Source organism: Pongo abelii, chromosome 1, assembly GCF_028885655.2.
Source record: "Pongo abelii isolate AG06213 chromosome 1, NHGRI_mPonAbe1-v2.0_pri, whole genome shotgun sequence".
Classification (NCBI taxonomy): Eukaryota; Metazoa; Chordata; class Mammalia; order Primates; family Hominidae; genus Pongo; species Pongo abelii.
In genome coordinates this window covers 230266572-230327519 of record NC_071985.2, presented here as the reverse complement: position 1 = coordinate 230327519, position 60948 = coordinate 230266572, and the positions used below count along the sequence as shown (strand labels likewise).

General features: G+C 49.8%; 2 long non-coding RNA genes across 2 annotated transcripts; both read left to right on the top strand.

The window, feature by feature from the left end:
- The first annotated feature begins 16724 nt into the window (after nucleotides 1–16724).
- On the top strand, nucleotides 16725–30235 carry LOC112130059 (uncharacterized). Its single transcript, XR_002912373.2, has 3 exons — nucleotides 16725–18356; nucleotides 18649–18798; nucleotides 29905–30235. It is a non-coding gene; the product is annotated as an uncharacterized LOC112130059 (long non-coding RNA).
- A 21325-nt stretch (nucleotides 30236–51560) lies between these two features.
- On the top strand, nucleotides 51561–55521 carry LOC129052267 (uncharacterized). The gene is made up of 3 exons (XR_008517237.2): nucleotides 51561–51786; nucleotides 54058–54123; nucleotides 55197–55521. It is a non-coding gene; the product is annotated as an uncharacterized LOC129052267 (long non-coding RNA).
- The last annotated feature ends 5427 nt before the right edge of the window (nucleotides 55522–60948 follow it).

Sequence of the window (60948 nt, the reverse complement as noted above, 5' to 3'; positions counted from 1 at the left end):
CCCATGACCAGTCTGATTGGTTGCAGGAGGGGACCAATCAGAGCTACTTTCCATTTCTCATCTACGATATAGAAAAGGGGGTGGTGGCAAAGGGAGGAGCTTTTGTTCTCTTGTTACTTGGGTGTGGAAAGTTGGGGTTTTCGTTTTGATTCAGTTCTAGAAAGTCAGTGCAAATCAGCCTTAGGTTCCCTGCCTCTAGACCCTATTCTCCTGCCTCACTTTGGTCCTTTTGACCAGATTGCAGATGGTGCTGGTTTCTGTCATCAGGAGGCATGTAATAATGTCTGGTTTCACTCTTTTTTGATGGTAGCAGCTGTAGTGGGTGTAACTGTGTCCCCTAAAAAGAGATGTCAAGTCCAAACCCCTGGTACCTGTGAACAGGCTCTTATTTGGAAATCAGGTCTTTGCAGATACAATCAAGATGAGATCATACTTGCTTAGGCTGGGCCCTAAGCCAGTCGCTGGTGTCCTTATAAGAGAGGCAAATTTGGACACAGAAGATGCAGCAACGCACACACAGGGAGAATCCCACGTGAAGGCAGAGGTCAAGGCGGAGGTCAGGGCGGAGGTCAGGGCAGAGGTCAAGGCGGAGGTCAGGGCAGAGGTCAGGGCAGAGGTCAAGGCGGAGGTCAGGGCGGAGGTCAGGGCAGAGGTCAGGGTGGTGCCTCCGTGAGCCGAGGAATTCCAAGCATGGGTGACTGATGACACTGGAGGCTGGGAGACAGATTCTGCTGTAGAGCCTCTGGAAGGAGCCAGCCCTGCCAACACCTGGGTTTGACTTCTGGCCTCCAGGACTTCGAGAGAATACCTTTCTGTGGTTCTGAGTCGCTCCATCTGTGGGACTTGGTCACAGAAACCAACAGGGCTGCCATGATCCATTCACCTACTGGGCATTGCAAAACAGCGGTGTGCTAGTTCTCAATTCATTTCCATCCATTACCAGATTCACCGTATCTGGAGATGCCTTCTCCCATCCTTTATCCTTCCCACGGTAGCTGTACTTGAGTTTTATCCAGAACTTGACCTTTTAAGCCATAATTCCAGGCCTTCTGCACCCTTTAATCTCCTCGAGTCTTTGCAGGGACGCAGTGGAGTCGCCACTGCTGTTCTGAGAGGCAGCGCAGCCAGACGTCACCACTCAAGTCCCATTTCTGCCACTGGCTCCCTGGGGACCTGGGATGAACCATGGCCCGGCTCCCTAATCAACTAAATCAGGGTAATGCTGGCTCTGCCTCCATAAGACCCTTCCAGGGGAAAGCAGAGGCCGTGAAGTGCCCGGAACTGTATCTGGTATGCACCAGGCTACACATGGCCAGCCCCTGTCTTGAGGAAAGTGAGGCACGAAGGGGTTAAGCAGCTTACCCCAGGCCCTGGCCCTTGGCACCAGCACCCTCCAGGACACCTCGTCCTGAACCTTCTCTGGATCACAGCCCTGGGGCCCGTCGGGATCAGTGTCCTGCCAGGTGGGCCTTCTCCCCAACCCCTCACGCTTCCCAGTGACACACCAGGGTCTGGGCCCAATTCCTTGACATCACACAATGTGAGTCAGTGGGGTGGACCTCACGGGAGGAACGAGAGACAGACACAGGCCTGGGGTCAAGCCATGGACAGAGGGGTGTGCTGGGCGGGCCTGTGTCCCAGAGGGGAGATGGCACCACCCCTGTCATTCCAACTTTCCACGGGGGCATGGGAGAAATCAGCTTGGTCATTTTTTTGGCACTAGGCGGTGTCTGGCAATGACAGTTGCCCTGCACTTGAGGCCCCGGGCCTGTGGAGTTTGTGGCCCCCTAGCCTGGGAGGAGTCTGTTTGCTGGGAGAAGGGGAGCCGCTGTCTCAGCTGGCATGGGGTCCAGGGTCATTTGGGGACAGTCCTTCTCATTGCACTCCATGCTTCCCTGGTGATAGACAGATGGATTATGTAAGGAACTTGCAGAGTCTGAGGGATTAAGAAAAAGTTTGAAGTCATTACAGACACACTCTGACAGCGTTGGCTGAGCCGTGGATGGGCTTCCTGATGGGGACCCTTTGAAGCTGGCCCTCCTGAGGGCTTTTTGCTGGAGAGGCGGACCTCTGGGCCAAGGTGGGGAGCCCACCCAGGTGGATTCATGCGAGGACCTAACCCCGTGGCCTCCTTCCTCCTTCCCAGGGAGGAAGACCTTCCCTGCCTCTCTGCCCAGCGATGGTCTTATCTCACCTGCAGCCACCCCCGCCAGGGAGGTGCCCCGGCAAATTCTCCCGATGCTTTGCTAAGCAGCGCCCCCGTGCCTGGCCTTGCCTGCCAGTGTGGGCAGGAGAATGACAGGTAACTCCTCCAGCTGTCAGCACCTGGGAGAAGAACAAGGGATGGGGAGGATTCAGTTCTGAGCCGGTGGGAGGAATGTGGTCTGCTCTTTCAGGGGGGTTTCAGCCGCTTGGCAGCCTCTGTCTGAAAACTGTCTTCCCAGTGAGCTGCCTGCCTCCAAAGTCCACAGCTTCAAGCCAGGTTCATGGCTGCACTCCCTGGCCCTGACCCTGGTCCTGGCCCTGGCCGCACCCCTCCCCTGACTGAGGGTGCTCTGTTCTCCCAGATATCCCAGCCAGGGCCAGAGGAGTCCCTTGGCAGCCCCTCCCTTCGTGGCCCATCAGCAATTCAGCTGCTGCATAAATCATGTCTGCGTGCTTCCTAAAGGGCCTCTGAATCTGCTCCATCCCTCTGTCCAGCCCTGCCACCCTGGGTGGCCCTGAACACCTGCTCACTTATCTCCTGACTCATAGTGGTTTGTGCAACATCCCCCTCCAACCAGATGACAAATGCCTTTCTTAGCTGGGACCATCTGGAGTCCTTTCCTAAGTCCCAATGGCTTGTAACCAGGTGCCACGTACCTCGAAGGTGCTTAATGCTCACCAAACCCAGCTCCATCACTGTCTCTTTTGGGAAACCTGTCCCAGCCCTCTGGGGAGGTGGGATCTGCCCCACCACCCTACCTGGGCCTGCTTTGGGAGGGAGTGCCTGCCGCACAGGTGACCTCGGTGCCTTGCTCCTGCTTTGGGAGGGAGTGCCTGCCGCACAGGTGACCTTGGTGCCTTGCTCCTGCTTTGGGAGGGAGTACCTGCCGCACAGGTGACTTCGGTGCCTTGCTCCTGCTTTGGGAGGGAGTGCCTGCCGCACAGGTGACCTCGGTGCCTTGTTCCTGCTTTGGGAGGGAGTGCCTGCCGCACAGGTGACCTCGGTGCCTTGCTCGAGGCTTTTCCTGCCTCCAGGCTTTGGTCTTCTGGAGGGCAGGGGTTGATTTTCATTCCTGGTGTCCCCGCCAGGGCTCAGCCAGGGCCACATCTCTGCCGGTGCACAGAATGCTGGATGCAGGAATCGGAATTTCTTGGGGAGCTTGGCTCTCTTCTCTGAGGTGGGTGCTGTGATCGGGAGGTGGAGGCATCTCCGCCTTCTTTCTGTCCCCCCAAGGCTGTTATGTCACATGAGTCCCATATATGGCTTTGCCAGCCCAAAGCCTCCCTTTACTTGGCACCAGGTCCACACCCTGCAGCCTTGTTTTCCTGCCTGGGATGTGGGAGCTGCTTTTGGTCTAGCTCGTCTTTCCTCTGACACAGGGTCATGCGACTGTGGAGTGGCTCTCCTGTGGCCTGAGTGTCCCCTGTGCAGGCACCGTGGCCAGTGCCTTCCGTGTCTAATGTATCAATGCATGCCATCCTCAGGCAGCCCTGACTGGAGGGCTGTTGGCAGCTCCAGGGCGCCCTTCACAGAGATCGCTGTGTTGTCCTAATTTTGGAGGTGAATTCGGGCACCGAGAGGACAAGCCATCTGCCCACAGAGCTAAGAAGTGGTGGGGGAGAGTTGGAAGCCAGGCTTTGTAGAGATCCCCTGTGGCCAGTGTTGACCAATGGTTGGGGGAAAAGCTGGAAAAGAAGTCACTGCATTCATTTCCCCTCATTCCTGCCACAAGAAGTCACCAGCAGTTCAGTGGCTGCAAGCCGTACACATCTTTCCTCCCGTGGTCTGCATGTCAGAAGTCTAAAATGGGTCCTCAGGGGCCTGTTCCTTCTGGAGACCGAGGCACGATCAATTTCCCCTTTTGCAGCTTCTCCAGGCTGCCTGCATGCCCACGGCGCCTTCCTCCATCTGCAAAGCCAGCGTGCAGCGTCTTCTCTCATACTCTGCCCCCTGCCTCATTCTCAGAAGGACGCTTCGGGACCACATTGGGCCCACTCAGACAATCCAGGAAAATCTTCTTGTATTAGTCAAAGTTCTCCAAAGAAATAGAACCAATAGAATATATATGTTTATATTTCTATACACCTATACATCTCTATACAGATGATAATCTGTCTATCTATCCATTCATCCATCCACCCATCTATCTGTGATTACCTATGTAATCTATCTTATCTATCTATGTATCTATCTATCTGCCTATCTGTCCATCCATCCAATCATCCTTCCATCCATCCATCCATCTATCTATTCATCCATCCATCAATCATTATCTGTGTAATTTATCTTTATCTATCTAGCTGTCTATCTAATATATCATCTATCATGTATCTAATCAGTAATCTACTTAATATATCAATCAATCAATTAGTCAATCCAGTCTATCTTATCTATGTATGTACATAATCTATCTAATCTATCATCTAGTCAATCAGTCAATCTATCATCTTTTATCTAATCATCTATCTATCTATCTACTATCTATCTAGTCTATCATCTATCTAATCAATCAGTCTATCTATCATCTATCTATCTATCTATCTATCTATCTATCTATCTATCTATCTGTCTATCTACCTGGATCTATCTATCTATCTACTATCTAATCAATCAGTATTATCTGTCTATCTGTCTATCTGGATCTATCTATCATCTATCTAATCAGTCAATCTGTCTATCTATCTATCTATCTGGATCCATCTATCATCTATCTATCATCTAATCAGTCTATCTATCATCTATCTAATCAGTCAATCAGTCTTGTCTATCTGTCTATCTATCTATCTATCTATCTATCTATCTGTCTATCTATCATCTATCTATCTGGATCTATCTATATCTATCTGGATCTATCTATCATCTATCTATCTATCTATCATCCATCTATCTGGATCTATCTGTCTATCTATCTATCTATCTATCTATCTAATCAGTCAATCAGTCTGTCTATCTGTATATCTGGATCCATCTATCTATCTATCTATCATCTATCTAATCAATCAGTCTATCATCTATCTAATCAGTCAATCAGTCTTATCTATCTACCTATCATCTATCTATCTATTTATCTATCTATCTATCTATCTATCTGTCTATCTAGACATATAAGAGGAGATTTGGTATGGGAACTGGCCCACATGATGATGGAGGCTGAGAAGTCCCATGATCTGCTGTTTGCAAGCTGGAGACCCAGGGAAGCCGGGGTAATGAGTCCAAGACTCGAAGCCTGAGATTTGTGGGGGCCACTGGCATAAGTCCCCACGTCTGAAGGCCTGAGACCAGGAGCTGTGATGTCTGGGGCCAGCGGAAGATGGATGTTTCAGTTCAAGGAGAGAATGGATTCCCCCTTCCTTTGCCTTTGCATTCTACTCAGGGCCTCAGGAGATTGGATGCTGCCCACATGGGTGAGGGCAGGTCTTCCGCACTCGGTGCACTGATTCAAAAGCTAGTCTCTTCCAGAAACACCCTCCTACACACACCCAGAAATGAGGCCTTATCAGCTATCTGGGCATCCTTGGCCCAGTTAAGTTGACACACAGGATTAACATCTTTGGGGTCATAATTCAGCCGGCCACAGCCCTGTGAGCTCTGCTTAATAGACATCCAGCATTCTTCCGTGTTCAGGGAGAATAGGGGACCAGGGAGGAGGCACCAGACTCTGAACCTCTCTGGCAAATGCCGGGCTTGCCTGGGCTAAAGGGCCAAACCTTCCCCACAGCCTCAGGCAAAGCCCTCGCAAACCTGGTGCATTATTCAGCATTGTTTGTGGAGGGAGATTAAAATTGCATCTGGCTGTGGAAGCTCCTGCCCCCAACACCTGCCAGTGACAGAAGAGGCTGCTTCACAGAAAGCTCATTAAATATGAAAACATGATGTTGATTTCTAGCAAACTTAAATTACTTAAGCTGGTGTAAGTGGATAAATATTTCATGCTTCAGTTTATTAAGTTCCCACCAACAGTATGTCTGGCTGTACAGCCAGGGACCTCTCCGAATGCCTGTCTGTGGTCTTGGCCAGCAGACCTGAGGGGGAACCCACTCCATGGGTCTGCTGCGTTTTCGGGGTCATGCTTGGGCCCAGCTGCGAGTCACTGGGGTACTACAGGCTGCCCTCTGGTGCAGTTCCTGGCACAGTGGGTAATACCAAGAACCAGAGAAAAATGCAGTGAGCAGAGAGAGAATAACGAGGGAGCAATTGCCTGGTGGTTTTGTTTTTCTTGGTGAGGGAAATTAGAACCACGACAATTTGGGAACTTAGCTTCTGCCCTGCTGCTCCTCAGCAGATGTGCGGAAGCTGTAGTGCCTGTGGCTGCCAGGCCGTGTGCTGGCAGGGGGCGAATCCACCTGGGCTTCACTTGTGATGTGCCTGGATCTGCTGGCTTCAGAGGTGCCTGGACAGGGACGCCCATCGCCGGCCCTCCCCAGCCCCTGCTCTGCTAGACCTCCAGATGCAGCCAGGAAGAGCCATCTGTGTCCTAAAAACTGTACAAAGGACTGGTACAGCAGGGAGCAAGAAATGGACACACGAGCATGAATTGTGTCCCCCAAATCTATGTGTGGAAGGTCCTAACCCCCAGGACCCACGGGCGTGACCTCATTTGGAAACGGCCTTTCAAAGGCAAGCAAGTTAAGACGAAGCCATTAGAGTGGGCCCCAAGCCGGTGGGGTGGGGTCCTTATGTGAGGAGGCGATTTGGAGATACACACAGAACACGAACACACAACACACAACATACATGTAACACACATACAACACACACCACACACACCACACACAATACACACAACACATACACATACCACACATGCAACACACAACATAAAAATACAATACACAGCTCACAACACAACACACAACTCACTACATACACATCACACACCACACACACCACACACAATACACAAACACAACACATACATCACACACATGCAACACACACGCAACACACACAACACACTACACACAATACACAAAACAAACACACACCACACACACCGCACACACACTACATACACCACACACCACACACACAACACAAATGCAACACGTACACACACCACACATGCAACACACAGCTACACACAATACACAACTCACATCATACAACTCACCACACACAACACACAACAAACACAGTACATGCAATACACACAAAACACACCATACCACACACAACAAACACACCACACATGCACCACACATCACATACACCACACACGCCACACACATACACACAACACACAATGAACACACCACACACAATACACACAACAAACACAAGACATACACCACACATGCAACACATGCAACACATGCAACACACAACACACACGTACACACAATATACAACTCACACCACACACAACACACAACACACCACACCACGCACACCACACACATACACACACAAGCACCACACATATACACACACCACACACAATACACACACAATACCACACACACTACACACATTCACCACACACACCACATACACCCACACCACATACACCACACACATACGCATAACACACATCACATGAACACACCACGCACACCATACACACAACACACACCACACACCACGCACACCATACACACAACACACACACCACACACGCAACACACGTGCAACACACACAACACACATGTACACACAATACACAACTCACAACATACAACTCACCACACACCACACCCACCACACAATACACACACCACACACCACATGAACACATCACACACAATATACACAACAAACACAACACATACACCACACATGCAACACACAACTACACACAATACACAACTCACAACAGACACCACACAACTCACCACACACACACCACACACCACACACAATACACACAACAAACATAACACATACACCACACATATGCAACACACACAATACACTACACACAATGCACACAATAATTCACAACACACATCACACACAACACACATCACACACAAACAACACATACCACGCACCACACACAACACACAACAAACACAATACACACAAAACACACCACACCACACACACCACACACCACATACACCACACACACAACACATCACACAAACACACAACACACGAACACACCACACAGAATACACACAACAAACACAACACATATGCAACACACAACACACATGTACACACAATACACAACTCACAATATAATACACACACAATACACAACACACACCACACACACCACACCACACACACCACACACAAACACACCACACACAACACACACCATACACATGCACACACACACTTCACACACAGGGAGGGTGCCGGGTGAAGATGGAGGTAGACACCGTAGCAAAGCCTCTGTTCACCAGGTAGTGCTGCCGTTGCCAGCAGCACCGGGAGCTGGAGAGGGGCCAGGGACAGCCTCTCCCTCCTGCCTCAGGAGGTAGCAGCCCTGCACATGCCTGGACCTTGGGCTTCTGGCCTCAGGCCTGGGAGAGGACAGACTCCTGTTGCTTGAGCCCCCCAGTGTGTGGTGCATTGTTGCAGCAACCCTGGCAGATGGAAACAGGGTTTCCTTGTGGGAGGAACGGAGGGGCGGAGGGGATGTGGTGGTTGAGTGTGTGGAGAGCTGGCTGGGATTTGAGCAGCACCTTTGGGTTTGAGAAGCTGAGGCAGGTCCATTGTTCTTCACAGCCACTGGGCTGTTGGTTTCTGGGTACCAAATAGTGTCCAAGGTGCTTCAGGGACTCAGACAGCCTGAGTGGCTCTGCCATTCTCCACTTGACTGGCACAGAGAGAGGCGGAGATTCGCCCAAGGTCACAAAGCCGGCAAAACACAGCTGGGATTTGAACCCAGGCTGCTCTACTCTGGGAGCCCTGCTCTTGTAGGGCACAGTGGAGAATGTCCCCGATGGCATTTTCTGTCCCAGGAGGCAGAGGTGACTTGTTAGCCACATGGTCCCGATGGCATCCAGGCTCTGCAGCCTCAGCTCACCTGGAGAGTGGTTCAGTGTCCTGTGGCTCTGTGGGCTACACTGGGTGCAGGGACCACTCCCTCCTGCCCCAAGGGTGAGGCCACATGGGGACCTCTACCTATGCAGGCTGCAATAGCTTCCCCGCAAGAAAGAGGACTAGCAATCACCTTGGTCTCAGAGTCCAGCCCATTTCCAGCCAGGGCCATTCCATTCTCCTTCTCCTGAGGTCCCTCTAGCAGCTTCCATCTGTCCATGGAGCTGTCACTGGGTGACTCCCTACGCTCAGCTTCTGCAGAAGCTCCTCCCAGGAATAAGCGGCCTCTCTCTGCTCCTTCTGCTCCATCTGAAAGCTAGAAACACATTCCTCCTAAAAGAAGCATTTAGATCAGTCAGTTGTTGGGAGACAATTCTCCATGAATATTTCACAGTTCCGCATGGTCAGTCCGGGACCTCTGAGCAAAGGGCATTGGCAAACTAATAGAGTAGCAAGACATTCACTTACATTCCCGATGAATCAACCTAAAAGCCTTCCCCTCCCGTGCTCAGAGAGGATTTGTTTTCTTCCAGAGTCGAGATAAGGTCTCTGTATCAGGAGGGGACAGTGGGCAGATAAGCCGGCCACCCTATGTAAGCCCCAAGTCTCATAATTTTGGGGCTCCTCTTTGGGGCTCTGCACGTGTAGGGAGCAGCCTAGTCTGGCCACATCACTCTGCGGGCATCGGGGCTGGGGAACTGGTGTTAAGATGCTACTTTTGCTATGGGTAATAAATGTCTTGTTTCTCTAGCCCGAGGATCTTGTGCCTTTGTGCCCAACATGTACGTAAAACTGGCAAGTTAACAGATTAGCTTGCAAACAGGGTAGCCACTGAAAGAGAAAGACGGGGGTCCTCTGGGCTGGTGAGAACTTGAGAGAGCTCCATGGAAATTAGTAGCAGATGTATTGGCCAAACCGTATAGTCAGCAGGGGGTATGGGGGTACGTGGCCCCCCACTTTGTTGTCTGTTAATTAGCAAGGGTTTGGGAAGTAGATGAACGCTGGATGTTGGGACGTGGGGTTACAACAAGAAGCCTAAATGGCATATTTGGGGTTTGTTTTCTTCTCCAGTTGGGGGAGAAAAGGTCTTGGAGTCCCCATAGCTGATACTGGGCTTGGGATGAGGCTGAAAAGATTAGAAGCTCGTTTGTTGGTTGCTTTCTCCTCCAGGTGGGAGGAGAAAGGGTTAAGTGTTTCCTAAAGCTGTTTCGGGCCAAAAGCTGGGCCACAGACGTCCATGGTTGAGCCGCAGGCATCTGCTGTACTGCTCAAACCTGAAAGTAAGTCAGTCTTGCACAATGGCACGGAGATGTTTCCTCTGCATCTCCCTGATTCACTGATGCCCCTCCAGCCTGACCTCAGCTACTGTGAGGGTTAGGGAGGAGATCAAGGTCTCTGTTCCCAAGGGGGAACCAAAGGCCCTACACGCTCATCCAAATATCCTAGGGAACTTCAGGGAGGAGAGGGATGCAGATGTTTATAGTTCTGTTGGATGTGGGCACACAAGTCCCCTCCTGCATGGTTCCATGGAGGAATGGGATACTGCCTGCAGGGGTGGCTAAAGGTGCCACGGAATGTCAGCTAAAGCTCTGGTGGTATGTGAGGGGCAGGAAGAGCTCTGAGCCAGGACACTCCCTGGATTCTGTGAGGAGCACCGGAGAGGAGGCGGACCCTGGGACGAGGTGCCAAAGAGCAAAGTATCTCTTGACTGTTCAGTTCCCCTCTCCATCTCCTCTGCCCAGCCCGGAGGTAACACGGTCTCCTGGAAGTTACAAGTATAACTGTTTTGTTTTGTTTTGTTTTGAGACGGAGTCCACTCTGTCACCCAGGCTGAAGTGCAGTGGCGCGATCTCAGCTCACTGCAACTTCCGCCTCCCAGGTTCAAGTGATTCTCTCACCTCAGCCTCCCGAGCAGCTGGGATTACAGGCACATACCACCATGCCTGACTAATTTTTTTGTATTTTTAGTAGAGATGGGGTTTCGCCGTGTTGGCCAGGCTGGTCTCGAACCTCTGACCTCAATCGATTCTCTCACCTCAGCTTCCCAAAGTGCTGGGTTTACAGGCGTGAGCCACCGTGCCTGGCCAACTATAACTCTTGAGGTGCTGAATTTAATTGATAGGGTTTGAGAGAGAATTGCAGTAAAGAAAAAAAAAAGAGGCCAGGCATAGTGGCTCACACCTGTAATATCCCAGCGCTTTGGGAGGCCCAGGTGGGAGGATTGCTTGAGGCTTGGAGTTGGAGACCAGCCTGGGCAACACAGCCAGAGGAAAACCCTGTCTCTCTGTATTAAAAAAAAAAGGAGAGAAAAAAGGTCTGAGGGACGTTGCACATGCTACCTTTTGGGCCCATTTACTGTTTCTGCTGCTTCTGCTACATCAGGAACTGTCGTGGGAGCTGATGTGTTGCGTTGCGTTACGTGGTTGTCATTTTCTATCTCATAAGTGCCAGAGGGGATTATCCGGATCAGTGGAGAGCTGCATTTCTTTCTTTCTTTTACTTTTTCTTTTTTTTTTTTTTGAGACAGAGTCTTACTCTGTCACCCAGGCTGGAGTGCAGTGGCACGATCTTGGCTCACTGCAGCCTCCACCTCCCAGGTTCAAGTGATTCTCTGCCTCAGCCTCCCAAGTAGCTGCATGCGCCACCATGCCCGGCTATTTTTTTTTGTATTTTTAGTAGAGCCAGGGTTTCACCATGTTGGCCAGGCTGGTCTCGAACTCCTGACCTCAGGTGATCCACCCACCTCGGCCTCCCAAAGTGCTGGGATTACCAGCGTGAACCACCGTGCCCAGCTGGAGAGCTGCATTTCTTTGTGTTTGTTCTGTTTGCAGGACTCTCAGTTTCTTCAATCTGTAGATTTGCCTTCCACCAAATTTAGGAAGCTTCACCAAATACCATTACTTCCTCGAGTTTTGCTTCAGCACTGCGTTCTTACTCTTCCCGTCCTGCAACCCCAGAGGACACAAATGTTTGGCCTTTTTCCGTTTATCATCCCAGGGGCTCCTGAATCTCTACTTTTTCATGATTATACTCTCTGTTAAGAATTGACAATTCCTATTGATCTAGCTTCAAGTTCACTGACTCTTTCATTTATAATTTCTGACCTCCTTTCAGCTCATCCAGTAAGTTTTAAAACAAATTTTTCAGTTCTAAAATTTCCCTTTGGGTCTTCCTTATATCCTCTGTATTGCCAAGGCTATTTTTCCTTTTGTGTTAGGGGAGTGTGCCATTGTTGCTGCAGCATTTTTGTAACAGCGGCTTTAAAGTATTTGTCAGACAATCCTGACACTCACGTTATCCTTTCATTGGCAATGGTAGTCTTTGTTCGTGTGAATTGAGATTTTCCTGGTTCTTTGTATGCCGTGTAATTTTGGATTGTATCCTGGACATTTTAAATATTCTGTTATGAGATTCTCAGCTTTCATTAAACCCTTTGGAAAACATTGAGATTTTTGCTTAAGCAAGCAGCAAACTTAGTTGAGTTCCAGCCCCATGTTTCTGCCTACCTTCTGTGGGTTGTGCTTCCACGGGCAGCTCGGTTTTCAGTGCCTTCGGAGCACTTTTTTTTTTTTGAGACGGGGTCTTGCTCTGTCGCCCAGGCTGGAGTACAGTGGCACGATCTGGGCTCACTGCAAGCTCTGCCTCCTGGGTTCACTCCATTCTCCTGCCTCAGCCTCCGGAGTAGCTGAGACTACAGGCGCCCACCACCACGCCCGGCTAATTTTTTGTATTTTTAGTAGAGATGGGGTTTCACCGTGTTAGCCAGGATGGTCTCGATCTCCTTACCTCATGATCCACCCGCCTCGGCCTCCCAAAGTGCTGGGATTACAGGCGTGAGCCACCATGCCCGGCCCTTTGGAGCAGTTTTTAGGTCCATCCCACAAGTGCGGCATTGAGTAGTGGGCCTTTGAGCTGAAAGGTGGTTCGGTTCTTGAAGTCTTTGCCATGCTGTTTAGGGTCAGACTGACGCCACGTGCAGCTTTCAGGGTGGTGATAGGTCCAGGAATTTATATGTAATGTTAGGTGGTTGCTTTCCGAAGCTTCTCCATCTCTGCAACCGTCCTGATACACTTTGGCCCACTTTGGTCCTTTGGCCAAAAACCTAGGGCTCTAGTGACCCTGCTCTGACGTGCACCTCTGTGAGTGTGCCCTTATCTGGTGTCAAACGGTGGAGAAAAGAAAGAGGGAAAAGAGCAATGAGGTTTGCTGTGCTCTCTTGGGATCGCAGATCCACTAATCAGGGAGAAAGCTCTCCTCCCTCACTGTTTCAGCTCTTGTGGGTTCCTGTTGGGGTCTCTGCCGACACTGTCACAGGGTTTATTAGGGGCTGGAGTGTGAGAATAGAAAAAATGTGGACTTTCCATATTTTCCCTGAGCATTGGGAGGCCTCTTTCATGTTTCTTGAACCAGAATTAGAGGACTTGCCCTGGAGGTTTCTCGGTGCCAGCACCTACCTTTGTTTTTCAAACTGCATTGTGTTCAGGCCAGGCGATCCTGGAGAAGAACATGGTAAATCACCACCAGTTTGGTGGTACTTTGACATCTGGTTTTCTTTCTCAATCTGCCTGCTGCAATTTACTTTTCAGAGTCCTCCAATAACTGGTCCATGCGTATGTTCAGGTGTTACAGTTGTGTCCAGAGGGAGAGACTGGGTGGAATGCGCTTACTTCATCACATCTGAAGTTGGAATCCTTCCCTTTATTTTTTTAAAGATAACCTCACTGGGCCAGGTGCAGTGGCTCACGCCTGTAATCCCAACACTTTGGGAGGCCAAGGTGGGTGGATCACTTGAGTCCAGGAGTTTGAGACCAGCCTGGCCAACATGGTGAAACCCCATCTCTACCCAAAATACAACAAATTAGCCAGGCATGGTGGTGCACTCTTGTAATCCCAGCTACTCCAGAGGCTGAAGTGGGAGAATCATTTGAACCTGGGAGGTGGAGGTTGCAGTGAGCCAAGATTGTGCCACTGCACTCCAGCCTGGGTGACAGAGTGAGACCCTTTCTCAAAAAAAAAAAAAAAAAAATAATAATAATAATTTCACTGTATGGAATTGTAGGTTGACTTTATTTATTTATTCTTTGAGACAGAGTCTCACTTCTTACTCTGTCACCCAGTCTGGAGTGCAGTGGCACAATCTCGGCTCACTGCATAGGTTGGCAGTTTTTTGTTCCTTCGGTACTTTAAAAATGTTGATCCACTGTCTTCTTGCTTGAATTATTTCTCCTAAGAAATCGGCTGTCATTTTAATCTTTTTTTCTCTGTATGCAACATATCTTTTTCCTCAGGCTGCTTTCAGGATATTCTCCTTCTCACTGGGGTTAAGCAGTTTGATTGGGATGTGCCTGTATGTTTCTTGTGTTTGAGGTTCATTGAGCTTCTTGAATTGGTGGGTTTCTGGTTTCTGTCAAATTTGAAACATTTTCAGCCATTATTTCTTCAAATAGTATTTCTGCTCTCCCTTTCCTCCTTTGGAGATTCCAATTACATGTATATTAGGCTGCTTGACATTATTCCCAAATTAATTCTCTGTTAGTTTTTTAAAATTATTGTTTTTCTCTTTGTGTTTTGTTTTGGATACTTTGTATTGCTATGTCCTTATGTTCACTGATCTTTTCTTCTGCAGTGTCTAACCTGCTATTAATTCTATCCAATGCATTTTTCTTTTTTTTTCTTTTTATTTATTTATTTATTTTTTTGAGACAGAGTCTTGCTCTGTTGCCCAGGCTAGAGTGCAGTGGTGCAATCTCAGCTCACTGCAACCTCCATCTCCCAGGTTCAAGCGATTCTCCTGCTTCAGCCTCCCAAGTAGCTGGGATTACAGGCATGTGCCACCATGCCTGGCTAAGTTTGTATTTTTAGTAGAGATGGGGTTTCTCCATGTTGGTCAGGCTGGTCTTGAACTCCCGATCTCAGGTGATCCGCCCGCCTTGGCCTCCCAAAGTGCTGGGATTACAGGTGTGAGCCACCCCGCCTGGCCAAAGTTGTAATAACGTTTTAAACGTTCTTGTCTGTCAATTCTAGCATCTATGTCTGTTCTGAGTCAGTTTTGATTGATCTTTCTTCTTACCATGGGTCATGTTTTCATGCTTCTTTGCATGCATAGACTGTTTTGATTGGATGTGAGACATTAACATTTTATTTATCTATTTATTTTTTGAGATGGAGTCTTGCTCTGTGGCCCAGGCTGGAGTGCAGTGGTGCAATCTCAGCTCACTGCAGCCTCCGTCTCCCAGGTTCAAGTGATTCTCTGCCTCAGCCTCCTGAATAGCTGGAATTACAGGTGTGTGCCACCAGGCCCAGCTAACTTTTGTATTTTTGGTAGAGACGGGGTTTCACCACATTGGCCCGGCTGGTCTCGAACTCCTGGCCTCAAGTGATCCGCCCGCCTCGGCCTCCCAAAATGCTGGGATTATAGGCGTGAGCCACCACGCCTGGCCGACATTGACATTTTATATTGTTGGTTGCTAGATTTTTGCTGTTGTGATCATTTCTAAAGTATTCTTCAGCTTTGTTCGGGGATGCAGTTAAGTTCCTTGGGAACATTTTGATCTATTCAGAGCTTGCTTTTAAAAATTTCAAATCAATGTTTGGTCTAGGGATAATTATTTCCATGACAGAAGCAAGACCCTTCTGAGTAGTTTACCCGATGCCATGTGAATTCTAAGATTTTCCCATCTGGCTGGTAGGAGCAGTAACAACCCTCACCCTGTGTAAACACGGGGAGCTGCTTCCTCCAATCTTTTTGGGTGCTTCTTTGCCCAGCCTTGAGTCATTTCCCTGCCTACATGCACTAATTGTTGTTTTGCTGAGTGCCTGGAGGGGACCCTCTGCATGTCTCCAGAGCTCTCTGTGCAGCTCTCTCCTGTTATGTCCTGTGAACCTTCCTGCCTTGGCTTCCGTGGACTCGGCTCTGTCTCCTCCACTTGGGGAGTCCATTGGTCTCAACCTGGGTTCCCCATCCCTGCACCGCAGCCTGGAAACTCACCCGATGGGAGAAGCTTGGGGAATGTTAGGACTCACCTTGCTAGTTTTCCTCCTCTCAGGAATATCTGTCCTTTGCTGCCTGTTGTCTCATGGCCTGAAAACCATTGCTTTGTACTTTTTTTGTTGTTGTTTTGGTTGTTTGGTTGGGAGGGTACATCCAATCTCTGTTACTTCACTTGGCCAGAAGCATTAGTCTCTGCCTAATCATTTAATCAGGGTGAAAATGTCAAGAAAATAACACTAACATTTACTGAGCACTCCCAACATGCCAGATGCAGTGCTAAGAACTTCATTTTTCTTATCTGTAGAATCCTCGCATTGATTTGCATAAGCTGGTGATATTATGACACCATTTTCCACATGAGGTCCCTGAGTTTTGCAGAGGCCATGGAGCTAGTTAGTGGTATAATCGCCGCTTGAGCCCTGGTCAGTGGGGCTCTTGGCCACACCGCTGTCCTGCCCTATTGGTGGGCAGGTGTCATGCTGCAATAGGAAGCTCCAGGAGGCTCTTTTCAGGGGCCATTCCAGGACACCGAGGGCTGACTTTGAATGGAATTTGACAGTACTTTCTGTGGGTCTTCAAAAACAGAGGTGACCCTTCTCAAGAAGCTTAGAATAAACTTCTGGTGATAACCTTAATTTAGTCATTAACTTTTTACTTCCTTATCCCATTGTGTGGTCTTCCATTGACTTGAATTTCTCCCAGGGTTGGACATATGAAGGGGCCATAGAGGTCTGGCCACAGTGGAGACCCTCTAACTTTACATGTGGGGGCATTTCTCCGGAGTAGCAGAAGGTCCAACGTGAAATAGCTTAACCACAGAGATCTATTATCTCATGTGAGCACAGGTTCTGAGGCAAGGTGGGCTGCAGGCACCATGTGATCAGGGCTGCATCTCCCTTCCTTTGACTCTGCCTCCCCTTGTCCTGAGGCAGCCTCCCTCACAGCTTTAGGATGGCTGCCTGCCTGCTGCAATGAGGGGAGCTTGCTCATTCACACCTGGTGGGAGAAGGACAGGTGGAGGGAAAGTCCTTCTCACCTCTCTGATTGGCCAGCCTAGGGCATGTGCCGGCTCCTGGACCTATTAGAGTCCCCAGAGGGAGTCTGTGTGCTGATTGGCTGAAATAATCCCAGGCGAGGAGGATGACATACTGTGATTGGCTAATTGGGATCCGTCCAGAATGAGAGATATGCTCAGCCTCCCAAGTCCATTGGCAGCGCAGAGAAGGGGCCAATCCTTTTAGTTTTGGGCGCCAAACCCAAAACTGGTTCCTATAGGGAAGGAGGGAGTGGAGAAGGCAAACGGAATGGCTGGCGAAGCTGTCAACCAGGCAGAGGTGGACGGTGCAGCGGGTGGGGAGCCAGGCCTTGTCCCGGGTCCTCCAGTGCCTCACTGTGGGCAACGGGCAGCTCCCAGCCCAGGCTCCCTTCCTGCTCCTGCACACTGGGAGGACTGCAGGACTAGCTGCACAAGACAACTGGCATTTCTCGGGTGCACGCTTGGTGCTGCCTCAGCACGATGTGAAGGCTGCATGTGCACCATCCCTTCCTGGAGCCTCCCGACTTCCCTTGGGGAGGGGATCATGATCACTTCAGCTTAGAGATAAGGAAACAGGCGTAGAGAGGTTAAGCTGGTTGGCAACCAAGTCAAACAGCTGGTCAGCAACCGAGCCGGCACTGAGGCCTGTGTCCCTGGGACAGGCCGTGTCCCTGGCAGCCCTAAACCAGGACACCCACCTGGCTGGGACAGGAAGGGCAGCACCAGGTTCTGGGGTCTCCTCCATCCCCTCCCTCAGGACCTGCCTAGAGCTGCTGACTGAGAAATCCTCGGGAGGATGCGACGATGACTGATTCCTTCAAGCTCCCACTGGGCACACACAGGCAATTCCTCCGTGAAAAGAGATGAATTCACAAAGGAGAAAGTGTATAAAATATTAAGAAGACATTAAGCTGAGGACACGTGAACCCCTGGGCAGCGAATGCAGCAGGCGGGGGGGCTGTGCCTCTGGACACTGCAGCGGGGCTGGAGCCCTCTCCCTGCCGCTATGGAAACAGCAGTATCAGAAACAACAGTCCTGGTTAGCGGCGTGCTCATGCCATGTGCCTGTCAGTTCTGCAAGCATCTGTTGGATGTGAAGGTTGATGGGATGACCACACTGCCCACAACAGGTCAGTACATTCCCAGGACAGTCCTGAAAGGTGGGTTCTCTTTTTTCCATTATCCAAATAAGGTCAAGGACTCAGAGAAGTCACATAACCTAGCTAGGAGGAGGGTTCAAGCTGGGTCTCCCTGTCCCCAAGCCACACTCTGAATCCCCCCTCCTGACGCTGAATAACTGGGGTCTCCTCCTGGCCCCCTCCCCACCTCACTCTGCTCGGGACACGTGGCTGTGTAGAGCTTCTATGCCCCAGAAACCAGGTGGCTCCTTTCCTCCTAATCCCTCTCCTAATTGTGTTGCAGGCAAAAGGGTGCAGACAGCTGAGGCTCCTCACTTCCCGCTCCAAAGCTCAGAACCTCCCTTCCCTCCTGGATCCAACAGAAGCAGCGGCCGCTGCTGTCTGTGCCTCTCAAACTTGTCACCCACGGATGCTGGGAAAAATGCACATAAAAGTAAGATTATGATTTTTTTTGTAAATAAGTGATGCAGAAACTCAGATCTGATATGGGCCGTCAGCCCAATCCAGCAGAGAGAGAGATGGCTGCTGAAGTATTTGCGTGTGTTCTCAGGGAACGTTTATTGTGGAAAGCTGGGCTCCAATAAAACTTTCATATAAATTATTCATTATGGAATTCAGATGAAATGCCAAAAACTCTCCCACTAAGGGACTGCCTTTTTTATTTTTATTTTTATTTTTTTTATTACTTCTGAAGAGAGAGTCTTAGCATCTAACGCCATCAGATGCTACTTAGTGGGGAGAAATGGATTGGTCTGCTGAGAGAGTACTGACCTTATGTGTGGGTCTCTGAGGACACTTGGCTTTTCTTAAAGGAGCCAGTGGACCACATGCCAACGTCCTGCCCAGGAGCTCTGATTTTCTGAGGGGCACTGGGAGGTGAGAGTCCCTGCCTCTCTTGCTGCCTGTACTTGAGAGGAAAGTGGGTGGCGCCTACAGCACAGCCCTCTGAAGCTCACAGGGCACCCTTTGGGCCCAATCCAGTGGGTCTGCTCTGGGAGAGAGTTGGGGCAGGTGCTATCTCTCTCTCTCTCTTTTTTTTTTTCTTTTTTTGAGACAGGATGTCACTATCACCCAGCCTGGAGTGCAGTGGCACTTTCAGCTCACTGCAGCCTCCACCTCTGGGGCTCAAGTGAGCCTCTCACCTCAGCCTCCTGAGCAGCTAGGACTACAGGCATGAGCCACCACGCCTGGCTAATTTATGTATTTTTTTTGTAGAGATAGGGTTTCACCATGTTGCCCAGGTTGGTCTCAAACTCCTGGGTTCAAGTGATCTGCCTGCCTCAGCCTCCTAAAGTGCTGGGATTACAGGCGTGAGCCAACACGCCTGGCCTGTCTCTCTCTGTCTCTCTCTTTTTGAGATAGAGTCTCACTCTGTCACCCAGGCTGGAGTGCAGTGGCTGGATTTCAGCTCACCGCAACCTCCTGGGTTCAAACAATTCTCCTGCCTCAGCCTCCCAGGTAGTAGCTGGGACTATAGAGTCATATGCCGCCATGCCCTGCTATTTTTTTTTTTTTTTGTATTTTTAATAGAGACAAGGTTTCACGATGTTGGCCAGGCTAGTCTTGAACTCCTGACCTCAAATAATCCGCTGGCTGCAGCCTTCCAAAGTGCTGGGATTATGGGCGTGAGCCACTGTGCCTGGCATTTTTTTTTTTTTTTTTTTTTTTAATGAGAAGATGAAGGCTCAGAGATTGTTATGGGCTGAATTGTGTACCCCCTTACCAAATCCACATGCTGAAGTCCTTACCCCCAGAACCTGTGAATGTGACCTTATTTGGGGATAGGGTCTTGACAGAATTAAGTTAACATGAAGTCATTCAGATGGGCTCTAATCTCATAGGACTGGTGTCCTTCTAAGAAGGGGAGGTTTGGACACAGACGTGCACAAGCACACACAGAGGCCAGGTGACAGTGAAAAAAGCCGTCTGGGAGTCAAGGAGAGAGGCCTCAGAAAGAACTAGCCCTGTCCGCACCTTGATCTTGGACGTCTGGCCTCCAGGACGGGGAGAGAATAGGGTTCTGTTGTTGAAGCTGCCCAGTTTGTGGCTTCAGGAAACTAATAGAGATGAAGGGACTTTTCAAGATTTGCCTTAGTGGAGCGGGACTCACCGCCTTGGCCGTGCAATCCTGCCTGCTGGTGTTTTTCGGTTGGAGGAAGTGGGAGCTCACTTTGCCAAGTCACCCTGAGGCCCCACGTGACGCCAGGAAGCAATGAGAGAGAAGCTTAAACAGGAACTCTGCTAACGTCTTTATTTCTTCCCTTTGAAGAACCCTGGAAAGCTCTCTGTAAATATTTGCGAAGTTAATTTCACAACCCACAAATGAATACATGAATGAATGAGTGAGTGAGTGTCAAACACAGCGCTGTCCCGACACCTGCCCTGTGTGTTCAATGACCAGATGTGACTTCCTCTAGGGCCCTGAGGCAGCCATAGCCTCAAGTCACTCCTGTGCTCTGAGGGCAGGGGTGCCAAGGGGTGAGGTCCAGTGGGCTGCTCCGCCCTCAGCGCCGGGGGCCTCTCGGGCTCAGCCTTCTGGAAGAGTTGAGGTCTGCCCTCCGAGGCAGTCACTGGTGGGAGAGAAGGGTGAGGGACACGCCGCCCAGAGCTGTAGCCGCCGGGCAGCCTGGGCTTCGCTTTTCCCTTCCAAGGCCTTCCCTGCATGGCGAATTGGCTGGCTCTGTTCACATTCAAGCATGGCCCAGAACAGCTTCACATGCACCTCAGATGATCTTTTAGGGGTTTTTAAATTTTTGTTTTTTAGCAGTAGTTACCATTTTCTTTTCCCATAGGGAGAAACAGGTGGTGTCTTAAAAAAACAAAACAAAACAAAACAAAACCTCTGACATTTATTGGATTTCTGCTGAAAATATTGAACAGTTCACAAAGGGGCCTTTGATCCTGAGAACCTTCCAGATCTTTGGTGCTTTTGTGCTCACTGATTCCAGGCCAGGACACCAATGCTCCCACAGCCTTGAAGCCCAGCAGGAATGGACCGGTCCAGGCTCAGCAGCCCCATGCCCCTCCCTCTCCTTTCTTCATTTTCTACCAGCTCAACATCCCTTGCCCCGCCCCACTGCATCCATACACATGTGTTTTGGTTTTGATTGTTTGCTGACACTTTTTGTTAGCAGCTCATTGAAGATTTCCAGTCTGCAGTAAGGACTCAGCCATAGAACCTTCTGGAGTCCCTGCAGCCTGGCTGAACCACAAGCTGTCCCATGTGCTGCCCATCCTACGTTCTGTCTGCAGGGAACGTTCTTTCCCTCCACACCCGCATGTCCCCGAGACCAGCCCGGTCCAGGCTTTGGGGTCTGCCTGGCTGTGTCCTTGTCCTCCGCTGCCCCGCCACTCCTGTCCCCAGCCTGGACCCAGGGCACTGTGTCTTGGCCTTTGTCAGGCTCCGTCTATCCCCGCACCTCAGGGCCTGGTCCCTGAACCAGTGCCTGGCTCAGAGGGTCCACTCTGGCCTCAGTGAGTGAGAGGTCTCAGATCACCACGTAAATGAAGGTACTTCTGGAAGAAATAATGACAACGTGGGTGTTTAAAAACATTTGTTCATTCAGCGTCTACTCTATCTTTTGAATGATGCCTTTTTTTCCCTCTGAAAAGAGCAGCATTTGGGGAGAGAGGGAGGCCTCGCTGGCGTCATTGGCGGAACCCAGGATGGGAGCCTGCCACGCCAGATGCCAGACACGCCAGGGTTCCCGCACACCTGTTCCCGATTGCATGAAGCGGAGGGGCCTCCTCCTGCCTCTTTGTTTGTGTTTTCCCTCTCCCTCTGTCCTTCCCACATGCCCCGACCCTAAGTCGGGATCTGTGCTGCAGTACAGACTGCAGTGAGTTTTGACCTCCTCCTCGCCATCCTCCTTGTCTTTTATTTAAAAGGCAGCAGAAATGGGACTGTGGTCTCTCTCCCCCCGCTCCCGCCAACAGCTGCACAGTGTGGAGTTCACTGTTCTGTGGCCCTTGGCCTTTGTGTCTGGGCGCCCGTAGTCCTGAGCCCTGCGCAGTGGGGAGAGGTGAGGGCAGAGACAAGAGCAAGGTGATGGGACAGCTGCCTTGTCCTCAGTGTCCCTCCAGGAGCCCCTCAAGGTTGGAATGGCAGGCACCAGGTCCTTCCCGGGGCCTCTCGTCTCTGCTAGGCAGTGATGTGTTGTAACACGTTCCTGGAGCACTTTCTCGCCATCTGTCTCCCTAGCTGGATTATCACTCCACTCCGAGAGAGGGGTTCCAATTTGCAATTGTAAATTGTCTTTTTTCCCCCTTTTCGCTCCACATGCAGGGACTCTGACAGCTTGAAGGGGCTGTCGTGGTTTGCAGTAAGCATGGCTTGTTTTCCACACGGCACAAAACACATTCCCTCTGGAGTCCCTGGGGGGACGGGGACAGTCCCCAGGGGTGCTGGGTGGGTGGTGGAGGCCACTGCGAGGGAGGGAGGCAGAGGCTAGACACACGGTCTTTCTCCAAGTTGACCTCGGGCTGATTCCAGGACCCGACCCTGGATTCCTCCAGAGGATCCAGAGCCCATCCTGATGAGCTCATGTGTGCAATGAGGTAAGAGTGGATAGCACCGGTGGCACCTGACCTCTCGCCTCTGTTCCTCTCCTGTGAGAGCCTTTGCACCACAGGGCAGGGGCCAGAGGGCTTCACAGCCGGGCCCTGTCACCTCCCCCGCGTGGCACCCTTCACTCTCCTCACCCTGCTGGGCCCTGCATAAGGCCTGCTGCCCGCAGCCTGCTGCCCTTCTCTGTCCCGGGGGACACCGACCTCCTCATCATTGTGCCTCGAACACACCAGGGCGCCTTTCACAGGCATCTGCCCCGCAGACAGCTTCCCTGCTGAATTCTACCAAACGTCTGAAGAGGAGTTCATATCAGATCTTCACAAACACCTCCAAAAGACGGGAGGAGAAAATGCTTCTCAGTGCCTTTTGAGTCCAGTGATCCCTAGGTGCCAAAGCTGGACAAAGATACCACAGGACAAGGAGCTGGCAGGCACAGCCTCTCCCAGGTCTCACCCTCCCCGGAGGCTCCCTCCCGCCACTGACCAGGGCCTGTGCTTGAATGCCTGCCTGGGAGGTTTCCTGATTGTTCTAGCACTGGCTGCTCAGTGCCCCATCCCTCCCCCAGCCTTGCTCCCCTCCCTGTGGGGTCCTGCTGGGCACATGTGCCTGGCCCACCTGTCTGACGCCACCCCCCGTCTCTGTCCCTGGACCGATGATCCCATCTGGTTGACTCTTTCTCTCGTGTTTGCATCGGCTGTACCCAGAGCAGCACCTGGTTGCCAGAGGGCACCTCTGCTTGTGTGGCATGTAGCAGAGATAATGGCTCCTCAGATTGTTGGCCATGGACTTGTCCTCTCATAGGGTGGGGTGGGCCTTGCCTCTGTTCCTGGAGCTGTCCCTCCCATGGCCTTTGATGGCACCCTTGTGTGGGTCTTCACCTCCCGCACCCCTGCGTGGGTCCTCACCTCCCGCACCCCTGCGTGGGTCCTCACCTCCCGCACCCCTGCGTGGGTCCTCACCTCCCGCACCCCTGCGTGGGTCCTCACCTCCCGCACCCCTGCGTGGGTCCTCACCTCCCGCACCCCTGCGTGGGTCCTCACCTCCCGCACCCCTGCATGGGCCCTCACCTCCTGCACCCCTGCAGAGTCGGCTGCATCAACAAGGCACATCGATCTGGCATGTTGCTGGCTACAAAGCCCCTTTGGTGCCTCTTCTGCACCTTGTTGCAGGGTCAATCTGCATTGAGGTCAGCAAAATGCCTTTGGCTCCTACTGAACAGAGAAGGAAACTGAGGCTGGCACATCTCCCGATGGAGATGGTGTTCACGACAGCCGGGAGCCAGGGGATGATGAGCTGGTTTGTCCCAAGAGAGGGTGAAGCTTGTGACATGTATGAAGCATGGGAGGGCAAGGTGGCACGCGGGCACCCAGGGCCAGTCCAGTTAATCCTCAGGGTTGAGTTCAGGACCAGCAGAGCCAGGGCCAGGCCTATAGGGCATCCAGTGAGGGGGTCCCTTTCAGGCGATACAGGGACCGCTGTCCAGGGGCCACTAGGAAATCTCAAACCCACAGTTGGGCCCAGGGCAGCAGCAAGGTCGAGGTCAAGAATAATGTCCAGTGGGAGGCTGAGCTTTGTCTAAGGCCTGCAGAGGATCCTTGGGGATGCTGTGGGGTTTTCATAGGCCCTGGAAGGAGTGTGGGATCTGGGAACCTGAAGCCCAAGATACAGCCATTCAGCACCATAGGTGTGGCCCAATTTCTAGGTAAAGACGACAGTTCGGCCTGGGAAACACACCGCCGTTTGCTCAATTTTGAGTTCCGGGGTGTTTTTTCACCAGCTCCGCTTCACAGAAGGGCCCCGTTCCCTTTGGGGTTTCCTAAAGGCATCAGGGCCGGTTTCTTAGACTTGAGATCCAAGGCAAGGGAGCCTTTGCTCACTTTAAAAATATATTTCTTTTTTATTGGTGCATAATAGGTGTACATAGTTTTTGCGTACATATAAGAATTTAATACATTAATATAACTTGTAAAGATCCAATCAGCGTAATTAAGGCATCCATCACCTTCAATACTGGTCTTTTCTTGATGCTGGAGACATTCAGATTATTCTCTTCTGGCTGTCTTGAAATGTACAATAGGTTATTGTGAACTATGGTCACCCTGCTGCCTTAACACTAGGACTTATTTCTTCTATCAAACCTTATATTTGTACCCATCGATCACCCTCTCTTCATCCCCCCACCTCCCTTCCCCTTCCCGGTCTCTGGTACCCACAGTCTACTCTCTACCTCCATGAGATCCACCTTTTAGCTACCCTGTGTGAGTGAGAACATGCCGTATTCACTCTGCTTTGCTCATTTCCCTTGACATAGTGGCCTCCAGCTCCTCCATGTTGCTGACTTTCAGGATCTCATTCTATGGTAGCTCCACCCACTCCCCTCCCCTAAAAAAAACCCTCCGCCGTCCTGATGTGCCCTGAGAAGGCTGTTTCCCAAATAATGCTACGGTCCCCCTTCTCCCCTCGTTCCCTGCCCCAGGGCCTGGGTCCGCTCCCGCACACCAGCTCCCACCTGCTCCCAGCCTCCCCCTCCCATCTGCGCCGGCTGGGTTTTGGCTTTAATTTCAGCAAACACAGGCAATTCTTCCCACTGGGGATGAGAACTGGCAGAAATATCACAGCGAAGGCAGCCTCCTCGGCTCCTACCAGCCAAGGAAAAGCAAAAATCCATAGGCGCTGTGCAGGGTGTGATTTACCTCCTGAAAAGCGCACATTCCCTCCACCCGGCATCATCATCATCACCGTGTTGATCTCCACCCGGAGCGTCCACAGCGCTCCTGACAATGCGAGTCTTCCCCAAATGGTATCTCTTTCATAAAGAGAGACACAGGTCCTGCAATCCAGGGAGGAGGCAGAAAGGAGTGCTCCGCCCCACACCTGGGCCGTGGGACCGGTATGAGCACACGGATGGAGAAACCACTTCATACACTCAGTGAAAGCAGTGTTCCTAATGAGTTTGAGTCAGCGCCGGGAAATTAGACTCAGAATCAACTGCAGCAAATCACCATCCTCTCGGCCCCTCAGTCTTCTCCTCCGCAGAGTGGGTTGGAAGGTCAGTGCTTGCTGGAACTGTCATCTCTGTGCTCAACGGTGATTGCAGTGACTGGCGTGAACAGCCTTCAAACGGGTGCTTGGTGGAGGTGGGAAAGTGGAGGGTGGGCACGCCGTCACCTAGGCTTCTTATTAGGGATTTCTTTCCCTTTCTGATGTTAGAAGGATGCCAGAGATCTCCAGCTTTGGCGGTGGATGGACCTGCATGTGAGTCATGGCTCAGCCATTTGCCAGCTGTGCAAACTCAGACAAGCTGCTTAAGCCGCGTCATGCTTTCCGTAAAGGGAAGGTAGATGGGGGATCAGGTATCGTACGGGGTGCGTGGCCCTTAGGAGTGTCTGGTCCATAGTGAGGGCCCCGTGCATGGAAGACATAGCAACCAGGATGTGTGCTTTCTCTGAGCAGTGGCTTTGCTCCGTGGTGTCCACCTCATGTACCCTAATTTTGAGGACCTGGAGCTGGTTTTGAGGACCCTCCCCAGCAAGTACTTAGGAGTCTGCCACACACAGGTTGAGCACGGATTCATCTCTGGCTTCAACTCACAGCTCTCCTGCTGCTTTCCTTAGGCCGGTGGTTGACATGGTCTCCATGAGCTGTGTGCATCCCCCAGTGACAGGACAAGATTTGTGCCCCCCGAGGAAGGTCCCCAGCTTTCCCCCACCTGCCCTCTGAAAATCTTCCTTGATTTTCTCTCATCCGTCCCTCGGGGGTCCTGTCTTTGTGATATCAGCGTGAAGTGGAATCCACAGAATGGCTAAAGTGGAGGGAAGGCTGAAAATGCATTGGATGATGATAGCAGTGTCATTTACAATCACCACGACTTGGAAGCAGCCGAGATGTCCTTTGGCAGGTGATTGGAGAAATGAACTGTGGCACGTCCATGCAGACCATGGAATACTATTCAGTGCTAAAAATGAGTGAGCTTTCCATCCATGAAAAGACATAGAAGAACCTGAAATGCAGATCACAAAGTGAAAGGCCAATCTGGAAAGGCTACACACCCTATGACTCCAACCCTGTGACATTCCCAAAGAGGAAAAATTATGGGGACAGTAAAAAGAGGAGCTGTCATCATTAGGGAAGCAGGAGCTGAGGAGAGTCAGAGTGACACCATTGAAAAATCTTCTCTGTCTTGAGACTAACAAGGCACCTTCCTTGCCAGTCACAACCCATGGTCCTAAGATGATCACAGCTAAGGAGGCAGCTTGGTACTGCCTGCAAGGACAAACTCCTAAAACAACAGAAAGCCCAGATGTCCCAATACTCATAGCAATATGTGCATTTAAGATAATTATAGATATGCTTTGATGTACTCATGTACTAGACTGTTAAGGATAGTTTTCTTTAAATCAACAGAATAATCAATTTTGTCATGCTGTCTGCTCCCCCTCACAGAGTCGCAGCTTGGTTTAGTCGTTATGTAGACAAGACCCCTATATAAGAAAAACTTAAAACAAAGATGGTGTGTTCTCTCGGAAGGTCCCCTGCTCTGTAATGGAGTAGGTTTTAATAAACATGCTTCCTTTGCTGCACCTTGTGACTCGCCTTGAATTCCTTCGTGCGTGAGATCCAGAAACCCTCTCTTGGGGTCTGGATCAAGACCCCTTTTCCAGTAACACCATGGGTTGGGGAGAGGGAGGGACGAATAGGTGGAGCACAGGACTTTTTTGGGGCAGTGAAACTCCTCTGTATCATACTGTCACAGTGGGTCCATGTCATTAAACATTTGTCTAAACTCATAGACTGTACAACACCAACAGTGAGCCCTAATGTGGACTATGGACTTGGGGTGATTGATATGGTTTGACCATGTCCCCACCCAAATCTCATCTTGAATTTCCATGTGTTGGAGGAGGGACCCAGTGGAAGGTAATTGAATCATGCGGCGGGTCTTTCCTATGCTGTTCTCCTGATAGTGAATAAGTCTCATGAGATCTGATGGTTTCATAAACAGGTGTTTCCCTGCACATGCTCTCTTCTCTTGTCTGCCACCATGATTATGAAGCCTTCCCAGCCACGTGGAACTGTAAGTCCAATAAACCTCTTCTGTAAATTGCCCAGTCTCCGATATGTCTTTATCGGCAGCATGAAAATGGACTAATACAGTGATAATGACATGTCAATGTAGGTTCATCAGTTGTAATAAATGTACTATTTGGTGGGGGATATTACTAGTTGGGGAGGCTGTGTGCATGGGGGTGGGACAGAGAGTACATGGGAACTCTCTGTATCTTCTGTTGGATTTTGCAGTGAGCCTAAAACTGCTCTAAAACCATATAAAGTCCACTTACAAAAGTATCTGAGAGGCTAAATCTATCTCTATAAGAAATATGAGGAAAGAAGTAGCAGGGGGAGATGCAAAAGGTGAATGGGGTGGGGGTATCAGAGAGGATTTCTGGAATTTGCCCTGTGAGAGGCTCTGAGACAGATACAGGAGGAAGAGAATTCGGGAAGGGAGAAAAGAAGTATGGCTGTGGGCTATAAATTAGATCCATACTGAGGCAGGAGGATTGCTTCAGTCCAGGAGTTTGAGACTAGCCTGGGCAACATAGCAAGACCTTATCTCTACCAAAAAAAAAATAATGAAAAACAGGGCGTGGTGGCACATGCTTGTAGTCCCAGCTACAAGAGGCTGAGCAGGCAGGATTGCTTGCGCCCAGGAGGTCAAGGCTGCAGTGAGCTGAGATCGTGCCACTGCACTCCAGCCCGGGCCACAGAGTGAGACTCTGTCTCAAAAAAAAAAAAAAAAACTTAGATCCACGATCATTTTCCTGAAGAGATTCGAGGACAGCTTAGTGCTACCTTTGATGCTGTATTCTACTTTTTTTTTTTTTTTTTTTTTTTGAGATGGTGTCTCGCTCCATCGCTCAGGCTGGAGTGCAGTGGCACGATTGCAAGCTCCGCCTCTCGGGTTCATGCCATTCTCCTGCCTCGGCCTCCTGAGTAGCTGGGACTACAGGTGCCTGCCACCACGCCTGGCTAATTTTTTGTATTTTTAATAGAGACAGGGTTTCACCGTATTAGCCAGGATGGCCTCGATCTCCTGACCTCGTGATCCGCCTGCCTTGGCCTCTCAAAGTGCTGGGATTACAGGTGAGAGCCACTGCACCTGGCCTATTCTTCTTTGAATTTAATTTCTCATTGAGACTGGACCACATGGGATCCTAGCTTATATCTGGGTTACATTTGTAGATTAAGTTTAACCCATTTATGCCTAGTGTTCCATTATTGGAACGCTAAGCTTGTGGGAGTAATTTATATCCGACTGCTCAAGGTCATCCGCAAGGTCTGATTTTTCACAAAAAATATTTGCTTCTGGACAAGACAGCATTAGGATGAAAATGAAGAGATTATGTGAACTGGAGAACCCCTTCTAGCTTGAAAATACCTGTAGTGACCACAGTCTGATTTCTCCCTCCTCACATGAACCTTTTGGGGCATTTGATGACGGAGCAGTCACTCCCTTCCTTCCCCAGTGGGGAACAGCAACAGATTCCGGCAGGTGAGTCTGCTGCAGAAGAGACAAGTTCTTATTTCAGCTGCGTGGAGCTGTGTCTGGGGCAGGTCGTTGCCTTTGTCTCCTTAGGGTAAACAGCAGAACATGGATGGTGTTTGATGCCCGCATGAGTGAATGTACTTTTATTTTTACATAGCTATTTTTGACCATGAATTGCTGGATGTGCTGTAGAGCTCTCTGCAGTCATGACACACAGCTATTGATCCACCAAAGATCTATGCTGTCCATCCGAGCTGTAGGGATGTGATTGGGAATTGGCATTTCAGGCGGGGATCACATTTCCAGCCTCTATGATGTCTAGTAGGACCATGTGACTGAGTTATGGATGAGAAATGTGGGTGGAAGTGATGTGTGCCCCTTCCAGGCCTCACATCTAAGGTATTTCCTTCTCTCCCTTCCCCAACTAGTGACTAGATGGAGATGACCCAGGAAGGGGCCCTGTTGCCCAGGAAATGGGCTTGTCCTGAACCACAGCTTGAAGGAGAGCCACTGACTAATCAGGAACACCCAACTGGACTTTATTCCAGCAAAATGCAAAGCATTACTGTGCTGGGCCATGGTATATTCTTGGGTTTCTTTTATTAGAACACTTGGCATTACCTTCACTAATATACACTCATCATAGTAGACATTTTCACTAGTTGTAGATGATATGCACTATTTTCCTTTCTGAAACAGAAATTTGCAGCAGCACTACCAAAGGACAATACATTTTTAAAAATCATAGAATGACTGGAGTTCATGTCTCTGCAAAGAACATCTAAGCCCTAAGCCATCCAGAGTGGATGAGGCATCTCTGCATGAGTTAAATTACACACTCCAGCTGCTGTAACCAAGAAGGAGTTTCACAGTGGTCAAAACGGCATAGAAGTTTAGTTCTCATGCATGTAACAGTCCAAACACAGCTCCACAGTGGCAAGGAGCCAGCGTCCTTTCTCTTGCTGCCCGGCTGTGCTCAACAGGTGGCTTCTGTCTTTAAGTCCAACGTGGCTGCTCTGGCTCCAGCCATCGTTTCTATACTCCAGCAGGTGGCAAGTAGGAAGAAGAAAGGGAGAGCTTATGCCTTTCACTTTAGGGACACACGGCCTAGTGCTGCTCACATCACCCTGCTCACCTTGTGTTGGGACCAGAATCTAGTCACATGGCAGCAAATAGCTATGAGGAATATTGGGAAAGGTTGTCTTTGGCTACTTGGCCTCATGACCATTGGAAACTGCTGTACTACAAAAGGTGGGTTCTGATCATCTTAGTTGGGGATGCTGTGACAAATGACCATAGCCTGGGGGCTTAAACAACAAACATTTATTTCGCACAGTCCTGGAGGCTGGAGATCCAAGATCAAAATGCTGGCTGGCTTGGTGTCTGGTCAGGGCTTGCAGACGGCCACTTGTTGTTGTATCCTCAAATGGTAGAGAGAGAGAGACAGAGAGACAGAGAGAGGCAGAGAGAGAGAGAGGGAGCAAGCTCTCTTGAGCCTCTTATCAGGGCATTAATCCTATCTCGAGGGGTCCCTGCTCATGGCCTAATCAATCATCTCCCAAATGCCTCAACTCCCAACACCATCAGGTTGTGGGTGAGGGTTTCAGCACATGAATTTGGAGGGGACACAGACATTCAGTGTGCAGAGGCTGCCACTGTGCCTCTCTGTCCCCATCCCTTTCCTGACACCTTAGGGTGTGTGTCCCCACAGGCAAGCAATGTCCTTCAGCATCTCTCCCCAGGAGCCCCTGAGCACCCCCTTCCCTCTCACTTTATTACTGCTCTTATCCATACAGGTTTGGGCAGGAGAACAGGAGCCACACTCAGTATTTAGAGGAAAGAGAGACAGAGAGCACAAGCGAGAGAGACTGACTTAATCCAGGAAATTAGAGGCTCACACAGACATTGGAATGGAGAGGTGAAGGTCCGTTTTAGGAAACCCAGAAGTGCAGAGATGACGAGGAAGTCCCGAAGATGCCCCTGGCAGCCCGCAGCACCTAGTGAGCCATTCCCAGGGAACGCCTGGGAACCACCAGAGGCTGACAAGCCTGGAACCACTGGGGGAGGGGACCTGGGAAACTGGGGAGAATGTGGAGGTGATGGGATGACGCTGAGTTGAAATGGACAACCCAATCCAGGCTTCCTCTCCTCGCTTCTCAGCCCAGCAGAGCGGCTGGCTCATTTGTGGGATTTATTACCAACCAAGGGTTTTCAGGGGGTTGAAAACGGGTCATTATCCCTCCTAGATAATGTTGCCTCTTAGTAGAGGATTTGATGCTTTGACCCAGACATGACTCCTCCTGTGGGCATGACAATATGTATTTTTTCTTTTTTTTTTTTTATGCTCAATAAATATTTTAATTGAATATATGATTACATGCTCATCATTGGGGTAAGAAAGTCTGTTTCTAATTTTGTAACTTTTTTTTTTTTTTTTACCGGGATGAGTTTTAAATAACGTTTTGGCACCTACTTACGTTATTTTTTCTTTAGAGTTTTCTTTTTTTTTTTTTTTTAATAATCAAATCAAATTTTATTTTTTATTTTTTATTTTTTATTTATTTATTTTTTTTCTTTTATTATTATTATTATTATTATCATTATTATACTTTAGGTTTTATGGTACATGTGCGCAATGTGCAGGTAAGTTACATATGTATACATGTGCCATGCTGGTGTGCTGCACCCACCAACTTGTCATCTAGCATTAGGTATATCTCCCAGTGCTATCCCTCCCCCCTCCCCCCACCCCACAATAGTCCCCGAAGTGTGATGTTCCCCTTCCTGTGTCCATGTGTTCTCATTGTTCAATTCCCACCTATGAGTGAGAATATGCGGTGTTTGGTTTTTTGTTCTTGTGATAGTTTACTGAGAATGATGATTTCCAGTTTCATCCATGTCCCTACAAAGGACGTGAACTCATCATTTTTTATGGCTGCATAGTATTCCATGGTGTATATGTGCCACATTTTCTTAATCCAGTCTATCATTGTTGGACATTTGGGTTGGTTCCAAGTCTTTGCTATTGTGAATAATGCCGCAATAAACATACGTGTGCATGTGTCTTTATAGCAGCATGATTTATAGTCCTTTGGGTATATACCCAGTAATGGGATGGCTGGGTCGAATGGAATTTCTAGTTCTAGATCCCTGAGGAATCGCCACACTGACTTCCACAAGGGTTGAACTAGTTTACAGTCCCACCAACAGTGTAAAAGTGTTCCTATTTCTCCACATCCTCTCCAGCACCTGTTGTTTCCTGACTTTTTAGTGATTGCCGTTCTAACTGGTGTGAGATGGTATCTCATTGTGGTTTTGATTTGCATTTCTCTGATGGCCAGTGATGGTGAGCATTTTTTCATGTGTTTTTTGGCTGCATAAATGTCTTCTTTTGAGAATTCAACTTTTATTTTAAGTTCCAGGGTACATGTGCAGGATGTGCGGGTTTGTTACATAGGTAGATGTGTGCCATGGTGGTTTGCTTTGAAGTAGAGACTGGTGGGTTTGTAGCAAGGCCAGCTCCGCCCTGCTCCAGCCTCTCCTGGCTCTGCCCCCTGCCCCCCTCTCAGCACTTGGTTTCTGCAGTCACCTCCCCTCTCCGGTCTCTCCAGGTATGGTGCCTCTCTGGGTCACTCCCATCAGTATTCATCCTCCTCTCCAAGCGTGGGAGGCCTCCGTGACCCCATGCCCCTGAACACCCCATGCCCCTGAGCACCCTATTTCTCTGGTCCCTTTTGCAGCCAGAGTCCTCAGAAGAGCTGGCTGCCCCCCGCCTCTCCTCCCGCCCCTCTACTGAAGCTGTATTGTGACTATCCCACCCCCCCCGCCACATCAGGGGGCCGGCCCTCTGTCCTCCTGTTTCCTCTTCATCGCTTTTCTCACGCTTGGCCCTTCGTCCCTTCTCTCCTGGGCTCCCGGGACCTCCCTGCTCATGGGTTTCTTTCTGCCCCTGTCTCTTTCCCTGCATTCTTGTCCTCTTCTCGGCATTCTGTTTTCAGTCTGTCCCTCTGCCGTGTGACTGTCCAGTACACGTGAGTACATGGGATATGTTCCCCAAACTGTTGAGGCTGGGCTTAGCCATGTGACCTGCTTTGGCCAAGGACGTTTTGGCAGCACTGAACAAGCAGAGGTCTCAGCTGTGCTCCTGCTGTGGTGGGACTCCCCCTCTTGGGGCTCCTGTCACCTGCCTGGGGAGAACATGCCCCAGGCACGGCCCTTCCAGAGAGTGTGGAATCCCCGGGGAGGCCCAGATGATCCACAGCCAGACGCTGGCTGAGGTTGAGAAACTGGCACTTGTTGATGTCAGCCACCGAGTTTGGAGTTTTGGAGTGGCTTGTCAGACAGCAGCATTGTAGCAATGGCCGAATCATCCATGAAGACGCTAAATTTCATTTTTATTTTTTGTTACGGCAGCATAACTTTGCTGATCTGGTCTGTGACAAAATAACTTTTTCCTCTGCCAGTCTTTCTCTTTTCATTAAAAAAAAAAAATGTAGAGTCATTATTTACTCCTCCTCCAGTCCCTCTGCACTCCCATCTCTACATCACAGTAAGTCCTGAGTTTGTTTCTCCACTGCCACCACCGCCCTGGCCTACGCCAGGTGTCCTACGCCAGGTGGCCTACGCCTGCACCTGCTCCTGCCTGGACGGTGTCATAGCCCCCGGCAGTGGTGTCCCCGCTGCCGCCCAGGGCGGTGCAGACGCTGGGTGAAATTCTTCTGCACACTCCCTGCCTGCGTCCCCCAGGCCTCCTGGCTTGTCGCTCTCCCCTCACACCCACCCTACTCCTCTTCCCTGTTTCCATTTGCACACGGCGCCCACCTCACTCTGTCTGGAACGCTCTCTCTGCCTCGGGGCTGCTGCCCACGGCTGGCTCCTCCTTATTGGCTCTTTTCCCACAGGCCACGCCCTGGAGAGAACTGCGGTTCCACCAATAAAACCGGAATCTGGACCTAGGAAGGACAGACTTCATTCAAAAGGATGACTGCAAAGAAGAGTGGTTGACTGCAGTGGGGAAGAGGCTATTGCAGTGGGGGAGGAGACTATTGTAGCAGGGGAGGAGAATATTTCTTTAGGGGAGGGGATTATTGCAGTGGGGGAAGGGACTATTGAAGTAGAGATAGGAGACTCTCGCAGTGGGGATAGGGGCTACTGAATGGGGAGGGGATCATTGCAATAAGGAGAATGATGTGTGTCAAAAGTAAAAGTTCCTTTTCAAAGTTTCCCTTCTTGTTAAAGAATAAATCTTAAGTGTTAGAAATAATAGTTTCTTTTAAAGACTAACTTCCTTTAAGCCTCCTTACTTTATGCTAATAACCCTTTGTTGGGCCCTATGCTATGTAGCTGTTAACCATGCTCACAGGCACGTAGTACATCCTATGTCCTTGTACCTTAGCCAAAATATTTGTGCTGGACCTGCTCACAGGCACGCTCCAGCTTGCAGCCTATGCCCCTTCCCTATTTGGCATAAGCAACTTTCTCTTTTCCTTTGTCTTTCCATTACTTTTACCTATTTAAAAAAGTTTTAAACTGTTAGCTAATCAGGTTTTAGTTTAGATTGTGCAGTCTGGCTCCAGCCAATAGAGACAGGACACAGTAGCAGGGACAAACTGCATAAGGGATGAAAATTGCTTCCCTCCTTTGTTCAGGTGTGCTCTTGCCATTGTTCCATCTGTGATGTGCACCCTTTCTGCGGAAAGTAAAAAATGACCTTGCTGAGAGAATTAAATTTATGTTCAAGTACTATTTCTTTGTGGCACCGAGGAACAAGCATTCTATTTCTAAATAAACATTTTTACATATAACAGTGTGACCACAAGCTCTGCAAGCTCTCAAGAGTTTGGCAGAAGAGGTTTTGTTTCAGCATGGAGTAAACAAGGCTGGGCCATTCTTCTGTCTCCAGTTCCCAACCCGAAGGCTGACCCAACATAGGCACTCACTAAATGTTTGTTGAGTGAGTGAATGGGCGGATGTTCATGGTCTCGGGCTGCATGGCTGAAAGGACAGGCCTGGCTGGGAATGAAGTGTGGTTGCGGCAGAGGCCACGGGCTCTTGGGACTGCTCTACTGGCCTGAGTGGCAGGGTCCTGTGTGAGTGCGGCAGAGGCCATGGGCTCTTGGGACTGCTCTACCAGCCTGAGTGGCAGGGTTCTGCTACCTGGAGCCCAATCAGGCCCTGGCTGTTAGAAAAGCTCGCAGGGAAATCCCAGCTGGAGGGGCTTAGCGGGGCTGAGGAAGAACTTCCTGTTAAGCAAGATATGAGCTGAGGGTGAGGAAGTGGGGAATTCACTTCTCCAAGGATAACTTCAGGAACTCAAAGGGGACCGGGAGAGAGGCCTAGGGCACATGACCTTGAGCTCCTCACCTCTCCTGGCCTCAGTTTGCCCATGTGGAAATTGGTGGTATGGCATTAAAGGAGGATCTTTCTCTCCACTGACTGCTGCTGGGCCCAGCGTGGCTGGGAAGGGTGTCCCTGGCCACCTCGCTGTTTGTCCTAGTCAGAGTCTGCAGGGCTCCTCATTTCATTTTCTCCCAATATAACAAAGTAGGGGGCCTGGGACCTTGGACTGGCATCATATAGACTCACTGGATTCTGGAATCCTTGCTCCCTGCATCCTGGAATCTCTGCCCTATATCCCATGCTGCAGGCATCCATGCCCTGTCCTGCAACATGGTTTATATTCAACGTTCCCTGTCTCTTCTCCCCTGAGCTTGTCACTTCTGGAGGGCAGGGGCTGTGTGTGAGCTAGGCTTCCTCCCAATGGCTCAAGATAGAGCCTTGTATTCAGTAGGTGCTCAGTATGCGCACGTAGATTCTGTTTTATCAAAACTGCATGTTCAGTCTGTAAGCCGGAATGGTGAGAAGTGGGTTGTGTGCAGGGAGGACGTGCTTATACTGTCAGTAGTTGTTGACTGGGCAGGAGTCTGTGGGGGTCTTCACTGCATCTGAGCTCCTTCTTTCTCCTTGGTCCTTTAGGGGTATAATTTGATACCCAGACACTTGGCAGACTCCTCCTGTTGTCGCCCTCACAGTGTGGGGTGTGGGAGGGGTCCTGCCTGTCAGCTGGGCTGGGCGTGAAAGGATTCAGCCACGAGAATCCATATTCTGTCATCCCCCAGCCTCGAGGGGCAGGTGTATTACCCACACTTTACAGACGAGGGAATGGAGGCTCAGAAAAGCTGTAGAAACTTGCTCAAAGCCACATGGTTAGTGTGTGTTTGGAGGAAGATTTGAACTCTCTCTTCAAGCCCCTGTGCCTGCTTGTGTGTGTGTGCGTTCATGGGTGTGCACCCACACAGACGTGTGTACACACATGCATAAGCATGAACATGTGTGCCTGCGAGTGTGTACATGGATGTGTCTCTAAACCACACTGCTTGCCACGGTATGTCCCTCACTGAGTGGCTGGCCTGGCTGTATGGGCAACAGCATGGATTAGGAAATCCCAGGAAGCTCCTGGATCCAGGGCCGTGAGGAGACTCTGGAGGGAATTCTTTCAGGCAGGAAGCCCTTGGAGCAGGAGGAGCTTGGCAGGAAGAGGCTGTGCCCTCCTTGCACTTTGAGCCGCCTTTTCCCCCCAGTGCCCCAGGCCCTGGCATGGGTAAAGTCCCCTTCCCCAGCCCCTAAGTGGCCTGTGGCTACTGCTGAGCCTCTGACCTGGTGTCCCAGTTCACCACCTCTCAGGAGGCCTGGGTCCCCCCTAGTGCCACTCCAGGCCCGGAGGCAATGCAGCCTGGGGTCTGCAGGGACTTTTTAGGGGTCTCCTCTACCCGGACACCATCTTAACCAAGCCCCTCCTTCCACCCTGTGCTATTTGTTATTTTGTGTCCTTCAACTGGGGACTAAGCTGGCTGAAAGGGACAGAGGTTTGGGGTCGCAACTCCAAGCTCTGAGAAGCCGGTTGGGTGGAAGCAGGTGGCCCCTGGCGTGTATCTCACAGCATCTCCCTCCCCAGCCCCAGGGTGACCTGATTACCCCATTGTATTATTTAGGTCCAGAACATTCATCCACCCAACCCCTGGGGGCTGAATCCCAGCCTGGAGCCTCCGCTTCCCCAAACTTGGGGGGAAAAGCCTGGTCTTCTCTCTGTCCTTTCCCCACCAGCCAAACATCTGAAATCACCCTCATTTATCTGGCGAATTGAGGAGGAACAGTAGCAATGAGTTGGGCAAGTTGGTGAGTTTCTCTGACACATTAATATTCTGATTCTGAGAGGGATCTGTCTGAATTCCTCAGTTACAGATAATACAATTATATTTCTAAATTCTTCCCCTAAATTAGTACAGATGGTTAAAAATACTCGTCTTTTAATTAATCATTGGAACAATAGTCTTATGAATACAAATGAATCATTATCCCCTTCTACAGACGGCAGGGGAGGGGCAGCTGCGGATTTGTCTGTGGTCCTGTCCCTGGAGGTCGAAGGTTGTGGGGCCTCAGCGGGATGGCAGGGCTGGGCCTCAGCGAGATTCGGGAGTTGTAGCCCCCGGAAGGTGGAAGCAGGGGCCCCCCAGCCCATTCTTTTTAGTCCTGCCTCTTTGTTTTTTGAGACAGGGTCTCACTCTGTCACCCAGGCTGGAGTGCAGTGGTGCTATCTCGGCTCACTGCCACCTCTGCCTCCTGGGTTCAAGCGATTCTCGTCCCTCAGCCTCCCAAGTAGCTGGGACCACAGGCACACCCCACCCCACCCAGCTAATTTTTGTATTTTTAGTAGAGACGGGGTTTCACCATGTTGGCCAGGCTGGTCGTGAACTCCTGACCTCAGGTGAACTGCTGAACTCCTGAACTCTGCCTTGGCCTCTCAAAGTGCTGGGATTACAGGCATGAGCCACCAAGTCCCACTGTCCTGCTTCTTAAATACTGTTAGCCTTCGGTTGTGACTTTTGTTTCTCAGGCGGGACTGAGAGAGCTGCCCTCCGCCTGAGGAGCCCTGGGCTGCCCCAGGAGCCCTATTGGTTGAGGAGAGGAGTTTGGAAAGGAAAGATCTTAGTCTTTCAAGCAGGATGCCATGTCTCTGTCCTCTCCTTCCGGATCTGGTTAGGAACTCCCTTGTCCTCCTTCCAGGCTCAGCCCCAGTGTTCCCTCTGTTGTGAGGCTGGCGTGACCTCTCAGGCAGTTTTCCTTGCATTTTTCTGTGTGTGTGTGCGTGGGTGTGTGCTTTCTAGAGGGTGTGTTAGGTGCCATCACTGAGATGTGACTGTTGTTGTTGTGAGTCTATCCATCCCACAGGCAGCTCCAAGTCTTTTTTTGTGTCCCTAGATTCCAGCACAGGGCTGGCCTTGGATGAGGCCAAGCACCATTGAAATCACTGTGCTTTAAAATTCAAAGCCAAATTCAATCCTGGACTTCATAAAAATTAAAAACTTTTGTGCATCAGTGAACACTACCAACAGAATGAAAAGGCAACCCATGGACTAAGGAGAAAACACCGGCAAATCATATATCTACTAAGGAGTTAAAATCCGAACATTTAAAGACCTATAGTTCAACAACAAAAACAAACAGGCCAATTCAAAAATGAACAAAGGACTTCAATAGACATTTATTCAAAGAATATATACAGATGGCCAACAATCACATGAAAAATGCTCAACATTGCTAGTCATTAGCAAAATGCAAATCAAAACCACAATGTGATACCACTTCACACCCATCAGGATGACTATTTAAAAACAACAAACAGGCCAAGCACTGTGGCTCAGCCCTGTTCCCAGAACTCTGGGAGACCAAGCTGGGTGGATCACCTGAGGTCAGGAGTTTGAGACCAGCCTGGCCAACATGGTGAAACCCTGTCTCTACTAAAAATACAAAAATTAGCCGGGTATGGTGGCAGCACCTGTAGTCCCAGCTACTTAGGAGGCTAAGGGAGGAGAATCGTTTGAACCCGGGAGGCAGAGGTTGCCGCGAGCTGAGATCGTGCCATTGCACTCCAGCCTGGGCATCAGGGTGAGCCTCAGTCTCAAAAATAAATAAACAAATAAATAAAAGAATAAAAACAACAAACAGAAAATAACAAGTGTTCACAAAGATGTGAAGAAATTGGTACCCTTGTGCGTTGCTGGTGGGAAAGAAAAATGTTTCAGCTGCTGTGGAAAACAGTATGGCAGCTCCTCAAACATAAGAAACAGAATTACCATATTATCCAGCAGTGCCACTTCTGGGTATATACCTCAAAAGAGCTGAAAGCAGGGGCTGAAACGGGTATTGCATACCCATGTTCATAGTAGCCTTGTTCACAAGAGCCAAAAGGAAGGCAGAAGCAATGCATGTGTCCACGTATGGGTGAATGGGTAAACAAAACGTGGTCTACCCGCACAATGGAATGTTATTCAGTCTTAAAAAGGAAGGAGATCCTGACACAGGGGTCAACACAGATGAACCTTGAGGACAATACATCTGCTATAGGCTAAGTGATGTAAGCCAGCCACAACAGGACAAATACTAGACAATCCCACTTATATGAGGTCCCTAGAGTCATCCAATTCAGAGAGACAGAAAGCCTAATGGTGGGTGCCAGGGGCTAGGGGAGGGGGAATGGGGAGTGAGTGTTGGATGGGGACAGAGGTTCATCTTGGGAAGAGGAAGGAAGTTCTGCAGATGAATGGTGGTGATGGTTGCGTGACACTGTGAAAGTGCTTAATGCCACTGAAGTGGACAGTTAAAAAATAGTTCAGATGGTGTAGGGGAGCAAAAATTCCTCCTCTGCCCTTTTGGGGTCTCTGTTTGGGCCTAAGAATTAAACCAACTTAAGACAGATTAACAACAGAAAAGAAAACAAATTTTACACGTACATGGAAATACTTAAAAGAAAATGAAGAGGGCGGGCACAGTGACTCGTGCCTGAATCCCAGCACTTTGGGAGGCCGAGGAGGGCAGATCACTTGAGGTTAGTTGTTAGAGACCAGCCTGGCCAACATGGTGAAACCCCATATCTACTAAAAATACAACAGTCAGCTGGGTGTGATGGTGGGTGCCTGTAATCCCAGCTACTCAAGAGGCTGAGGCAGGAGAATTGCTTGAACCTGGGAGGTGGAGGTTGCAGTGAGCCAAGATTATGCCACTGCACTCCAGCCTTGGCAACAGAGCGAGACTCCATCTCAGAAAAAAAAAAAAAAAAAAAGAAAGAAGCAAGAAAAAGAAAATGAAGACCTGAAGTGACCAGAACAGACAGCTTATTTACCTTTTAGACAAAGAAGTTTGTGAGAAAATGGCGAGACAAAGAGGTTTGGGCTAGGGGTAGTAAAGTGTGGGGAAGAGAGAGGAGCTGGGGTGCAGGAGGCTCTGGAAGATAGGGGTTATTTGGTAGGCTGGTTTATAGATTCATTTCAGCACCGAGTCCCTGTCTCTGGTGATGGGGATGCTCTTCTCTTCCTGGTAACAGGGAGGTCACCTTTCTCAGGGAGATGTTATGACCTGCTTTTAGGTAGAAAAGGGGAGGCCAGAGAGGCCTTCTTGCACCTGCTGTTTCCCAATTGTCTTCAGCTCAAAATAACCAATGTGCCAAAGCAGTATATTTTGGGGTGGCATGTCCTGACCTCTTTCAATGATAAGTTTTGTGTTTTGCATATTTTACCATAATTTTTTTAAAAAGCCAAGTTTCCTTGGCCAGACAGCCTAACGCTGGACATCAGTCAGGTTGGCATCCCCCAGCCTGGAACTCGCTCAATGGAGGGTGAAAGTAGAGGCTGTCAAAGAAAATGGGAGTCATTAAAGTGCTAAAATAAGATTTTTTTTTTTTTTTTGAGACAGAGTCTCGCTCTGTTGGCTAGGCTGGAGTACAGTGGCGCAACCTCGGCTCACTGCAACCTCCGCCTCCTGGGTTCAAGCGATTCTCCTGCCTCAGCCTCCCGAGTAGCTGGGACTACAGACGCATAGCACTACACCTGGCTAATTTTTGTATTTTTAGTAGCAACGGGGTTTCACCATATTGGTAGGCTGGTCTTGAACTCCTGACCTCGTGATCCACTCACCTTGACCTTCCAAAATGCTGGGATTACAGGCGTGAGCCGCCGCGCCTGGCCTAAAATCAGATTTTATTTGGGACCATTACAATGGGAGAAAGGGGACTTTAGTATAGAACTGAGCTCGATTTTTTTTTTTTGAGACAGTCTCACTGTCGCCCAGGCTGGAGTGCAGTGATGCAATCTCAGCTCATTGTAACCTCTGTCTCCTGGGTTCAAGCGATTCTCTAGTCTCAGCTTCATAAGTAGCTGGGATTACAGGTGCACACTACCGCTTGGCTAATTTTTTTTTGTTGTTGTTGTTGGTATTTTTAGGAGAGATGGGGTTTCGCCATATTGTCCAGGCTGGTCTCAAACTCCTGACCTCAGGTGATCTGCCCACATCAGCCTCCTAAAGTGCTGGGATTACATGTGTGGGCCATTGCGTCTGGCCCTGAGCTTGATTTTGAACACCGCACTGGCAAGTGAGGATTTACAGCTAAGGAGCAGGGTGGGGTCTGTGGATGGAAAATGACTAAGAGGAAACCTCGGGGGTCGGGGGGATTCTGGCTCAACCCGCCTAACAGGATTCTTGTTGAAGCCAGGCCAGGAGATCAGACATCACCTGCGGGATGTTGAGGATGAAGAACCCAACCGGATGTAGAGGGTGGGGGGAGTCTCGCTCACCTGGCTTAACAGGGTTTTTGCTGAAACTGGGCGAGCCAGGCCTGTGAAGGACCGATGTAAAGGTCAGGCCTAGAGGGCTGAGAGGAGCCAGAGCAGAGTCAGGTCCAGGAGAGGACTCGCCAAGGACCAGGAGCTGGAAAAGAGGCTTCCCTGCTGCAGCCCAGGTCAACCTAAATGCGCCTACCGGGGGGAGGTCCCACTGATGCGTTGAGGCTCAGGGCTGACACCGCCTTTACTGACACTTCCTCTTGGTAATTGGTCCCATAGACAAATTCCTCTGTCTGGTAAGGCCTGAGTTTTTAGCTGGGGCTCTCAGAGCCTCACGCCCAGCAGTGCATAGTCCTGCTGTTGTCTGCTCTTCAGGGTCCGTGTGGCCAAGGCCAGCCATGGCTGCATTTTGTAGGCCTGAGCTTTGGCCACATGCAGTGAAAGCGTGGGAAAGGCTGAGGATTCAGAAGGTCAAGGTTGGCCTTAGCTGGGAGACAGTGCTGTGCTGGTGATGCTCAACAACCAGCTCTCTGATAAAATGCGCAGACGTTATTACTGATATAAAGGATACAGATCACACAATTGTCATTAACATCTATAATACTGTGTATTTTAAATTCCATATGATGAATTGATTCTCAAAGGTCGCTTTTGTTGATTTTTTGTCAAACTCTTGTATCTGTTGTAGTCAAAGCTTGCAACTGATGAACAAGTATAGTTCTGACATGAATGTCAGTTTGTATTTTTGTTTCTATTAATGAATAAGACAGAAATGAAACAACAGAGATATATGTCTAAACATCATCATTTTGTCAATTATGTGAGTGGTTCCTTTGCTGAATTGGATGATAGTTTCCAAATACTCAAAGAATATTTCCTCCTTTTTTTGTGCTTATCACAGTGCAATGAACGGCCAGAAACACAACAATGTACTTTAAAGTTTAGTCCTCATTATTAGCAATTGCTCTCTTTTCTAAGACTAGGCGATCTATGGAACAGTAAATCTAACCTTGATTGACAGCGTTTGCCTACTTCCGTGGTGTAAACACTGCAACTATGGCTGATTTGAAGCCCATGACTGTGCCATCACTGAATGAGGGCTGAGAAGGGACTGGTGGTGCCACCACACACTCCCCACCGTGCAGTGCTGCAGACATGAGCCACCTGGTGTACACGGTATGCAGTCAGATGCAGTCAAATGACAGAGAAGTGATGAATTGTGAGTACTTAATATGTTCATTTTTATAAATTACTTAATTGAAAGTTTATATAGTTTAATTTTTAATAATGGCTGTGTTTAACTACTTGCTCCTAAAATTCCTGAAAATTTAACATGAGCGCTTGCCAGGTGGAGGGCCATGCACACCGCAGAAGGCTGGTGGCTTCTGTAGTGCCCAGGAGATGCATGTACAGCTGGGCCCTGAGATGTGCACAGGCGCAGCCCTCCTGCTGTTGGGCCCTGAGCTTACCAGGAAGAGCGGCCTGACCCTGGGCTCCTCAGGCTAAGGGGCTCGGTTTCCAGGTCTGCTCAAAACCACATGAGGTTTCAGGGCCCTGGGTGGTGGAATACTTTTGCCCAATCCTGCTGCCATCTTTAAACAAGGAATGGGGGAAAGAATACTTTCCTATAGATCACATTCCGAATATTTGGGAAACTTGGGTTGGATGCAGCGGCTCAGGCCTGTAATCCCAGCACTTTGGGAAGGCCAAGTGGGTGAATCACTTGAGGCCAAGAGTTCAAGACTAGCCTGGCCAACATGGTGAAACCCTGTCCCTACCAAAAAACACAAAAATTAACCAGTTGTGGTGGTGCAGGCCTATAATCCCAGCTACTGAGGAGGCTGAGGCAGGAGAATTGCTTGAACCCAGGAGGCAGAGGTTGCAGTGAGCCAAGATCATGCCACTGCACCCCAGCCTGGGTGACAGAGTGAGATCCTGTCTCAAAAAAAAAATTGAGAAACTTAACTGTTAATCTTCCTGGGTGGTCTCAACATGCAACAACCACCTCTGAGGTTCACAGGGTCCCCTATGAACATGTCCTAGGCAGTACCCCTCACTGTCCCTCAGAGCAGGGTGATTTGGGGGAAGTTACTGAAGCCTCCTGGGGTTCAGGCATCAGTGATATTGAGGTAGGAGGTGGGACTCAACTCTGGAGGTGGGGCTTGGACACTGGACCAAATTGAGGACTAGATAAAACAGGGCCAGGGCAGAAGCAGGTTTCCATAAGACATGCCCACCATTGTGCCGTGTCAGTTTACCATTGCCATGGCAACACCTGGAAGTTACTACCTCTTTCCATGGCAACGACCCTGACAACCGGGAAGTTGCCAGGCTTTTCCTAGAAATTTCTGCATAAACTACCCCTTAATTTGCATGTCATTAAAAGCAGGTATAAATGTGAGTACAGAAGTGGTTCTGGGCGGCTACCCTGGCCAAACTGCCTATGCGGTAGCCCTGGTTCTCAAGGAGCCGTACCTCTGCTGCTGCTGTGCGCTGCCACTTCAATAAAAGTCGCTGTCTAATGCCACTGGCTCACCCTTGAATTCTCTCCTGGGTGAAGCCAAGAACCCTCCTGGGCTAAGTCCCAATTTTGGGGCTTGCCTGTCCTGCATCAATATGGTGTGATAATAATAGGGAGGGATGAAGATTGCACTGTGAGCCTATTGTGTCCCCAACGTTCAGCACGAGGCCCAGCCCATGATGCTCCAAAGCTGCAGCAAATGAATAGGTGATTGAGGCCATGGCTGCAGGCAGTTGGTGCAGGGAAAGGTTCCTGGCAGTCAGCTGGTGCCAGTGTGGCTCCTGCAGAGGGGCTGATTTGCCAGTGCTATGGCCCTGGGCTTGGGGTAGTGTCCTGGGGCTGTGGTAGCAAAGTACCACAGACTGCTGTGGAGGTTCATCACGGCAGGAGCTGGCCCCTGCACCACTCCGCAGGCTGGGAGCCTGGGACCAAGGTGTCTGCGTGGCTGCACTCTCTCTGAAGTCTGTAGGGAGGATCCTTCCTGCTTCCTCTGGCTTCTGGTTGCTGCCAGCAGTCCTTGGAATTCCTCAGCTTGCAGGTGCATCATCCCTTGGCCATCTTTTCCCTGTCCCTCTGTCTTCCCATGGCTGTCTTCTCAGATGGACCCCAGCCATATTGGATTAGGGCCCACCCTACTCCAGCATGAGCTCTTCTGAACTAATAACATCTGCAATGGCCTTATTTCCAAATAGGGTCACATTCCGAAGTATTCGGGGTCAGGTCTTCAACATATCTTTTTTAGGAGGTTGCAATTAATCCCATACCAGAGTGAGAGTGGAGATCCATCATTCATTCGTTCATTTGGTGCATTGACTGAGCACCTTTCTTCTCCCTTGTCTTTGGTGCTGATGTCTGGTGATGCTCGAGACAGGTGCAGTTCCTGCCTGCATGGAGCTCTGGGTCTAACAGACAGGATGGCAGCAAACACCTCATCAGGTGGCCTGTTGGTTGTGCCCTGTTGTCAGAGGTATGAGAGGGAAAGCACAAGTGGAGGCCTCTCCCATGTGGCCCCTTGCCCCGTGGGCCCTGCCCAGGTTTGGCCACAAGGCTCCTGGATACCCACAGTCACCTGTATGTGTGCCACCATCCTTTTCCTGTCCCACTTGGAATGTGGGTGGGACCGGAATGTTGGCTCTGGACGTCCTGGGACCTCCCCAGGGCCAAGCTCCACACAAGTGATCCCAGATTGATCCTTGAGATGACAGTGGGAGGCGCTGTCCCAGGCAAATATGGAAGGAGGGCTACCTGGTGACTCGAAAATTCCATTTAACATAGAAGCATCAGGGGACCGGGAACCAGCGTTGTTGGGAACTGACCACACTGAGACTCTGCAGGCAAGTCTTGGACCTCATGCCATTTTCTCTAAGGTTGGGTAGTCACTCACATACTTGTGTTCAGCCCAACCTCTACTTTCACTAGCAGATTGATCTTGGGTCAAGTTTTTAACTTCTCAGCCTCCTTTCTCATCTGAAAAATGGGTGACAACAGTTTCTACCTTGAAGGTTTTCAGTGAAGTTTGAATGCAGAGCAGCCGAGTCTTCCCTGTAAGGAGACACGTGGGTGTTTTCTCACCCCCAGATGAGAACTGTGCAGTTGTAGTATCCAGTGATGTGTCAGTTAGGCTAAGGGAAGGCTGGCTGCTACAATAAATAAATCCTGATCTTATTGGTGACTTTGCACAAGTTTACACACAGAGAGAATGCCTTGAGATAATAAAGGCAGAGAGATCAGAGTGATGCAGCTGCCAGCCGAGGAATGCCAAGGGTTGATGACCACACCAGAAATTGGAGGAGGCAAAGGAGGATTCTACCCAGAGTATCTGAGTGACCGTGACCCTGCTCAGATGTTGATCTTAAACTTGTAGCTTCCAGAGCCACAAAAGAATAAATTTCTGTTGTTTTATTAAACTGCTCTATTTGTGGTACATTGTTACAGCAGCCCCATTAAAATAATACATGCTTGAATGGACTATTATGACATCTTGTAGATATGACTTTCGTACCAACCTAACTTTTTAAAAAACAAACATTACTAAACACCTGATACATGCCCTAAAAGGTGCTAGGTTTTGAGGTTACAAGAATGGGTAGACATAGCTCTTGTTCTCATAAAGCTCATAGTACCATGGTTTATATGCACAAGTCAATAGAGACAGTCAAAAGATTGTTATAGTTACAACAGACAGGCTAGGCGTGAGGAGTCCCTGGAGCACCTAGGAGGGATGCCCAGCACATGCTGGCAAAGAGAGTGACAGGGCACTGGAAAGATAGTTAGGTTAGAATAGGTCTAGGATGGGCTCAGGGTTCAGGTGGGGAGAGACAGAGTTCCTCTAGGTAGCTAAGTCCTGGGGCTTGGACCAGAAGAAGAGAGTGTGTGAGGCATGACAGGAATGGAGTCACTCTACATGACTGGATGTGGAGCGTCTCGGTGGGACTGGGAAGGAGACATGAGGTCATAGAGGTCACAAGGAGCCACTTCAGGAGGGGCCTTATGAGCCAAAGTAAACTGAGGCAACCTAAGAACTTTATACTCCTAGAAAGTGGGGATGATCAATAATTATTATGATTTAAATCATGGACAATTAAAGCCAATGCAATGGATACAAATTAGATATCTCTGGAATCATTCACATATCCATGTCTGGCCTAACCACAGTGTGGGTTAGCCAAGGGCTCCTGCCTTTCCTCTACCCTGGGCAGAATTTTACACATTGTGAGTGGCCCCTGGCTAATGGACAAAGCAAAAACATTACCCGATGTCTCTGGTTGTCCCACTTGCAGTGCCTGAGGCAAGGGCTGCAGCACAGGGAGCTTAATGGAGAGTAGATTCCCAGGAAGCTGGAGAGTAGATTGATGGTAGTGGGACAGGAGGGGAGGGAAGAATAAATCAAGGATTCATTGTTGAGCTAGTTACTGCTGTGGACAGCTGGATCTTAATTCTGCTGGAGACCCTGTGAGGAATTTTGTAGAAGGCATTTTAGAATTGCTCTCTGAAGGGTGCAAGGTGGGAGCATTTATCCACCAATTCCCAATTTCATTTGAAGGTTGCCTCTGTGTGTGGGACATTCTGCAGCTTTGGAGAAAGCCCTGGTGCAGAAAAGCAGGGAGTCAAGGCAGCACAGGTTTGAACGAAGACCCCATCAACATGCACGGAACTGTCCACGATAGCAGTGCTGAAATTGAGCGGGCCAAGGGGAGCCTGCTACAGTCTGCCCCTTAACTGTTAATCTGCACATACCTCACCTTATGTTCCCTCTATCACTGAATCTTTAACGTGGTGGCCAGTTGAACTCCCTAATGAAAGGCTTAAGCCAGAGGGATCTGTCAAACATAGCTAGTATTGCTGCTGTAGCAGACCCTGAGAGGTCATAACTGAAATCCAGCAGCTCTTTCCTTCATTACTCATCCTAGATTTCTCAGAGCCTGCTTGGAATATGCTGAACACTGACACTAGTTATTGGTTTGGAGGTAATGAGAAGCGGAAGAGGGAACCCGAGGATAAGAAGCATCACCTTATGGAGCATTATCAGATGAAGGCTTGCCTTTTCATAGTCACCAATTAAGAGGGTTTTCCTCTCTAGAAAGGGGGAGAAAGTTCCCTCTTTCGGTTTCGAGGGGTCAATGGATAAGGTCCCAAATTCTCAGGTGCATTCTTCCACGTCTCCATCCCTGGACTCAGGGTCCCACTCTTTCTATATTGATCCCTGACATTAGCCTTGGAGACCTGTCAAGGCTATGCATTCAGTCTCTTTTATGGTTTTTCCCCCTTCAGATTTAATTACAGTCCTGATTTTCAGCACCATCTGCCCTCTGGCTGCAAGAGATGAGGGTCCCTGTAAATGCTGCTATGGAGGCGTTCTGGCTTTGACAGCATAGCCTGAGCTGATAATTGGCTGACCTGAGCTTGTCATTCTCTTTCATCAAATCTAAGGCAGTTAACAAAACCCAGCAAACTCTCCCATCATTATAACTACTACTGCTTTCATACACTTCAAGTGCTAGTTAGTGTATAAGCCAATGCTTTCCTTTTGTCTGGACCTCATCCCAACACACTACAGGCAAAATATTTTATAGTTTAGAGGGATTATTGTCACACTTAACATCACCTAGGGATTTATCCATCAACTCCCAATCTTCACCATTTGAGGGTTGTCCCTGTGTGGGGGACATTCTGCAGTTTTGGAGAAAGTCTTGGGGCAGAAAAGCGGAGAGTCAAGGCAGCACAGACTTGAAGCAAGATCCCATCAATGTGCACTGAACTGCTCATGAGGAAGTGCTTAACATGTTAACTTAAGTGATTAACATCCCTGAAGACCCCGTCATGAAGTCTTTGTTGCTGTCTTTCCAGGAAGCAGTCCAGTTCCACGATTCCATCCTGAGGATTGCTTTCTTTGTTAAGTTTGGATTCCCTAGAAACAGAGTCTGAGACAAGATCTTGGATGCAGCTACTTTCATGGGGCGGTGATCCCAGGGGGTAGAAGCAGGGATAGTGGGGGTGGAATAGGGCAGGAGGAAAGTTCAGTGAAAGCATTTCCTATTGAGATAATTACAGCTGTGTTTAACTGAGCTCTAGTTCTACTGGGGATTCTGGGCACCGTGTAGAATGCCTCTCATTATTGTGCTTCTGAAGGAAAGGAGGCTGGGCCATTTGTCCATCAACTCCCATCCCCTATTCTTTCGGGTTACCTCTGGGAGTGTCCCCTCCCCATGCCTCTGGGCTGTACCAGTGAAAAGCAGAGCAGCCTCTATTGCATCAGAGAAAGCTCTGACTCCAAACAACAGAGAGTTGCAGGGTTCCTGAGGTGGGGGACTTGTCCATGCTAATAGTGCTGAGGTCAAGTGGGCTGAGGCACTAAGGTGTGAAATATCACCAGCATCTGCTACTCCCAGCAGGCAGATTTGGATCCAGAAGGCTTCCACAATGTTCAAACATGTCAACTGCTGAAACCTTGCCTGCCATAGACCATGCATTTGTTCCACAAACCTCCTTTCTGTTCCCTGTGGTCCTGGCACTTCAACCCAACCTCCAAAGTCCCTATGGGTTTCCATGAATGGGGGCACACAGCATCTGTATCAGGAGAGCAGAGGGCAGTACACCAGCTGGGCACCTGCTTATAATTTGTTCGTCAACTTCTGTTTATGCAGGAAAAAGCAGACAGCCAGCTGTCGCACTGTGCATGGATAAAACATCACATCAACTCCTGTTTTTGTATTTCGATTGAGTAGTCTGCTGGGCCCCAGGGGGTGTCAGGCCAAAACACTGTAATCCCTGGCTGGGATAAGTAGTGCCTACTCCATTTTTCTCAGTTTGGACTCCTGGAGGCAAATGTCAGCTGTTTCATCAAAAACAAAATGCTCCCCTGTGGGATGATTTCAGCAGCTCACCTATGAAGGGTATTACTTTTTCCTCCACTTCTGAAAAGTCTGTCCTAGTTTTCTCTTCTGCCTGCACCAACCTGCATGTTCCCCCTTCATGAATGAGGAAACTGGGAGTGCTTGCTGAGGGCGGCATGTGGCTCTCTGAAAAATATACTATGGCCTTGACCTTGCTCACTGCAGAAGCCCATCAGAGTGGGACTGGACAGCCCAGGTGTGGAAAGATCTGAAGATCAGGTGGGCAAAGGGGACGTTAGAGAGCAGGTGGCTCCTGGATGGAACTTCCTGAGCACTTCAGCAAATGCAGGGGCAACCCGTGGTGGCTTCTCCACTTTGGGGCCCCCCAGGACACCAGTAAGACAAAATAGAGGACAGAAGACTTGAGGATGTAAACAATTCCCAAACTGTCTTTGAATTTTCTGAGAGCCCAGGACCAAAGGCTATTTCCCAGAGGGAAGTGGGAAGAGCCTGTGTGGGGAGTGGACCTTGAGGTGACTCTCACTTCCCATTTGTCTTGTATAACCTGGAACAAGTGACAGAGTCTCTCTGAGGCCTGGCTCCTTCATTTCCAACAAGGGCATAACATTTTTCACCCCTTAGGGTTGTCATGGGATTAATGAGGTGACACAGGCAACTTGCTGGCCCTGCATGAGGCTTAACAAAAGCTACCTTCTTTTCCTTTTCCTGGTGTGTAGGGAAAAAAGATCAAGCTCTGTGGTTCATTGCCTGGAAAGCACATGAGCTTGGGGATGGTGAGCCACACCGTCGTCCCGCCAACCTCCAGGCAGTCTGAAGCGTGATTAAAAGAATGGCTTCAGATGTTGGGAGCACCAGGAGCTACCTCCCTCTTTGATCTGCTCGCTTAAAAAATTCTGTCCTTACCATAGCCTCACTTTAGGCTTTTCAGTTCTGCAGAATTTCCTAATCCTCCTTTAAATAAAGATCAAAAAGGAACCAGCACTTAGCAGCTGCTTCTTTTTCCTGCTGGTCATTACTCTGTAGAGGTTTGGGTTGAAAGTCCTAGTGAATGACTCATGAAGATGGACAATACTAGACCTGAGGCTCCAAACTAGTTGGAAAACGTGATCACCTGGTACCTGATCCAACACCTGATCTGTTTCTTTCTAGGTTTCTAAAAGAATAGGTGCAAGTCTGTCATTGTGCTAAGCACAGAGAAGCTTTATAGGTGTTAACTCATTGGCTCCTAACAATACCCTAGAAGGTAGATGTGTTAGTCTGTTTGTGTTGCTATAAAGGAATCCCTGAGGCACGGTAACTTATAAAGAAAAGAGGTTTATTTTGGCTCATGGTTCTGCAGGCTGCACATGGAGAGGCCTCAGGGAGGTTACAGTCATGGCAGAAGGTGAAGAGGGGGCTGGCATATCACATAGTGGGAGAAGGATCAAGAGAGACAGGAGGGAGGTGCCAGGCTGTTTTTAAACAACCGGGTCTCACATGAACTCACAGAGAGAGGACTCACTTGTTATTGTGAGGACAGCAGCAAGCCATTCATGAGGGATCTGTCTCCATGACCCGTACACCCCCCACCAGGCCCATCTCCAACACTGGAGGTCACATTTCAACATGGGATTTGTAGGGGACACACATCCAAACTATATCAGCTGGTGCCCATTATTGTCACCCATTTTATAGATTGGGAAGGTGAGGAACAGAGGGGTGGAGAAACTTACCTAAGGTCACACAGAGTAAGTGGGAGAGCTGGGATTTTGGCCGCAGTATTTTGGATCCAGAGTTTGTGTAGATGACCACTCTGCTGTACTACCAAGAATTCAACCAAAGGTAAATTCTCTATTCTTTTAAAAATTATTGATTGATTGATTGATTGAGACAGGGTCTCACTATGTTGCCCTAGCTGGCCTCAAACTCCTGGGCTCAAGCGATCCTCCCTCATTGGCCTCCCAAAGTCCTGAGATCACAGGCATGCACCACTGTGCCCTGTCAAGTTCTCTACTCTTACTAGATGTCCAGAACAATTCCTTGTGCAAAGAATGTGTCTTCCACTGCAGCTCAGGGGCTCCTGTGCACAGGGCTGACTGGACATTTGAGACTCCAGCACGGTCGGGGACCCTACTCCCCACAGTGTCTAGGGCGACTCCAGCACGGTTGGGGACCCTATTCCCCATGGTGTCTAGAGGGACTTGGAGAGTGAATATGGTACAGCCCATAACGTTTGACATCCTGGGAGATCGGTGGCTGTAGGGCCTGATCACCCAGCTTGACTGTACCCAAACAAAGCAGAAAATACCTACTAATTTAGTTCCAGGGTTAGTTACAGGTGAAACATAGAACTGAGGAGCGATTTTTCTCCTTTTGACCTTAAAACAAGGGTGAAAAGGCAGAGTGAGCTGAGCTTTGCTGCCCAGAAGCTGCCAGTCCCAGTTGTTTCTGTTTGAGGGGAGTTTGGGAATTGGGGCTCTGGCCCCCGTGTGCAGTGAGCAGATGGGGCAAGTGGGTGGCGTGGGTGGGGGAGGGGCATCATCAGTTGTGAGGTCAGCAGACATTTATCTTCAGAAAGAGAACGTCTCAAAGCCAGGCGCAGTGGCTCACGCCTGTAATCCCAGCACTTTGGGAGGCTGAGACAGGTGGATCATCACTTCAGGTCAGGAGTTTGACACCAGCCTGGCCAACATGGTAAAACCCCATCTCTACTAAAAATACAAAAATTAGCTGGGCGTGGTGGCACATACCTGTGATCCCAGAGAATTGCTTGAACCCAGGAGACGAGGCTGCAGTGAGCCAAGATTGCACGACTGCACTCCAGCCTGGTGATGGAGCAAGGCCCTGCCTCAAAAACAAAAAAAAAAGAAAAAAAAAAAAGAGAGACAGAGAGCATGCCTCGAGCAAAGGGAATTGTCCCCTGGAGGAGAACTGTGTGCTGAGCAGGCAGTGGGTCCTGACTCAGGGGTGTGGCCAGAGCAGGGTGGGTACTGCCCTTCACTCTCATCGCCCCAGTGGAAGGTGACTTTCAGATCTGTTTCAGGACAGGGACACCCAGGTCCCCCTTCTCCCCTCAGGGGTGTGAGATGGCCTGAGGACAGTATGAGTTTGGGAGCAAGCTGCCTCCCAGCAGCCTCCCACACTCTCACAGGTGCATGCACGTGCACACATCACACACACCCAGGGCACACATGCACAATCACACACAAGCATGCACACACTCACCCAGGGCATACATGTACACACACATGTGCCACCACACATATGCTCATACATGCATGTGCACACATGCATAAGCAGGCACACACTGATGCAGGGCACACATGTACACACATGCAAAACCACATGCACTTACATACATGCACACACATAAGCACACATGCACTTAGTGTATGTGTGCACATATATGCATGTGCACACACAATAAGCATACACACATGGCACACATGTACACACATGCACAACAATACATGCACATACATGCGTGCTGACACACACACATAAGCATGCACATGCTTATATAGAGCACACATGTATGCACATATGCACAGATGTACACGCACACACTCACACAGGGCACACATGTACACACACGCATACATGCACAACCACATACATGCACCTACATGAATGGGCACACACACAGAGGCATGCCCCCCCCCCACACACTCCCCCAGGCCAAGACTCCCAGGGCAGGAATAGTTCTAGGGCTCTCCTTTAAGGCTTGGCATCCTTGCTGGGGCACTGACAGACACTCCGGGGTTTACCCTGGGGACTCAGCGCCAGATGCCTTTGGTAGCCGGGGCTGCTCCCAGGAATTTGAGGGGAAGCCCGCCGGAAGAGAAGAGCCAGTTAAGGCAGACGACCTGCAGCACCTGGAGAGATGGCTGCCCTGGGGACGGGAGGGACGCTGCCACTGTGCCTTTAGCATGAGTCTTCATTTAGATGTTAATTATTCACTCAAAAAGATTTACTGAGCGCTTACTGGGTGCCAGGCACGGCTGTCTAGTGTGCCATGGTGAACAAAGCAGACAAAGCCCTGCCCTCGTGGAGCTGGCATGCCAGTGGAGGCAGCAACAGTATTTTAAAAAGTAAAATATGTTTCTGTTTGAGGCTGAGTACCGTGGAGAAGGCATAAGGGACGAGGCAAACGGAGAGGAGAACCGCGATTGGAAGCAGGTGACCAGGGAAGGCCTCCGGAGAGGGCGAGGAACAGGTGCAGACCTGGAGGAGGGGAGGGAGGAGCCCTGCAGACAGCGGGGAAAGAGCACTCCAGCCAGACGCACAGCAAGTGCAAGTGCCCTGAGGCACTGAGAGGGTGTGGCTGTGTCCCCACCCGAACCTCACCTCCAGTTGTAATCCCCATCATGTCTGCGTGTGGAGAGAGGGACCTGGTGGAAGGTGATTGGACCACAGGGGCAGTTTCCCCAGTGCTGTTCTCGTGATAGTGAGTGAGTTCTCACGAGATCTCATGGTTTTATAAATGGCGGTTCTCTGGGGCTTTCCGCTCTTTCCTGTTGCTTTGTGAAGAAGGTTCTTGTTTCTTCTTTGCCTTCTGCCATGATTGTAAGTTTCCTGAGGCCTCCTCAGCCATGCAGAACTGTCAATTAAACATCTTTCTTTTATAAATTACCGTTCTCGGGTGGTATCTTTATCACAGTGTGAGAATAAATGAATATAGGCAGAAACACATGGCCAGTCTCCAGGAGCAGACAGGAGGCCAGAAGGCCGGAGCAGAGCCAGGGAGAGGAAAGCGAGGGACGCTGAAGCCGCATCCCGAGGGCCTGGAGGGCGGCTCTGGTGACCTTGGCTCTTGCTCTGTGTGAGCCAGGAGCCATGTGAGGGTTTCGAGCAGAGGAGTAACGTGGTCTGATTTCATTGTTTTGGGCTGGAGGGACTGGAAGATGGAGTTGCCACTGAGCTGAGAGATGGCTGGGGGCAGCTCTGGGGAATGTGGATTTGGACGCGGTAATATGCAATGCTTATTAGACATCCCAGTGGCGCTACTGGGGAATCTCTAGGAAAAGTGGACCTGACATTTGGAGGAAAGGTCACAGATGGAGAACGTGCATTCAGGAGATTTGAGTGTAGGGCTGAGGCTGGACGTGCTCACCAGGGGTGAGTGGGCAGAGAGAGGGAGAGATCCCGGGATGAAAACCTGGGCCCCACTGTTAGGAGACACGGGAGGAGTGGGATCCACAAGGGCAAAGCAGCCACGTCCCCTGACTACAGGGTCACCATTCACCTCACAGGCCATGTGAATCGCACCCCTGGAACTGTGCGGGGCCCACCTGTGTGGCCACACGCAGTGACGCTGAGCAAAGGAGTGACCAGAGAAGTGCATGGCAAAGCAGAAAGGTGTGCTGTCCTGGAGGACGGGGAGGAAAGCACGCCCAGCAGGCAGGAGCTATCACGTGGCTGCTGGCTGCTGCTGAGAACCTGGCGTGGGCCACCGTCATCAGCAGCGTGGAGGTAACTGACGACCTTGGCCAAGAAGTTGGGTGGCAGCGTGGAGGTCATGCTCAGAGTGAGTGGGGTCAAGAGACGGTGGCGGGAGAGGGAGTGGAGATCAGGCATGGATGGCTTTTATGAGCCGTTTCTCTGTAGAGGGGAGAGGGGGAACGGGGGAAGCTAGGAGGGAGCTGTGCCTTATGCATTGTGTGCTGTGTGCTTATCAGTTAAGGGGAAAAAACAGCGGCAGGTAAGTTTCGTGTGTTGCTGGGGATGGCGTGGCAGAGGGACTATCCTACGAGGGAGCAGACGGAAGCAGGCTTGCTGAGGTGATGGCCTGGGCAGGGGTGAGGGGGTGAACTTAGTGCACAGGGGGAGGGCTGGCACTGGAGAGGAGCCTGGACTGGCCCCTGGGGTGACAAGGGAGAAGGTGGCAGGCATGGGCACTGAGGTGGGTTGTGGAACCTCCTGGAAACTCCCATTTGAGGCAGTGACATGATGCCACCACTCAGGAGACCAGCATGTGGAGGGACTGGGGGCCGGGCCAGCAGGGAGGATGAGGGGCCCCCTTGAGATGCATGGGCTGAGTGTAAAGTGAGGCCGATGGCATGAGCTGTTCCTCATCCTCGTTGAGCTGAAGGACGTGGGTGTTGCAAGTTGGGGGATGGGCGACTGTCCCTGGGACTGGGGCTTTGCCGGATGCCAAAGCGACAGGGCATGAGGGTCTTGCAAGGAAATCTCTAAAGATGAAGCAAAGGCAAGGGGGGCTGAGGAGCTGTTAGAGGGGTGGGAGTCAGCAGCAGGAGTGCAGGGAGGGCCACAGGGGTTGGGGGGAAAGGGCTGTGGCAGTCGACGTGGCCCAGGGAGGGGCTAGGAGGATGGCAGCAGTGGTTGTGAGGGTGTCTGACATCGCATGGCCGTGAGGGAGGAGTTCAGCCAATGCTCGGTGAGGGCCAAAGTGGAGGAGGGGCTGAGAGGAGTCAGACTCCCCATGACTGGGTGGGAGTGGGGCGGGGGCAGGGCATGAGTGACAGAAGCTGAGCCTTCCAGGAACCAGGGCTGGAGGGGGACTTGGCAAAGGGGACGGGGCCACCATGCCCACTGACCTGGGACTCAGAAAGGAGGCTTTGACTGTGGAGGGAGGGAATGGGGTCTGTGCATAGACTGTTGGCAAAAATGACCCCACTCCCGCCTTGTGTCTCTGCTCTTGGTGGGGCGGGTCCCTCACAGACTTTGGGCTTGGCCGCGTACCTCGCTTTGACCAGTGGGACATTAGAGTCGAAGGCTAGAAAGCCCGTGTCCACTGGGGCTTGTCCTTTTGCTGGGCCTGGAGTCCCAAGGCTCCCATGGGCACAGGCTCAAGCCAGCCTGCTAGAAGGTGAGCTGCTGCCCGGTGGAGAACTGGGGAGCCCTGGCTGATGGTCTGCTGCGTGCAGAACGGGTGAGGAAGCCCAGCGAGATTATCCAGCCGCTAACCCACCAGCCTGGGGAGCACGACACGTGAGAGAGCCCAGCCAGGACTAGCAGGGACCAGAAAATTCACCCAGACAACCCAAGATTCGTGGGAAGGAACCACTGTGGCTGTGGTGTGTAGCTTTAGTGCCGCTGTTTTTTGGTCATTTTTTAGACAGTGAGCGGAAGCTCACCAGTGTAGCCTGAAAGCCACCGTAAAAAGCAGAAGGCCACCCACCCAGCTTCAGCTCTGTGGGCCGAGGCCGTGGGAGGGAATGTGGCCCCCCGCTAAGACAGAGCAGGGGAGGCATGTACCATGGGGGAGAGAGCCAGAGTCCTGCTGGAGCCAGTGGGTGAAGGGACCCTCTAGAGGAGTGCTTGGAGGTACAGGGGATTTTGCTGATGACTGGCTGTGGGATCTGAAGGTCAAAGTGGAGGGGGTTTTGAGAGCCGGAGTGGGTGGGTAATGGGGTCAGAAGGGTGAGCACTGTAAACAGGCTCACAGGACTTGCTAAGACAGCTGCTCCAACCCAGTTCAATAAACATGTCGTGAGGTCCCGCCGGGTCACAGCCCAGGGCCAGCTGCTGCAGGACACGTGTCTGCTGTCTACTGAGTGTGTAGAGCCGCCCCCAGCCCTGGCAGCACATGTGGCGCTACTCACTCACCACGCTGAAGAAGGAGCCAGTCCTTAGCCCTTCCCACTAACAGTCAGTGGGGTTTTTTCTTCTCTATGGGAACATGTCCTTGTTTTTAATTATGAATGTCATAGGAAAATCAGATTTACCTAGCAGAAATGTCATTTGTTATCCATGTATCTGTTTTGTGGGGTGAAGGCTACCTAGCGGGATAAGTGACAAAGCAAGAGACAAGAGCTCCCCGGCCATGAGCCCCAGGCCCTCTTGGTGCTCTGCTTGGTCTTGGAGAGACCTTGAACTTGCTGCTTTGAGGGCTCGTTAGCATGTAAACCAGCTATTATTAGATTTCCAAGCTCATATTTATATTTTATTAATCTGCGTAATGAAGTTGCCTTTCTCCCGACACCATCAGGGAGGCATTTGCCAGGAAGGCTGTGCCACATGACAACGGCCATGTACATCTTGCAGCCTGGTGGAGGCCGTGGCCAGGAGCGCCATCCTGCAGTTCTGGGTCTCCTGACAACTGAATGTAGCCCCCACCAGCTCTCCTGGAAGGGCCCTCTCACTCAGAACCAACCTTCAGCTCAATTGCTTCCCACTCTGGAGGGATGCTGGGGAGCCCCGTCCAGAACCCCAGCCCACCCCAAGTCCAGCAGTTATTTCTTTCTTGTGTTTCAAGGATTTGCAGCCAGAAGCTCCCATTCCTTGGAGTCCCAGAGTGATCAGCTTTTCTGAGCTGTAGGTTTTGGAAAATATGGCTTTCTTTAACTTGGCCACAAAACCATTTGATTTTATAGGCCAAGGAGCCACCTTGGAACATCCTGTGAAGCCCCCTTGAGAAACAGGCACAGACAGGACCGGCGATTTGCCAAAGTCTGGTCTGACCTGCGTGAGTGTTTGCTGGTGCCTTCCTCTCTGTGACAGTCTTCATGGGTTAGATAGATTTTTCTGCCTTGTTGCTCCAAATTAAACAATCACTACCATTGTTGGACATTTGGGTTGGTTCCAAGTCTGCTATTGTGAATAATGCCGCAATAAACATACGTGTGCATGTGTCTTTATAGCAGCATGATTTATAGTCCTTTGGGTATATACCCAGTAATGGGATGGCTGGGTCGAATGGAATTTCTAGTTCTAGATCCCTGAGGAATCGCCACACTGACTTCCACAAGGGCTGAACTAGTTTACAGTCCCACCAACAGTGTAAAAGTGTTCCTGTTTCTCCACATCCTCTCCAGCACCTGTTGTTTCCTGACTTTTTAATGATTGCCATTCTAACTGGTGTGAGATGGTATCTCATTGTGGTTTTGATTTGCATTTCTCTGATGGCTAGTGATGGTGAGCATTTTTTCATGTGTTTTTTGGCTGCATAAATGTCTTCTTTTGAGAAGTGTCTGTTCATGTCCTTCGCCCACTTTTTGATGGGGTTGTTTGTTTTTTTCTTGTAAATTTGTTGGAGTTCATTGTAGATTCTGGATATTAGCCCTTTGTCAGATGAGTAGGTTGCGAAAATTTTCTCCCATTTTGTAGGGTGCCTGTTCACTCTGATGGTAGTTTCTTTTGCTGTGCAGAAGCTCTTGAGTTTAATTAGATCCCATTTGTCAATTTTGGCTTTTGTTGCCATTGCTTTTGGTGTTTTAGACATGAAGTCCTTGCCCATGCCTATGTCCTGAATGGTAATGCCTAGGTTTTCTTCTAGGGTTTTTATGGTTTTAGGTCTAACATTTAAGTCTTTAATCCATCTTGAATTGATTTTTGTATAAGGTGTAAGGAAGGGATCCAGTTTCAGCTTTCTACATATGGCTAGCCAGTTTTCCCAGCACCATTTATTAAATAGGGAATCCTTTCCCCATTTCTTGTTTTTGTCAGGTTTGTCAAAGATCAGATACTTGTAGATATGTGGCATTATTTCTGAGGGCTCTGTTCTGTTCCATTGATCTATATCTCTGTTTTGGTACCAGTACCATGCTGTTTTGGTTACTGTAGCCTTGTAGTATAGTTTGAAGTCAGGTAGTGTGATGCCTCCAGCTTTGTTCTTTTGGCTTAGGATTGACTTGGCGATGCGGGCTTTTTTTTGGTTCCATATGAACTTTAAAGTAGTTTTTTCCAATTCTGTGAAGAAAGTCATTGGTAGCTTGATAGGGATGGCATTGAATCTGTAAATTACCTTGGGAAGGATGGCCATTTTCACGATATTGATTCTTCCTACCCATGAGCATGGAATGTTCTTCCATTTGTTTGTATCCTCTTTTATTTCCTTGAGCAGTGGTTTGTAGTTCTCCTTGAAGAGGTCCTTCACATCCGTTGTAAGTTGGATTCCTAGGTATTTTATTCTCTTTGAAGCAATTGTGAATGGGAGTTCACTCATGATTTGGCTCTCTGTTTGTCTGTTATTGATGTATAAGAATGCTTGTGATTTTTGCACATTGATTTTGTATCCTGAGACTTTGCTGAAGTTGCTTATCAGCTTAAGGAGATTTTGGGCTGAGACAATGGGGTTTTCTAGATATACTATCATGTCATCTGCAAACAGGGACAATTTGACTTCCTCTTTTCCTAATTGAATACCCTTGATTTCCTTCTCCTGCCTAATTGCCCTGGCCAGAACTTCCAACACTATGTTGAATAGAAGTGGTGAGAGAGGGCATCCCTGTCTTGTGCCAGTTTTCAAAGGGAATGCTTCCAGTTTTTGCCCATTCAGTATGATATTGGCTGTGGGTTTGTCATAAATAGCTCTTATTATTTTGAGATACGTCCCATCAATTCCTAATTTATTGAGAGTTTTTAGCATGAAGGGTTGTTGAATTTTGTCAAAGGCCTTTTCTGCATCTATTGAGATAATCATGTGGTTTTTGTCTTTGGTTCTGTTTATATGCTGGATTACATTTATTGATTTGCGTATATTGAACCAGCCTTGCATCCCAGGGATGAAGCCCACTTGATCATGGTGGATAAGCTTTTTGATGTGTTGCTGGATTCTGTTTGCCAGTATTTTATTGAGGATTTTTGCATCAATGTTCATCAAGGATATTGGTCTAAAATTCTCTTTTTTTGTTGTGTCTCTGCCAGGCTTTGGTATCAGGATGATGCTGGCCTCATAAAATGAGTTAGGGAGGATTCCCTCTTTTTCTATTGATTGGAATAGTTTCAGAAGGAATGGTACCAGCTCCTCCTTGTACCTCTGGTAGAATTCGGCTGTGAATCCATCTGGACCTGGATTAAGAAAATGTGGCACATATACACCATGGAATACTATGCAGCCATAAAAAATGATGAGTTCACGTCCTTTGTAGGGACATGGATGAAATTGGAAATCATCATTCTCAGTAAACTATCGCAAGAACAAAAAACCAAACACCGCATATTCTCACTCATAGGTGGGAATTGAACAATGAGAACACACGGACACAGGAAGGGGAACATCACACTCTGGGGACTGTTGTGGGGTGGGGGGAGGGGGGAGGG